The 72,089-nt window shown below is 40.4% G+C and overlaps 1 long non-coding RNA gene across 1 annotated transcript; it reads right to left on the bottom strand.

Moving 5' to 3' along the window:
- Positions 1-48,763: 48,763 nt before the first annotated feature.
- On the bottom strand, positions 48,764-52,125 carry LOC142829439 (uncharacterized). The gene is made up of 2 exons (XR_012903851.1): positions 51,641-52,125; positions 48,764-49,722 (listed from the first exon to the last, which is right to left on the bottom strand). It is a non-coding gene; the product is annotated as an uncharacterized LOC142829439 (long non-coding RNA).
- Between the last annotated feature and the right edge of the window lie 19,964 nt (positions 52,126-72,089).

Genomic DNA, 72,089 nt, shown 5'->3' with positions numbered 1-72,089 from the left:
TGTTCTTACTGTGAAGCTTACCAACAATAAGGAAAAAGTGGAACAGACTGTTTTTGTAAAAACAAGAAAGAGGGAATTCAAAGCAAGTGATAAGGCAAGGTGAAACAGTATGAAGAGACTGAGTTGGCAAGAGGAAAATGATTGGTTCAAGTTACATACGATTCATAAAAAATTCACTTAAGTGCAACAGTGTAATTACTGGTTTTTTAAAATACAAAATGAAGTTATGAAACAATGTGGTGATTACAAGCAATTTGTGAGAAGAAAAGAGAAAAGTGATTAATAGCAGTTGAGAGAGAAGATGATAAAAACTAATAAAGGAGCTAAAATAGAACAGCTAAAAAATGGAAATGCACATCAAGATAATATGAGGACAACCGATTAAAGATAGCTCTCTTGTTTAATCTAGAGGGACATCAGCAAATAAATTCTTCTGCTGTAGAAGTCTCAAAATCCCTTCTGGAGGTTAGTTATCCTAATTGTGGTAAAACATTAACTATTAATTGAAATAGGAAACAACCCCTCTGTTTTACTACAGTCCTGAGATGCGGGCTGTTGTTTTATCCCTACTGTCATTCTTCCCGAATTATAATGCCTCATAACAGGCTACAAGGCATATTCCTAAAACACAGTGTAGAGCAGAACAGTATATTAACCTTTGTTTCTTACAGAGATATGCATGTTTCTGTTTTCTCTTTCCCCATCTTCTCTGGTAGGTACGTGATTCTCACTCTCCTGGTGATGTGATACTAGTAGCAACCAGCTTTTGAAAGTGAACACCTCTATTTTCAGTATCATGAGCTGTCTCGACAATTTGTATTTTTATCTTCCTAGTTTATACAAAATGTTGTTTGATGTAAGATTACTAAGAACATTAAGAAATTGCTGAAAGGAAAGCTAAGCTATCCCCCAAACTGCACAGCCATTTTGGCCAATAGCTGAGCTTGCCTTTGCTCAGTAGAAATTGCTGCATCTCTAGATCTTTAGAACCATGAGGCAGGACTGAAAAGTGAACATTCCCTGAATGTACACTAAAAATCTATGCTTAATAATACCACAACTGAACCCAGACATATGGCTTCTGCTGAAGTGTATTTATATATATCTAAATACAGGAAAATAGTATAATGTCTAAAATGTGTCTAAAGGCATAACTGGTATCGGGCGATTTTGTAATAACAGACTTCAATGTCCAGCTGTGAAAGGGAACAATTATGATACAATTAGTTGACTAGGAACATTCTAGTGTAAAAAAGTACCAACGTGTTTTCCTCCTCATGTTTTTTTAAACTGTTAGCATTCAAGTATTATGAAGAGGAGCTATTGACATGGATAAATACTGTTTTATCTACTATGTGTATCAAAAGGAAAAGCCCCCTTTTTACAAGGGACATGTACACAATATGGAAGGATGGAGCAACATGGCTGTCGATCTTTTGCACTCAGAGGCTAACAAGATGTAGTTTCTTTAGAGAAGAGTAACTTATCTGGATTAGGCTTGTATAATATCATGGGTTACAAGGTCTTTTGAAAAGAATTTTTTTAAAAGTGACTCTGGAAAGAAAACAAATGTTCAGTATAGCTTATGCTCATTATCTTGCTATCTGGTGTGTGAGGTCTGAATTTTCCATGGGCATTAAATTGAAAAGTTTGGTGTCTTTCAATCATATTACCTTAGAGATAACTAAAAAACTATTATTTTTTGGAAGGCGGGGGAAGAGGGGAGAGACGGACTAGATCTGATAATTGTTTCTAAGTTTTTGATGAGTACAAGTTATAAATTGCTTTTAATTAGGAAATTCAAATGTTTTTGTGGTTGGCACAGTGTATGAATCCCTCTCGGATTAAAATTTATGTTGACAGGTTGGAATGAGGTGTCCACATCACCATTTTCAAAAGTGGTTTATATTTTGAAAAGTGCCTCTCTGCACAAACTGCAACATCAGATGTTTTTAATTTTGTAAATAACAAGGCTGGAAAAGAGGGAAGAGAATGAGGGTAGAAATAGAGTACATAGCCTAAAAATTACTCTAACTTCTTCATTATCATTAGTAATAAAAATTCTATAATGAGAACTAGTTTTAGATTCTGTTGCTGGGGAATTCCTCTTCCTTTCCCCATAGATTTGTCAGTTCTTCAGTGACAACCCAAGTGAAAGGTAGTGGAAGCTAAACTGAGCAGGTGTGGGTCTGAATACACTCGGGGAACAAATCTGTTGAGTGACATTTTTAAATACTCATTTTTTGGTGATAAACACATTTTAGACAGCTTCCAGCTTTCACCTAAAGATGTTGATATTGCAGCTGACATTTAGAAATCCTGGCAACTGATCAAACAGGAGTAGCAACAGGAAGAACATGGCCTCTTTTGAAGAGACCACACTTAAAAAGTCAGGGCTAATTCTCTTTCCCTATTACTTCTTTGCCTGGTATATTTAAAGTGACACCAGTGAAGTAATCCCTGTTTTACCCATGTGCAAGTGAAGCTGGTTCTCAGACTGAAGTGAGTATGTTTGTTGAGCTGCTGTCTCTTTACTTCAGTTTAATGAAGTATTTTTCCCTTCAAAACAAGGAAAAATGAGTGAGGCTTGTTTTTTGAGGAATTCTTGTTTTTAAGTAGCTTTCTTATTGTCTGGCATACTAATGCTAAATTGTATTTCCACAATGGCAAGGTCTGACTATCAGCTTTAATGGAACTTAAAGAGAAATTGCGGTAATTACTTCAAACATGAGAAGGTCTGCTCCCATTGAACTGAGTGACGAAAATCCCCATTGACTCTAGTGGCCTGATCCTGTTGTAATCAATCAGCTAAGTATTTACCAAAGAAGACTTAAGCATTTAAAAATGCAATTTCAAAACAGTTTCTATGAGAGCTGTTTTAGTGATATTTCCCAGAAGGAAATGGTTTGATACTACGATTGGATACATATGAAGTGCTAGTCCGCATATTACTGATTCAGGAAGGCAGGAGAGACTCTGAGTTAAGGAACAGTAGTTCATTTAAAAAAAATTGAATCATGAAACTGGGTTTAGTACATAATTCTCAAAGAATCTGGACAAATTACCTGAGTGTCAAAAACTATAAAACTCCTGTTTTTATCACACTTTAATGGAGCAACATTTTGTTGTCTTAAACTGCATTTAGATGGTCAAAATGAAAGCTTTCAGGTTACTTATTTGCTCCTTTAAAATATATAAAACTGGAAGATTTGCCTGGCATTAGCTGGGTCCTTGTGGGGACTCAGGGTAAGGGGTGGGCATGCAGCAGTCAGGACCAGGGCTGAGAAGTTGTGGTGAAGGGAGGCTAAGGGCAAGGGGTGGGTGGTTAAAGGCAGGGGTTTGGATGTGTGGGGAGAATTGTGGCAAGGGATTCGGTGTGTGCAGAAGGCTCAGGGCAGGGGATGGAGGTGCAGGAGTCAAGCTCGGAGGCAGGAGGCTTAGGACAGGGTGTGTACAGGATTCAGGCCAGGGGGCTCAGGGTAGGGGGCTGGGAGGGAAGGGGAGGGGGAGGGAGCTTACCAGGCTACCTGTGGTGGTGAAACAGCACTCCTCTGGTGGAGTTGCCCAGAGTCTGGGGCTGAACTACCCCAGGCCCTCAACTGGTGGCTCCTGGTGGGGAGGGTACGGTTGGGGGTCAGGATGGGGCTACAGTTCCTGGTCCCTCCCAGCATCTCCTTGTGGCAGTGGGGGCCGGGCAGCATCTCTTTGTGGTGAGAGGGTGGAGGCCAAGCATTGTGGGGTGGGGCGGGAGAGCAATATTGGTAGAAAAGAGCTGTGCTTTCCAGCCCTGGGTTGGCCTTGGTGGGGTCATGGCATTTGGGTTGATGGCCAGTGGAGTTTCCATCCCCATACGCTATCTGGTGCTGTGGATATGGGTTGGGTGGGAAGGGTTTGGGGCAGGGGATCTACTTGTGGCTGCTAAAGCGGGCAGTCCTGGCTCCAGCTGGCCACTCTGTTCCTGATGCAGCCACCCCCTGTGATCATGCTGCAGTGTAACTGCCCCCCCTGTGCTTGCCGCTCCCAGTGGTCACTTTACAGTATGACTACACCACCTATCAGGCCCCTCCCTTTCCATTTTATGGAAAACAATTGGATTTCTGGCACATTCCATTTTCCTGACGCAATCAAACCTTGACCTTGCTTTAAGTTAGGATAAGAAGAAGATGAATACTAAATTTGGTAGTCTTAGCTATTATCAATTAAGAGGAATTCTTGAACAAATAGACTCATGGAAGGACAGACAGAGATGTATATGTCTAAAATATATAGATATTCTTCACAAATAGATGTATTTTATTTTACACTGAAGTTTTGATGTTAAGCTGGAAAATTGTAACTTTAATGAATAAGGAAGAGAAGTGATTATAGAGGCATTGACAATAATAATTTTTCTGAGCTGCTTGGACTGCACAAATGCATGTCATTTAATATATTCCTATAGAGCCACCTGTACTATTACTTATTTGTGGCTTTGATTGCTGTCTTGCATCCTTCAGGTCAATTCAGTTTGTAATACTTGTGGCACTAAAATCTCCTTTAATACTCTGGGCTGAGGCTTACTGAGACTGACAGAAGCTGATCAATATGACTCACCTAAGTAAGCTGAAGAGATAGTAAGTCAATAACAACTTGATGAATGATAATGGTGACTATGACCTTTCTGTCTTTTACTCCATATCGAAGCAGGGCTATCTCTGTGCTTTTCCATCATAAAACAGCACATGAGCTCAAATGGAAGACAAGTAAACGATCTAGTTTCTTCAAAGTTGTTAGACCACTTTAATTATTTAATGTAGATTATTAAATTAACTTTCTTCTTTTTTTTAATTTATATTCTGTAGTCTAAAACAAACTACAACATAGCACACTCAAATAACAAGGTGTTTCTATTATCCTGTTTACATCTGATGGGAAGATGTGTTTCAATGCAATTTTAGGATTTGAGAATTTTTGATCACATGCATTGAAGTCAGTGGCCAATCATTTTCATTACTGTACAAAATCAGATATCAGTATGTAAACTCTAACCCTTTCCCACAAAAATAGTCAGATGTTACTTTTCCTGGTTCAAATCAAGTAAAAGGCAAATAAACCAGGAATTCTAATTCCCAAATCAGGAAATCCTTTTTATTTTGCTAGGATTTATGAACACTGGTATTCCAGCATGCTCTTTCAACTGATCCTTGACAAATAGATTACTGACAGTTGACTTTTTGTCATAACATTATGAGTGCAGTGTATTTCAAGAAGTTAGGTGAAGAGTCTACACACACAATCATTAGTTTTTCAGAATCCCAAAAGAATTCAGTGTACAAATAAATGTCCACCCAAACAGACCTTTGTGATAGAGATGGAAAAATATCAAAATTATCAGAAAACTTTGATCTTGGCTGTCTTTAATTGTATATTCATGCCTATAGATTGGATTTAATTTTATTTACATAACCTACAGAAAGCCTCTTCCTAGCATTATGTATCTGTGTCTGTAGACTATGTAGAATACCATTCATTATTCATGAGGAGCAGCTGAAAACATGAATAAATTATGAATTACAGATTCATCCCTAAGAGCCACTGAAGATAACAGTGCTATTTCTCAAAAGAATACAAACACCTCTTTTACTTAGCCACTGGGTTAAAGATTGTAAAACAAGTGCTGCATATTTAATAACATACCCATCTGGCTCCATAAGTAAAATGATTTTGCTGTATTAGACTTTTTTTATTAGGTTTTTTTTGGTCATTTAATTGAATTCCATCAGTTCATCCTGTGCATTTAAGGTGAGTACTCCCAGGTATTATAAGTGAATAAAGTTGTGAAATAATTAAACATCATCTGTCTTTCAGTGTGGATAGAAAATAGTAACTTCCTAAAAGTTAACATGCATGTGTTTGCAATTTTTCCCTTCCATTCTAAAAATGAATTTTAAAATAACTTTTAAGGATCTATAGAAATAGAAACACTCCATTAAAAATATTTTCATCAGATTTGCAGCCTAAAACTTCTGGACAAAAACTTTTAAATATGTGGTGGGCAAGAAAATGATGCCTATTGAGCTTTTCCTTTAATTCCATTGAAACTATTTCTCCTCTTTTTGCCACTTTCATGAGTTTACTTTGATTATGCTTTCTACAATAGAAATTAGATATACAGACCTGCAATTTGATCCTGCTTGTAGCCAATCTGTCAAGATACAGTCTCCTATTGTCTGTTTATAGGCACCACTTTTGGGGAATATGTAGGAAATCTATAAATGTTTTAATGCCACTTGAATACAAATTAAATTAAATCTGCTGCAGATTGTAGTCTACATATGTCATCTTACAGTGTACCTTTTCAGACAGATACACCTTTAGACATCTTATTCTGCTATTGATTGAAGTAATGCAATTAATTTCATGTGCAGCATATGGAAAATTTAACCTGTAGGTCTCTACATCCTGAAACATTCTTACTTTAGATACTCAATTTACTGTCACTTAAAAAACTGTACAGGCAGTCCCCGGGTTACGTACAAGATAGGGACTATAGGTTTGTTCTTAAGTTGAATTTGTATGTAAGTCGGAACTGGCTCCAGATTCAGCTGCTGCTACTGAAACTGACCAGGGGCTGACTACAGGAAGCCGGAGGCAGAGTTGCTCTGCCCCCAGATTCCTGGAATCAGTCTGATCAGTTTCAACAGCTGCTGAATCTGGAGCCTGGGACAGAACAGCTGGGGCGCTGCCCAGTAGGTTCCCACAGGACCAACCTGGCAGCACCCCAGCTGCTCTACCCGAGGCGTCCCGCAACAAAAGCCTGGTCTGCTGGGGGCAGGGGCGCACTAGCTGTGCCCCCTCCCCCCCCAGGAGACCAGGGAGACCCGAGCAAAGCCGCACAGGTGGAGGGACCCCGCTGCCCGTGCAGCTTTGCTCCTGTCTCCCTGGGGTGCTGGGGGGAGTCCCCACCAGCACACCAGGGAGACCCGAGCAAAGCCGCACAGGCAGAGGGACCCCGCCACCCGTGTGGCTTTGCTCCTGTCCTCTGGTCTGCTGGGGGGGTCCAGCAAAGCCGCTGGACACCCCCAGCAGACCAGGGGGACAGGAGCAAAGCCGCCCAGGTGGCGGGAGTCCTGCTGCCTGGGCGGCTTTGCTCCCGGGCAAACGAGCAAAGCCGCCCAGGCAGCAGCTTTGCTTGGGTGTCCCTGGTCTGCTCGGGGGGTCCAGCGGCTTTCCTGGACCCCCTTCCCAGTAGACCAGGGAGACTGGGAGAAGCTTCACACCCCGGAGAACACGGGCGGCGACGCGCCGCCCGTGAGCTCCGGGGCGAGAAAAGCCCCATTCTTAAGTGCGTATCTGACATAAGTCAGATCCGCGTAAGTCGGGGACTGCCTGTACTGGCAAATGTTGCTGTCCAGTAATCCATTTTTAGCATTTTTACTGTCAGTCATCACGGTATTGCAAACAGTGTAGTAATACGCACTGAAGTGAAAAGCTAACTTTAACTGGAGAGGAGTGAGAGCCAATACAATGTTGATCCAGATTTGGATTCTGGATGTCACCGAGACTACATGCTAAATGTCATGACTATTAACAGGGTCTATACAATCATTAATGTTGGGGGAGGGAGTTGTATTTACTCCTTCCACATAGCACAAGAATCAGAGGCAATTAAATGAAATTAATGGACAACAGCTTTTAAACATAAAAAAAATATTTCTTCATACAATTCACTGTCAATCTGGGAACCTCATTGTTAGGGAATGTTGTGGTGGCTAAAACTGTAAAAAGTTCCAAACTACTCAAATAAGTTCCTTGAGGAAAGGGTGATTAATGGCAATTGAGACTGTTGGAGATGCAACTCACATTCTGAGTGTCTCTATACTGCTGACTGCCAGAAAGTGGAAATGGATGACAGGAAACTGATAACTTGATAATGGCCCCGTTCTGTTTATTCCCTTGGCAGCACCTGGCACTGGCCCCTGGGCTGGTTCAGACCAATGGTCCCTGTGGCGATTCTGATGATGTTTTGGGTCATCCCCTCGTAGAGGTAGGAGGTAAATGTAAATCAGATTCTGGATCTGAAATCTGGGCCCCATCTCACTTTTAACATCTCAAAACCATGTCAGGATATGTTGCACACAAATGTAAATGGCCTCAATATTTTCTTAAACTTTATTCAGATATAAATAGTTATCAGATTGAAAAGAAACTGGCATTCTTTGAAAATATGTATTTCGTTCACTTAAAAGTTTCAGTAAAAAAAAAAAAAAAAATTATGGAAACTTGCATTGCCTCCTACCTATTTGTAGTTCATGTTCCAAGAGCTAACATCATGCACTGTGAGTTATCCGAAGAGTAATCAGAGCAACTGCCCCCTTTGCCCTACCCTGTCAGTTGGCCTCACCACCTAGTAGAAACCCCCCCACTAAAAGCAATCTACACCCTTCCAAATAACTAATAGAGGAGTTATTTGTGTCCATGGATACCGAGTCTTTTTGAACAGCATCCATTTCAGTGCTGTGAACAATTTTGGGCCTAAAACATCACTACTTAAATTTCCCATGTCAGATTTTAGTGATAAACCACACATGGATACAATTAAGATATGAAACCCAGCAGTTATTCTTTCCTTAACTCTGGAAAAAAGATATATGAAATTTATTTGACACAGCACTTAGCAGCAGGGACTCTACTTCTGCTCATGCCACTATTAGCTGCTGATGCTGAAGAATTGAATTAATTTTATTTTAAAGCAATATATTTAAAGCAGTTTCCATGATGCAGAAGAGGGCACTTCAGATATTTATTCTACATTTACTCTGAGGCATCAGACCATGTAGCTGCCCTCAGCAATGTTCAGAACAGTAGGGAACATCATTGGCAGCATAGTTGTTTTTCATTCCTTTTCTAAACTATGCTGCAATCAGAATCTGTCTTAATGTGCCTTGGTACTAATGGAACGGGAAAATTACTTACCATTTCTAGAAATTGTGTTTGTCAGAATTTCCTTTTCCATCTCAAATGTTAAGGAAGAAAGCTAGCCAAAAAGATGTAAATTAAGATTGCGATATTTAGCTCTATCTGCCCATTATTTCAATGTTTCTCTCCTCTGTTTTTCCATCTTTTAGAAAAATACATGTTGTTCAAGATTTGAGGATATGGTCTGATTTAAATATTCTCCATTATCACTTTGAGGTTGACAGGTTCTAGTCCTAAGATCAGGCTCAGTCAGATTATTATTACGATTATTTTATGGTTGGGAACCCCCATATGCACAGTTACAACACTTACATTATAGGAACTTGTTTATATTTACAAATAAATAATGTATTAAAACATTTAGAAAAATCACATACACTGACTCAGGGTACATCTAGTCCTCAGAGTTTTTCCTGGGATACCAGAGGTATCCCAGAAAAACTCCGCCTCATCCAAGCGACGCGTCTGCTTTTCTGATTTTTTTTTCAGAAGAGTAGACACGTTTTTTCGGCATCCCTGTAAACCTCGTTTTACGAGGAAGAAGGGATGTTCCAGAAAAGGGGTTTTTTGAAAGACGTTTGGCCCAGTGTAGATAAGCCAAATGTTGGAAAAGCCTTTTCCAAAAAAAGTGGAAAAAGTTACGCAAATTGTGGTTTGCAATTTGCGTATCTTTTTCCAGAAGAACCGTGCAGTCTAGACACAGCCTCTGATAGGCAGATAGCAATGATGCAGAAAGTATATCAGGAACAATAATGGAAAGGGGGGAGTCAAATTCAATATAGCATATGGTCAGAAACTGGTTGGTTTTGGAAAGGGAAAGTGACAGTTCTGTACAAGCCTGTGGAAATGTTGTTAGGCCCAATCTGTTAAAGTTTTCACCCATCTCGACACTAGAACTAAGCCCACTTCTGCACTCAGGTGTACCATCATCATTATGGAGGAGTGTGTGTATGTGTTTAAGCACAAAAGGAACTCCTCTCCTATAAACCCTCAACAGCACTGCAAGAAGTGCATGGAGAATTTTAACCAAAGAATCTTTAAGCATGTGCACACACCATTCCTGCAGAGCACGAGAAGGCAATGAGCAGTGTAGCCCAAGATGCTACTGCAATCTATGGGCATCCTACAGAACCTGAATCATATTTTTCTTCCCACCTGCATAGCCAAAACCCCAGCCAGAATTCACAGCCTATACTAGGAGGGAATCTAGAGTTTTGTTCTCCTGACCATTACTAAAGGGAGATTCATTTCTCCACCTTCCTCAACACACTACCTTCCAGTAAATAGACCCACTAACTTCAAGAACCATAGAGGAAGTATGTCATAACTAACCCCATAGGGTGATTCATTTACCACTGTAAGTGTTGCAAGGAATATCTGTCAGGAAGGGCAAAGTATTCAAAAGAGAAATTATAGTCCTATCAGTCCCAGGAAAGATAACATTCTAATTATTTGCTTGTCCCCAGGTCATTGTAATTGTTTTAATATGTCTAAATGTAAATTCATACATCTAGGAACAAAGAAGGTTGTCTATATTTATACATATATTCAAACTCTATCCCAGTTTGATCCCATAACCCAGAGGGCGAATGTGAACCTCGGCTGCATGAACAGAATCTCAAGTAGAAATACAGAAATAAAACTTATTGACACACACAACCACTTCTAAAATACTGCATGTGGTTTTAACCTCCATAGTTAAAGGTGTAGCCCAAGATGCTACTGGTAGACTGTAGAGTGTTCAGAGAAGAACTATGATAGTAGCTGAAGGATTAGAATACATGCATTGTAGCATCAGAGTTTATTCACTTTGTTAAACTAAAGTGGAAAATCCCAGTTTATAAGAACCTACATAGGCACAAATATTTGGCAAAGGGCTCTTGAACCTAGCAGAGAAAGGTATAAAATGATCCATTGGGTGGATATGTGTTGCTTCAATGTTCAAGGGTGATGGTGGACTATACGTGAATGGAAAATACTGCAACTGAGCTGTCTTGTGTTCAGAAAGTAAGAATGAAATATTCTGTGTGTATATTTATTTAAGCGGCAAGAAGTCCTGTGGCACCTTATAGACTAACCGAAGTGTTGGAGCATAAGCTTTCATGGGCAAAGACCCACTTCGTCAGATGCATCTGACGAAGTGGGTCTTTGCCCATGAAAGCTTATGCTCCAACACTTCGGTTAGTCTATAAGTTGCCACAGGACTCCTTGCCACTTTTGCGGATTCAGACTAACATGGCTACCCCTCTGATGTACTTATATTTTGGTAGTGGCGTACTAGGTACTTCTAATATTACCAATGCTGAGATTTGTGTTTCTTACTGAAAAAATGAAAAATATAGAAGTAGAAACCAGCTGATTTTTGCAGATATTTATATTCTCTCTAAAGCCACTATTTATATTACAGTAGGGAAATAATGTAGTGGAGTAGATTTTTAATTAATATAAAAATGACATTTCTAGTATTCTATGATTGTATATGCTCTAAAGCAGCTACGACTGAGAAGGTTGCATAGATATCTATCAGGACAGTGCTTGGTCCTACTGAGAGGGTAGGGGACTGGACTTGACTTCTTGAGGGCCCTTCCAGTTCTAATATTCTATGACTGTATATGCTTTATGATTCTGTTTATACATTAGTGTCTTAAATGCAACATGGAAGATTTTTCCTATAATGTTGATTTTGTATTGAAACAACCATTTAATTCTTCTCAATATTATCTCTTAATTCAGACCCATTCTTACCACTTATTTTTCCATAGGAAATGTTTATTACCATTGCCCAGAAATTGCAACTATTTCATACCAAATCAAGGCATATGCTAGCTATCAGAAAACTGGCATCTTAAACACTGCTTTGTGATAATTATGATTAAATGTTAACATTTTTATAACTGTTTCCTCCATTTATCTTGTTTGCTCTCTGATTGGACAGATATGTGCATAGGATAAATAAATTGTTTCAGCGGGGTAGCCAAGTTAGTCTGTAACAGGAAAAACTTAAAAACAATAAATAGACTAGCAGCACATTAAAGATTAACAAAATGTAGATGATATCATGAGCTTTCGTGGGTCATGGTCAGAAAAGACACTGGCTATAGCAAATAGTTTCTCACGAGCAGGGGAAGAAAGAGAGTCTCACATGTGCTCCCTCTCCTTTCAATTGTGTCTGTATGGCCCCTGTGATTCATCCACCTCGTCATGAGGGAGCATGCCCAGACTTCTCTTTATCCAGCAAAGCAGCAGTCTCTAATGACTCATCACCATGTGCTCCAACCTTAGCCTTGCAGCTTCAAACACACACACACACACACACACACACACACACATATCACTCAGGCAAGAGTGTAGTTTAGAGCAAGTTACAAACAAAGTGGCTGAGAGTTATAAAGATTACAACGTTTTATAAAGATTACAGCAAGTTGCAAGGTTTCACAAAGGTTACAATGAGCTGCAGTTTAAAACCTTAGACCTTACAGTTGAGTGTATTTCTAGAAAATGCACATGTAAAATTAAGTAAGCTCAGGAGGAAGCACCATCTACATGTTTTGTTAGTCTTTAAGGTGCTACTAGTCTATTTGTTGTTTTTTAAATTTATTGAAATATGTATATTTGGGTAAGTACTTGAGTATCTTGTAACTGGTCATCCATATTACAGACCTATGCAAGAGTTTCAAGGTCAATCCTCATGTGAACACAAGATACTACTAGGCCCAGGATTATTAAACTACCCAGTTTAGACAGAGATGGGTGTAATTAATTTACTTTAAAATGTCCTAAAACTGAATAGTGAATAATGAAGTCACATAGCACTAAATGTGTAAATTGCAATTAATTCCATCAGCTGATGGGACAGAGGTTGTGAGGAGTATTAATAGATTTCATGACACATTCCAGACAAAATATTTTATTAGTCCAACTGCTTTAGGATATTTAAGACTTATATACTTTCCAAAGAAATATTATTGTTCATATTCATCAGCCAAATAAACAATTTAAAAAGTCCATTCAAAGATCATACAGAAATGTATAGGGATACATGCTTTCTTTTATCAAGAAAGCAACTGTCCAATAGATCATGAGCTCAATTCTTCAAAACCTTTCTGTGAAGAACACAGTATTTGACTATCCACTCAGAAATACTACACAATATGGAATAAAACAATATGGATCCTTTGAATTAGTTGGTAAGATGAGTTTGAAAATTGGACAGAAATATAGGGCTCTTATATTAATATACTTTCTAGAACTTTAAAAAAAGCTATATTTTAAGATTATTATGGAAAGTCATACATTTAGAAATTCCTCAATGATGGATTTATGGTTTCCCATGCAACCTCAATTCTCTCTCTTGTATTCATCCTTTGCATAACCAAGTCTCGGGTCTTCTGGGAAACTAGAATATGATCATGTAATAACCAATTGTAGCATAATGCATATTAATGGAGTAGGCATACAACGTATGATATTTACTTCTATTAAAGCAAATGATGAGGTGTTGTACATAAACAAGTAGCAGCATTGTATTCCCTGATTCTCACCATGTTGCAAGATTGAGGCCAACATATGTCAGAGTTTGGCAGCTTACTAAGAAATCCTCATTGCCCTCACCCCAAATCCTAATGAAGTTTCTGTATCAGTGGTACAGTTACAATGAAACAGTTGGTTATGCCTGTGGCAAGAAGGACACTAGAAAAACTATATTGGAAATATATGTGAAAATGAAAAACCTCTCTGGGCCTGCTTAAGAATTATAAATGATAATCTTGTTATATCAGCTTATCTGAGATGACTAGCAATATGGAGCAACAAAATTAAAGAAAATTGAAACTGTGTATATCTATATTCTGAGTTGTGACCATTTAGCTCCTGTCACCAAACAAGTGTTTTAACTTAAGATCAGCAATAGTGTGGTAAAGACTCAAGTACATTGAAAGTATGAATCCTTTATTAAAGTTTAAGTTTACTTTAGAAAGGTTTAAGAAGTGATTATCTTGTACAGTCAAAGATTGGCTTAGTCTAAGTGCAGTGGGGAAACGATATACTGTTAGCCAGCATAACAGAAAACATTTTTCTAAATAAGCTGTGGAGTTTTACTATTGACAGTTTACTGCCATTCATTCATGCAAGGCAATGACGGAAGCACTAACAAATATGCAGAGCATTCAGGATAAAGATTAGATATATATTTTTCAAGTAAAATGTTACATGGCAGCTTAACACATTTATTTTAATTTACTTCTCATAAACACCCCTTTTCACAGTTTATCACTTTTCCAAACTGACCATTCAGGCTCAATTTTCCCACTGCATGGTATCAGCTCAGACTAATTTTTAATGAAAAATGTCAGCCAAAATGGTTCAGCCATTTCTGAAGGCCAGGCGAAGGAAATGCTTTGTTTAGCCCATGTTATCAAATGTTTAAGCATATTTCAAAGTAAAGCTCTGTCCCCTATGACCAGTCCTGTGATGCTGTTACCTGTTTGTAGCACACCAGAAATTTGTCGGGAGCAGAGGGAGCTCTTTATATCAGGGATGTGCTTTATGTTGTCCCCATGAAAATTTACCAAAGCTTAGCTAATGTATAAGCTTTTTGAAATCACAACCCATATATGCTCAGTCCAAACTTTAGTGGTTAAAATAGCTGAGGAGTTCATACTTCTTAGCATATATTAAATCCTCTTTCAGTTCCCTGTGCTGACCAGACTGAATATGTACCATACCCACAGAGCAACTGAACATGCTCTATTCTCTGTGACTGGATTGGATAGGTGTCACCCCTACAGAAAGGCTGAGCATAGCCCATCCAGGGATGCCAGGGCACAGGACTTTTTCTGTGATGGCTATTCCTGACTTCTCTCACTTAGGATGGTTCCAGGCACTGCAACTTAGAAAAAGGAGACTCCTGCTCTTGCTATTCAGACTGAATGCCTTTGGCAGACTCCCTGAACTAAATTGCATCTTGTTTTACACACCAGAGGACTTACATGGAGTTGTATTGAAAGGGTTAACAAACATGCAGAAAAGGGGGAATCCAGTAGATATAGTATATTTAGATTTTTCAGAAAGCCTTTGACAAGGTTCCTCACCAAACGCTCTTGTGTAAATTACATTGCCATGGGATAAGAGGGAAGATCCTTTCATGGATTGAGAACTGGTTAAAAGATAGGAAACAAAGGATAGGAATAAATGGTAAATTTTCAGAATGGAGAAGGTAACTAGTGGTGTCCCCCAAGGGTCAGTCCTGGGATCAATCCTGTTCAACTTATTCATAAAGGATCTGGAGAAAGGAGTAAGCAGTGAGGAGGTAAAGTTTGCAGATAATACCAAACTGTTTAGGATAGTCAAGACAGAAGCAGACTGTGAGGGACTCCATGAAGATCTCACCAAACTGAGTGATTGGGCAACAAAATGGCAAATGAAATTTAATGTGGATAAGTGTAAAGTAATGCACATTGGGAAGAATAACCCCAACTATAGGTGCAGTAGGATGGGGGCTAATTTGGTAATGACAAATCAGGAAAGAGATCTTGGAGTTATCGTGGATAGTTCCCTGAAAACTTCCACACAGTGTGCAGCGGCGGTCAAAAAGGCAAATAGGATGCTAGGAATTATTAAGAAAAGGATAGAAAATAAGACACAAAATATCTTACTGCCCCTGTATAAAACTATGGTACGCCCACATCTTGAATACTGTATACAGATATGGTCTCCTCACCTCAAAAAGATATTTTGGCCTTGGAAAGAGAGTTCAGAAGAGGGCAACTAAAATTATTAGGGGTTTGGAACAGGTCCCATATGAAGAGAGGTTAAAACGACTGGGACTTTTCAGTTTAGAAAAGAGGAGACTGAGGGGGGATATGATAGAGGTATATAAAATCATGAGTGGTGTGGAGAGGGCAAATAAAGAAAAGTTATTTATTAGTTCCCATAATAGAAGAACTAGAGGACACCAAATGAAGTTAATGGGTCGCAGGTTTAAAACTAATAAAAGAAAGTTCTTCTTCACACAGCACGTAGTCAACCTGTGGAACTCCTTGCCAGAGGAGACTGTGAAGGATAGGACTATAACAGTTTAAAGAGAAGCTAGATAATTTCATGGAGGTTAGGTCCATAAAAGGCTATTAACCAGGGGATAGAAATGGTGTCCCTGGCCTCTGTTTCTCAGAGGTTGGAGAAGGATTGCAGGAGACAAATCGCTTGATCATTGTCTTCCGTCCACCCTTTCTGGGGCACCTGGTGTTGGCCACCGTCGGCAGACAGGCTACTGGGCTAGATGGACCTTTGGTCTGACCCAGTATGGCCATTTTTATGTTCTTATGTATTAGAGAAATCTGGGCAAGATTTGGTTGTCTGATTCTATAATGTTTAGTACCTGTGATATCTTTAACAGTCATAGAAAATGATCTCAGTACTGAAGTCCATCATATGACTCTTAGATGTCATCCCTTAAAATCACCATTTAAACCCACTTTCTCCAGACATAAGTTTCACTTAAATGGAAATTTAATTTCCCTTGGGATATTTTATATTTGATCCGAGTCTGTCAACAAATAATACAAAAAATGCTGCATGTTTTCCATCTCTTGTAGTCAAACAAAATCAGTTTTTCTAAAATCTGTAGGATTCTTTTGCTCATGGTTCTGTAGAGTTTAACAAGACATTTCTTATTTAAGCTGGTTTATCTAAAAAAGTTATTAAACCAGTAAAGGGCCAAGACTTGTGAGGTTATGAATTTCTCCTGGATATGCTATGAAAATCCGTAGAAGAAAATGACAGTACCTGACAATTCCTTAGAGGCTCATATTTAGCCAGCCTAAGTCTCAAATTGTTGCAATATTGCCATCTCTTGAAATTTCACTGTGATATTCGTGGTATTTGTCATATTGCTGAAAGCTCCAGCTCCTAGATGCATGTGAATTACATCATCCCTTTTTTCAAAAAGGATGAAATTAAGTTTTAGCCCTCATGTTTATTGAGAAAAGTTGGAGTGATGAGTGCACCTTAAAGTTTAAAAGAACAGAAGGTTAGTAAAAGGAACCCAAAATATTTCTTTTACATGATTATGTTTTAAAGCCAATCTCCTGATCTTGGGCAGCCTGGCAAATGACTTTGGAATGGTACTGACAACCCCAGTCAATGTAATGGAATTAAATAATCATACATTGGTGGCTCAATGTTCAGTACTACATATTTTCATGAGTGTAAATTTTATCCCTGTGAATGTGTGGGATAAAGTTATGTAGTATGTATAAATTTTTACAGTATTAATCCAAAGGTCAACCCCAACACAGTGTAGTTAGTGAAAGCAATGACAGGTGTATTTTACATCACCACATTGGGCATCAATCTACCTTTGAACTGTGCTTGACATTTGCAGAGACCAATAGTGACTATTTAAAACATCTTTTAAAATTACTCAGCAGGGACTACTTATTTGACCCTAATCTTCCATGAAAATCTTAACTAAATGATTCATTTTAAAAGTTAATTTCTTTCATTATGCTCTCTATTCAGCAAATAAGCATTATTTAAACTGAAATCAATATAATTTCATAAAATGGTCTCCAAAGCTTAAAACATTAGCATTTTCAATTTCAGTTTGGAAGAATGAGTTATTCATGCAGTTTATAAAAGCTCACTTACAAATGATGGCTTTCATTAAATAGTTATACTACAGTATTATGGATAATATTTGCCTGAAATATGAATGTATATTTTAAAAAAACATTTCTGAATCATTAGTTTTTCTCCTTCAGCCTCTTTAAAAATTATAAAATGTTACTTACAGTAAGGCACTAAGGTGTATACAAGAGTCTAATAATGGCTTGTCCTTGACATTAACATAAGGAACTAAATGCTGGCATTCTGAACATCTTTATTTTTGGAACAAAAAATTGATCCACCTTGATAAATGATCAGCTTTTTAAATCTTTAGCTGGCTAGAATGCTTTCCAGGGTCAGAGCCTGATAGCTCATTACATACATAGTTAAAAAAAATAGTTTTTTGCTGATGTTCTGCTCCTACTTTTGATGTCAGATCCTAAAGTTAAAGAAGGCTACTCCTTGTAGAGTACTCTCTCATTATTTAATACAAATCAAGCACTCAAATAATATTTTGGATCCACTAAAATTTGGATAGGCATACTGTGGTATACAAGTATTCTACAATCTTGTCCCAGTACTCCTATTTTCAAAGCATTTGAGAGGTTAAATATTGTGGGCCTTAAAAGTCTCCATGGAATCAAGCTAGATACCTCTGACCATTTTACTCTACTCCTTTGTCATTATCTTCTGTTATTTTTTTAGGGATTCTAAAAGCAATTTTCACATCATTCAATTTTTATCCAACTTAGATTCATTTTGAAAATAAGATTGTGTCTACTGTAGAGGCTATTGAAGTATTGTCCAAATCTGCATTTTATGAAACTGTTCAATATATTAAATTACTATATATGTAGACCTACTATCATTTCCCATTCTTTAAAGGCAGTGATTTCGCATTTGAAAGCCTACTACTAACATTTATTCTGTTTTAAAGGTATCACCACTGGGGGCGGGGGGGGGGGGGGAAGAGGGGAGATCAGGGAAACCATGGAGATGTTTCCTGATGCAACTCTACTCTTTTGAAGGAACGCTATAGAAAATCCTAGACCAATTTAACATCAGTATGAAGTTAAGACTTTCAATCTATAGTGATTGTTCAAAGAAATCTGAAATAACTCTTATCAGATAAAATATGCAGTGCCTATTTTTCTTCCTGAGATTTAAAAAGGGAAGCAAAAAAAGTTTTCAAGATGAGAGCTGAAATATCCCTTTCATTGTATCTCTCAGCTTCGGTCTCACTGAAATATTTCTAAAAATAGTTTCCTATTAACATTTCATTCACTTGTCTCTCCTATTTACAGGAAGATTTTTATATTAGCCTTAATTTTCCATTACATTTATTATAACACTATTACTAAACCCATGTCTGTGCTGTTCTGTTTTTGAAATTACCTTCCTCAGTGTACTCTCTCTACCTATAAGCACAATTTAATTTTTCAAGGAGAATTTGACATCTTCTTTCACCCAATCACTTTTCTGCTTTTCTTACAGCAGCAGCTGTTTCCTCTAAAGGATATACATTTTCTGGGGTTGTCCACTTACAAAAGCCAGTGTGTCATTTCTATCACAGAAGTTATTAGTTAGTAGCATTGCTCTATGCAGAAGTCTTGTACACCTTTTCCCACTATAGCATATATCAAATATGAAACTATGAAGGATCCTGGGTTGGGGGGGGAAAAAGGAGGCATGCTTCAGATCACATTGTACTTTGACCCACATTAGCTTGAGGGTTTCCAACAACAGGTGCGAGACTGGATCATCTCTAGTTTCCATTGAGGGGCCTTTCCTCACTGGAACCTTCAAGATTTTGTTTTTAATTCCAAAATGAATTTAGTCAGCTGCAAATGTGTTTTGTCATAATCAGTTCTAAATTTTAGACTCAGATTTAAGATCAGACAACTGTGATCATGCACTCTGACCTCCTGCACATTGCACTCCATAAAACCTCACCCATTCGCTCTCACCACAAACCCAGACCCTCTGGCTGAGTCACTGAAGCCCTCACATCATGATTTAAAAAGGACTTCAGTTAAAGAAACCATGATTTATTCTAGCTTCAAACTAGCAAGTGATTCATACTGTAGCAAAAAGTAACACCCCCCCCCCCCCATTAAGGTCTCTGATAGCATGTAGTTAGGAGGAAAATTCCTTCCTAACCACAAATATGGCAGTCAGTCCCCCCTCCCCCAGACACTTGGAAAAGAATTATCTTCAGTAACTCAGAGTCCTCACTCCTCTGGCCATTGGGGACATTTGCTACTAGCATCTGTACATGGACCACATGCTATTGTAGGCACATTTATCCAGTTTAGCTTTGAGGTCAGTCAAGTGTTCTACCCCACTGCTCCCCTTGGAAGGCTATTCCAGAACTTTACTCCACTGATGGTTAAAAACAACTAATATTGAGCCTAATTTTGCTGACAGAAATTTGTTCAAATATATATTAAAATCTGGTATTAACCATGTTGATTCAAAACCTTAATATTCCAAATATCCCAGGAAAGTCATTATTAAAATATTTAACCAAAAGTTCTCATTTTCTCTAAACTGAATTCCTAACATGAAGATTCTCTGCCACAAAAACATACCAGTTGTGCTGGTCATCAGGCAAAAAGGGGAAAAAAGTTTCTTCTTCACTGGACAGCTGTTTTTATGGTCTTCTGATCTTTCCAGCTTGTCATCAATTTCCGTTCATTTTCCCATCTAAACCACCACTGTGTTTCTGGCATGGACCAGAAAAGAGAGCAAGAGACACTCAAAGGGGGGAGAAAAAAAATATTCAAATGCTTATACAAATTCAATTTTGTGAAGTGGACATCTAGAAACAACTTTTATGGGAAGCCAGAGAGAAAAGTTGGATTCTGTGTGTAGCAAGGCTCTGTCTAATACTAGCACCAACTAACTAGATTCAGTGGTGAATAGGAGAAAATGCAATCTTTAAACAGGCATTTTTTCCATTTTGTTTTCACTGTGGAGACTTTTGAACATTACATGATTGTTTGAGAAGAAGATTGCCTTCGAGAAGGATATAGCCCACAGCGACTCATATTTACAGCACTAGCAACATGATTGTGGAACACTGAATCCCTCTGAACCAAGGCAGTGGGGATTTTTTCTATGCATCATTCAGTACTGTCATATTATTGGATTTTAAGGGGAAAGCCAAATCACTGCTGCACCCATCGGGGGTGGGGTGTTTGCCCCAAAGTCTGTACAAAGGGGGCCATGTGAGGTATCAAATGAAAGCTTATGTTTTACTGATTCTATGTATTGTACTCATGTACTTGTAGGATGTCTGTATGTGGAGTTATGAATATGGACTCTGAGCTTATACTGTGGATGTTCTCTGCCTGCTGTAAGGAAGTGATGGCCAATGAATGACTATGCTAACTAGCAGGGCACTAAGGACAATTGTTCTCAAGGTGCCCAATAAACACCTGAGGAATGCAGCTGGGAACATGAAAACCAGTCAGGGAATAATGGCTGTCACTATGTGAAACACAAACAGGTCACTTGACCATGTGACCTGCTCTGGCTAGAGAGATGTCAGGAGAGAGATAAGTACCATGAAGCGGGCTCTCTTGTCTCCAATTCTGCTACTGATCCCAGATGCAGCCTTGAGAGGGACAGAGAGCCGTGAAGGATTGCTGACCCGTCCTGACATACGATGTACACCAGAGACTTTTAAGCTAGCAGTTTATAACATCTCTGCTGAGAGCCTGCATCAAGAACTTGGTGATCGGTGCATATCATTTATTGTCCTTAACAACCTTACTCTCAAACTATTATTTCTTTTATTAATAAACCTTCAGTTTATAGATGCTAAAGGATTGGCCCAGCGTGATATTGTGGGTAAGATCCTAAGTGTAAATTGACCAGGAATCTGTGGCTGGTTCTTTGGGACTGGAAAGACCCATTGGGTGTAGGTGAGATTGGGTTCTATAACCCCTCACCTGTGTGCAGACAGGGGCTGATTGTGGCTGAGGGGTTTTGCTCATGAGGCTTCCTGCCGGCCAGACTGGCAGCTGAAGTACTTCTTGGTGTGACTGGTTTGTGGCCTATTTGGAAAAGGAATCCAGTCTGGGGCTGTAAGGAGCACTGGTTTTGAGCAATTCTCCCTGAGCGGACACCCTCAGCAGTGCCCAGACCTGGCCTGGTCCATTACAAGTACTTTCATTAATGATTCTACAGAGAAAGAACATATTGTACCACCTTCCTTCCCCTCCCCCCCCCAAAAAGCACTAATTTTGTCTTCACTTCCAGAGGTAGAAAATAGAATACAAATTTTACTCTCATTAATTTAAAGCATCACAAGTTATATCAGTGGCTAGAAAATGTGTGCATCCATAAGCAAACTAGGAAAGAAAGGTGTGCTTCAGGAGGAAGAAACTTTGTCTAGTAAACTATCCGTTTACACTCAGAGGCATAGGTTCACCCCAAAAATTAGTTGCATCCCTGACCATCTCAGCTGATCATCATTGATGGGCCTATTCTCCATGAACTTACCTGGTTATTTTTTTTTTAAACCTTGTTATAGTTTTGGACTTTCCAACAACATCCCCTTACATTGAGTACTGCAGGTTAATTGTGCACAATGCAAAGTACTTCCTCCTTATGTTTGTTTTAAGCCTGTATTAATTTGTGTGACCACTAGTTCATTTGTTGTTTTCTTCATGTAACATTTGCACATATTTTCTCCATATCATTCACATGTCTTCTAGCCCTCTATCATATCCCCCAGTCATCTGATTTCCAAGATAAGTCCCAGCCTTTTAAATCTTTTTTCATATAGAAGAGATACCCAGAGTCATTTTTCCCATTTCTGTACTTTTCCTCAATCATACCAGAACTGCATGCAGTAATGAAGGTGTGATCATATCATGGAATTACACAGTGGCATTAGGAAAAAAGCAGGACAAAATATCATGATAGTCCTTAATGTCATTAATCTGCCACTCTGAAAACATCCACAGAATATGAAGAACTATCCAGAATGATTCCAATATCTTTCTTGAATGGTAACAGCTAATTTGGACCCCCACATTTTATATGTATGGTTAGGACCATTTTCCAAAATCTACACATAAAATTTCATCAGCTATTACTTACCTAAAAATCACTCAGTTTTGTGAGATTCCTTTTCAGTCTGCTTTGGGCTTAACTATCTTTGGTAGTTTTGCCTCATTTGCAATTTTTGCCATCTCACTTCACCCCTTTTTCAGATCACTTATGAATGTTGAACAACACTGTCTCAGTATAAATTTTGTGGGGAACCTTCTATTTACCTCTCTCCATTCTGAGAGTTAACCATTTTTTCCTATTCTTTCTTTTTTATTTTTCCATCAGGTATTGATCCATGACCTTCCTTTTTATCCCATGAGAGCTTAGTTCACTTAAAAGATTTTAGTTTGGGACCTTAAAGGCTTTCTGAAAGTCCCAATACACTATATCCGCTGGTTCTCCCTTGTCCACGTTTATTGATGCTCTCAAAGAATTGTAATAGGGTGACGAGGCATGATTTCCATTGACAAATATCATGTTAACTCTTCCCCAACAAATTGTGTTCATCTGTGTGTATGTTAATTGTTCCTTATTATAGTTTTAACTAATTTTCATGGTACTGGCAATTAGATTGCTAAGCCTAACTTAGCTTAGACTCACCTCTGGAGTCTTTTAAAGAGATTGGTGTTACATCAGCCATCATTTAATCATCAGGCACAGAGGCCAATTTAAATGATTGATTATAAACTACAGTGAATGATATTTGATCATAGATTCATTATCAGAGTCATTTGAAACTTACTAGTTTAATTCTTAAGTCATCAAGCATCCTCAACTCAAGAAGTGTTGCACCCATCACAAGAGAATTCTATAGCAGATTTAAACTTTGCTTTAGCCTAATCCTGAGGTGTCATGTACTATATGCTACACCTTAGAACAACTTCAGTCTGAGGCTCACTTGCTGTGGCATCTTGCTGGGAATACATGGCACCCGTTTCCTTCACTCGCTGCCCATTGGTCTATGGGTAGAGTTTAAGGGTGGTCATGCCAGGGACAGCCCTAGACTAGCTGTCAGCAACTGGCACCTTAGGCGAACCATGCAATCGGCTCCCCCACCTCCAAACCCCTCTCTGATATCACGCCACCGTTTGGCGCCCCATTTAACTTAACACCCAAGGCGACTGACTAGTTCACCTATATGGACAGGCCACCCCTGGTCATGACTTACAAAGCTCTAAATGACAGATTCACCCTGAGGGATATTTTCCTTCCATGCCATATTGCTACTGTGATCAGCTAGTATCAAAGCTAGGTGCCCCCTCAGTATACAGAAGACAGGGTAGATAGTAGGATGTTTTCTATGAGGGCTCCAACTCTAGAAAGTGCTTCACCCTTCTTCTAAAATTAAGGCCCACCTCAATATTTGAACTGACATTTTTAATATCTAATTTAATATTTGTACAATACCTAAATAGATCCTACAAGCATCATAGTACAAATAGGAAGATATAATCCCAATTTAAATAACCTTAGCCAATGTTAAACATGATGCAACAAAAGAAGTCAGAAACAGTAGAGACACCCAGATGAAAGATAGAAGTAACATTAATAGTATCAGTTACTCAGGCTTGTGGATAACATTATCTATAATAAAAATACAATTAGCACAAATGAATACATGTCTATTGATTCATTTCTTGTGGGCATTACAGTAGAAACAGTTCTTATGGAGAGATATAAATGAAGATATCTTCTAGTCTTTAAAGATTAGAAGTACAGTATTCCTAGTTTTAACCATCATGAGCTAATATTCTGTTGTGAGAGCTGTGACATTTGAGAATCTGTTTTCATTCTTAATTTGCATAAATTTGTGATGTTCCTCATGAAATGGATATTGCAAAAATCTGTTTTCCAATAATTGTAAACAGTTTGATTGTTTCCATTAAGTCTATCTTTACATTATTTCAGGATATATCAGTAGTACTAGTGCATAGAGACAGGTCATATTATGACTTGACATGCCAAATTATGTACTACTGCAACTGACCTGTCCTGAAATAATGTAAGAAGAATTCTAAGTTGAACATTAGGTTTGAAAATGGATTTTTGTTCTAAAATAAAATTTTGGAAATGAAAAAAATGTTTCAGATACTACCTCACTATATCCCCCCTCAGAATTTTTCAAAATAAAAAAAAAATTAAGAGTTTTGTTGAAATGGAATTTTCCAACAGTAAGCTGTTTCAGCTAAGTTATTTTAACCAGCTCTAAGACTAATACATTGTACTGTATGTCCAAGCAAACTATAAGTCATTTTCAACTTCATACCACCACCCATACTAGGTCAGACCACAGGTCCATATAGCCTTCTTTTCTGACAGTGGACAGTGTCAGTTGACCTAGAGGGAGTGAACAGAATAGGTAATCATCAAGTGATTTATCTCCTGTCACTCATTCCCAGCCTCTGACAAACAGAGGCTAGGGATACCATCCCTGCCCATCCTGGCTAATAGCCATTGAACTGTGTTATAGTCTTGGCCTTCACAATATCCTTTGGCAAGGAGTTCCACAGACTGACTGTGCATTGTGTGTAGAAATATTACTTTTTAAATATTAAACCTGTTACTTATTTAATTTCATTTGGAGATCCCTAGTTCTTGCATTATGAGAGGGAGTAAACAGTACTTCCTCATTTATTTTCTCCTCGCCAGTCATGATTGTATAGAACTCTATCATATCCTCCTTTAGTCATCTCTTTACCAAACTAAGGAGTCCCAATTTTATTAATCTTTCATGCAGATGCTGTTGCATACCTCTAATCATGTTTGTCACCCTTTTCTGAAAACTTTCCAATAGATTCTTTTGAGATTGGGGGCCTAGCATTGTTTAAGATATACCTGAGATTTTATGGTATAATGCACACCTGCCTTTTAAAGGTCAAAATTCTTGAATAAACTAAACTCTTATCTATAATGCACACCCCCATTATACTCGAGATTTTAAGGTATGCATAGGAAGAAAGGGGCTTGTGCCTGCCACCGGTCCCCCTACCCGGCTGAGCTCATGCCTGCCTTGGGGACCCCCTGCCCAGCTGAGCTTGTGCGTGCTGAGCTCGTGCCTGCCGGGGGGAGGGAGAGAAGAGTCTCCCCGATCCAGTTGCCTGAGTGCTAAGCTTGTGCCTGCCAGGGGAGCCTCCCCCACTCAGCTGCCGGCATGCTGAGCTTGCCCCTGCCAGGGGAGCCTCCCCCACTCAGCTGCCGGTGCACCAAGCTCGCGCCTGCTACCCCCCGCCCAGCTCGTGCCTGCCGAGGGTGAGTTTAAAACTTTTTTTAAAAAGCCTCCTATGGATAATGCACACTCCGACTTTGATGTTAAAAAAATGGGGGGAAGTGTGCACTATACTCACAACTTTATGGTCGGTATATCTTGATTGAGAGAGAGAGAGAGACAGAGACAGACACACACACACACACACACACACACTACATTCTGTCTTATTAGCCATCCCTTTCTTAATGATTACCAGCATTTTATGAATGTCACTGCACATTAAGTGAATGTCTTCAGATAACTATCCATCGTGACTCCAAGATCACTGAGTGGTAAAAGCTAAATTTAGACCACATAATTTTACTGTGCATTACTTTGCATTTATCAATGTTGAATTTCATCTGTCATTTTGTTGCCCAGTCATCCAGCTTTATGAGATCCCTTTGTACTAGCTGCAAATTGTTACCTCACTGTTCAACATTTTTCATAAATGATTTGGGAAAATGAGTAAATAGTCCCAGTCCAGACCTCCATAAGACACCACTATTTACCTCTCACTATTCTGTGATCTGAGCATTTATGCCTACCCTTTGTTTCCTATCTTAAGCTGTGTCTAGACTGCAGGGTTTTTTCGGAAAAAAAAGTAGCCTTTTTTCGAAAAAACTTCATCTATGTCTAGACTACAGCTGTGTTCTTTCGGAATTAAATCGAAAGAACGCGGCTTCTCTTTCAACAGCAGTACTCCTCATTTCACAAGGAAGAATGCCTTTTTCGAAAGTGCTCTTTCGAAAAAAGGCATTCTTGAATGCAAACAGGGCTTTTTCGAAAGAGAGCATCCAAACTGCCTGTGTGCTCTTTGAAAAGAGCGGCTTGCTTTTTCGAAAGTACTGCTTGCCATCTGGACGCTCTTTTTTGAAAGAGGCTTTTTCAAAAGTATCTTTCAAAAAAGCCTCTTTCAAAAGAGGCTTGCAGTCTAGATGTAGCCTTAGCTAGATAAGAGGGAAGATCTTCTCATGGACTGTTATCCCATGACAGCTTGCTTTGTTTAAAAGCCTTTGGAGAGGAACCTAGACAAAGGCTTTCTGAAAATCTAAACACACTACATCCATGGGATTCCCATGCCAAAAGGGAAGGGAACAACACTCAAAAGAATTCTAATAGATTAGTGAGGCACAATTTCCCTTTACAAAAAAATCAAGTTGACTCTTCCCTTATCACATTCATCTGTGTTTCTGAAAATTCTATTCTTACTTTAAATTTCAACCAGTTTGCCCAGTACAAAAGATCAGACTTACTAGCCAGCAATTGGTATAATCACTTCTGGAGCTCATTTTAAAAATTGGTATCACATTAGATATCTTCCAGTCATTTGGTACAAAAGCGGATTTAAAGGATAGATTACCAACGAGTTTTTGAAATTTGCAAAATCACATTTGAGTTTTCAGAAATGTGGGGTCAATACCTGGTATGCTTCTAAAAAGCACATGCAGACAAGGTAATATGCTATGTTTATTTAAAGTATAGCATAGATATCAGTATGTGTATGCACTCACACCACACACAGATCCTGCCAACTGGTATTGTAATTACCAGACCTTTATCATTGTTTGAGTTAGTTTAGTGGCCACCCAGACTGAACATGAACCAGACTGTCAATCACAATCCAATGCTCTGTTTCTGGATGGACTCTACGCCCCTCAGTTCTCACTCATCTCTTAAACTAAGAAATCTTCAAGTAAGCCTATGGATTTTGCTGTGTCCAGCTTGGGTTATCACACTGGTTGTTTTCACATTTCTCTTTCATCAGCAGCATGTTGTTTCAACAACTATCCCCCTCTCCTTATCTTATTGATTTAGAGCAGATGACTTTTGCACTACAAGATCATCAATCTGCACTCTGTCCATCACGGTCTCAGGGTGATGACACTTGTCTGGTTTCCTCACTCCCTCTTCTGTAATTTACTGGCACTTTTCCTTATTTATTCACATTTCACACATACCTCGTTCATGCACAGAGCAGTATCATGATTTTAAAAACAAAAGCTTTTCACAGAGCTAAACAAATCTAATCTTACTAAACTGACAATGAAAAAATTAGCTTAAAAACCACACATCATACAAATTATGCTACCAAAATGAATGTAAAACATTGGAAATGAAAATAATTTCATCAATGTGTCTTACATACTATTTGGTTCCAGTTACTTATTACTGTTCAATTTATTGATTTGTTCCAAAACCTTCCCTAACATTTCAGTCTGAGACACTTCCTCAGATTTGTCACCTAAAAAGAATGGCTTAGGTTTGGTAACCTCCCTCACATCCTCATCCAGGAAGACCAATGCAAGGAATTTTTAGTTTCTCCTCAGTGGTTTTATCCTTGAGTGCTCTTTAGCATCTCAGTCACCCAGTGAGGCCACTCCACCCCAAACAGAATAGGCAACAGAGGGTGTTCAAGAAGTGAATGCCTCCCAGTGATTCCACGTATGCACCTGGGGCTATGTCTAGACTGCAGGCTTCTTTCAGAAGAAGCTTTTCCAAAAGAGAGCTTCCAGAAATTTTTCTTCTGAAAGAGCATCCACACTACAAAAGTGCATCAAAAAAAGATCTGCTTTTTTGAAACATAGCATCCACACTGAATGGATGCTCTCACATTTCAGCTGTGATTACTACGGAGAGAGTGGCCACCAGCATACTTGTACTTTTTCCTCTTTCTTCTTCTTTCAAAAGAACTCCCTCTTCCCTGTCCTTACACGCCTTTTTCTGAAAGAGCTTTCAGAAAAAGGCTTCTTCCTCGTAGAATGAGAATTACCAACATTGGAAATCCCATTTATTCTTTAGATTTTCTTTTAGAAGAATGCAGTTGCAGTGAGGACGTAATTGAAGTTCTCTCAGAAAAACATCAATTTTTCTGAAAAAAAAAAACAAAACAAACCCACTGTAGTGTAGACATACCTGGGACATCATTTTGTGAATTTGAGCTTATACCACGTAGACAGAGTCCACCATCAACAATTTAAGGATTCCCAACATTCTTTTTCTCTCCACTCCTTCCATGCCCACTTGCTAGCCACAGGATTAAAAATGCCAGGCTATCTAGTTTGAATCTTTATATTCAGTCCATGTTCTAAGGCAGTTGGTTCTAATATGCTGCAATTTTCTTTCCACTCAAATCATGGTAGAAGTCTCTCTTTGGCCCATTAGCTTTTATCTTACAGATGAACCAAACTTGCTGCTTGTTATGTGAATGAATGAAACTTATTGGTGCCTCCAAGATCTCAAGAGGACAGATTTTTTTTCCAGTAGTGACTTAGCTCAATTACTTTGTTAGGGAAACTTTAGTCTCAGAACTGGAACTTGTCATGTGCTTATACAAGCAGATGTTCATGAAAATGAGAGAAGAGGAAAAATACTTTAAAATAGCATCTTGTGGAATCATTGCACAGAATGGCTGTCAGAAAGCTGAAAGATCCCCATGCCTTTTTGTGTATTGCTGATTTTCTCTGTAAAAGTTTACATTTTAATCTTCAGGGAAGCTCATATCTTTCTACAAACTAATTGCATTCATTCAAAAAATGTTCAGCCCAGCTACCTTGAGTACTTTCTTTTAATTAAATATTACAGGATATTTTAGTTTGACACTCCAAGGATTCTTGAAAATATTTTTATATTTACTTATACCGAGGTAATGGTCAAGCTCTGGGCAAGCATCCCTTCTTGGACACAAACAGCTGTGAGGAAAGGCACCTATCAAAATTCACTTTGAAGCCTTGAAAGTCTAAACTGGGGCTATTCACTGCTGTGGGTTTAGCATCCTTTTAAGATCCTTCATCTATTGCTGCAAAGTCTTCACTTGAAAGATGAAGTACAGCTCCCTACCCGGTTACCAGCATTGTCCCCTCCAACACCTTCTTAGCTTAAACAGACTCTCTCCAAGAGGATCTCCAGTCAGGTGTGTCACAGATCTACAGGTGTGAAAAGCGCCCCTCTTACCCAGACCACTGCTGGGGTCAGCCTCTGCCTCTTTCCCCAGGAGCCAGTGCTTGCAGCTGGTTTCTGGGGGTAGGGAGTTCAGCTACTCCTTTTGGGACTCCTTTCCCTGCTGTTTCTGTTTTAAAGTTGTATGGTTTCCTGACATTCTCTGCTTCTCCTCCATTCTCTCACTCTCCCCTTCACTTTCCAACTGGGGAAGCTTTTAAAGGCCTCCAGCAAGCCAGAAGTGGGGTCAGCTGTCCCCAATCTGCCTGGTCAGTTCTCTACCAGCTGCCTCTAATTGTCCTGCCAGCCACCACATCTATTTAGCAGGCCTTTTACCCTTTTTGGAATGCTTTTCTCCCACTCTGTAGCAGCCCTCTGGACTGATTGTGCCACATAGGTTAACATATCAGGGCATGTGATAGGTGTCATGAGAAATTTTCCCCAAGATACTAAATGACTATTACTCTAACACCATGAAAAATACCAAAAAAAAAATCTATACAAAACGAGAGCAATACTCCAACATTGTGAGGCAAATGAGACAAGGAAATGCATTTTGATCTGGGTCCTCTGGGCAGATCTATGGTTTTTCTGTTGCAGAATTATAGCTTGACTTCTGAACTATTTCTTTCAAGTACCTAAAAAAAGGGGTTAATATAATTAGTCTCCTCAACTTCTGACAAGAAGCTCTGGGGCTTCAATTACAGCAAGGAAGATTTAGGTTGGACATTAGGAAAAACTTCATAACTGTCAGGGTAATTAAAATCACTAGAATAGATTGTGAATCTTTGTCATTCAAGATTTTTAAGCCTAGGTTAGACAGTCACCTGTCAGGTATGATCTAGATAGTGCTTGGTTCTGCCAGGACTGTAGGAGACTAGCAGTGATGACCTCTTTAGGTGCCCTCCAGTTCTATGATTCTATGGAAGCTCCCCTCCTCTCTAGTTCAATTTTTTTCTCCCCACTGACCTCAACTTTATTTTTTTTTTTACACAAATAAATACCACTCCACTGCAATATAAGTCTCTTCCCTTCATGTTTGAAAGTCCTTAAAATGAAAGAAATATGACCCACCATCTCCCGATTTCTTTTCTCCCCATGACAATATGGGTGCCATATCTGCATTTCCAAACAACCAGTGTCCTACCATTGATCATGGTACATTTATTTAAGGACAGTCTCCACATATTACACTAAAGTAATTTCTGTAGCAAAGCCATTGACTTTTTTTGTTGAATTGCCACTTTTTTTGTTGAATTGCAAAGCGCCACTACGGGCTAGATTGCATTATACTAAAAATCTCAGTTTACGGGGTGGTGCATTTGTGCCCCATTGCATCACCTTAATAGCAGCAAAGGGAAACAGGACTCTGAGGCATGACATAGGTGAACCAGATTATGCAATCAACAAAATAATACTCAGCCACACTGACTGTCACATACTTCTCTCTAATTGAAGGGTCCATGAATGTCACAGAAGGGTCTGGAATGTCATGCCCCTGTGTGAGTATGTAGCCTAGGTTTCAGTCAGGTCCTTCGGGACTGACACATACTTAGCTGTCTGAATTCCCAGGGCCAGGGATGCATGGCAGTTGCTCATCAGATGTCTGGGGCCACCATCCAGGACAGCTGGGAAGTTACTACACAGCCATGGCCCCAACTTCAACCGTGAGGAAGGGCTGGAGCTGGATTAGGGCCACGTGGTAGCTGCTGCTGGCGCAGGCCATGGGGCAGTTTCTGGGGCTGCCTTGTGACAGTGTTGTGCCAGGGAGCTACTGTGCCAGGGCAGCCAGGTTGCCGTTCTTCTGCCATCGTCACTGGCAGAGCAACACTGGAGGTAGAGGCTTGTGTTTTGCTTAAAGTATCAAATTATGAGTCTGAGATCAGAGAACTCAGCAAGGGAAGGCAAAGCGTCTTTATTTAATTATTAATGAAGCTGCTAAAATGTAAGTAGGACTATTACTGACCCATAATTGGAAGTGAAGTTAAATCTCAGCATGCCACTTCAGAAAGGTTGACCTGAATACACTTCAAAAATGTCATTCTGCTGGTAGGGCAATTCTTGAATTTCTGAAATGGTATAAATGAAGGGTGGTGTTAATGTGCTAAAAATAAAGTGCTCAAATATAAGTAATGATTTATTACTAAATATGACTTCACATTAAATGGTGTTCAAATGCTTGGCCTAATTAGCCCTTTCAAGACTTGTGGCTCTGCCACTCATCTTGCCATGATGAAGATAGCAGGAGAAATGCTTGCATTAAAACTTTCTTGTAGAGCACCCAAATACTATGATTTAAAGACAGACACGTGTATCTTAAGAACAATTTTGTCAAAAAATGTAGAATTTGAAATTTCAGATAAGGCTTATACATAAATACTTGAGCTAGTTCTAAGTGATGAACCAGGACAGCCTTGAAGTACATGCTTACATCCCTCAGAAGTAAATGGAAAGTGAGTACATACTTGAAGTCAGGCATGTGCTTAAGAGCTCTCTCAAATAATGACTGCTTTCCTATAGTGTACCTCAAGCATTACGTATTTTGGAAATCATTCATTAGACCTGGTCAAGAATTTGACAAATATTTTCTTTAAAAAAAAAAAATCAAATTATTCACAGAATAGGCTTGGTTGACAATTTTTGACCACCACAACAGTTGGTCAGGCTACTGCAAAATTAAAATATCTAAAGGAGCTTGAAAATGTTGCCAAAGGTCTATTAAATACTGTAAAATATATCAATACTTGTTCATATACAAATACTGAATAAAAATATTTTATTTGCCTTTGGATTTGCTATTACCAGAATTCCCTACTGGCCTGTGAATAAATTCTGTGTTACCAACCCCTCCCCCATCATATCCAGGCCTCATCTACTTCAGAATCTCTTCCAATTCTATAAGCTCTGCAGATCTTAAGGCCCTTAGCAGAAACAGTCTGGTTAAAGACACTAAGGAGTCTGCATGTCATAGATATACTACAATGGAGGCAGCTAAAAGTTCCTTTTCCTGTCATAACAGGGACTCTGTAGAACCTGTAGTTAATTTTTCACTGGGTCCAAAACCTGTATTTTTATGGAGTCATGATTATTTGTTTGTCAGTAGAAAAATATATTTGACATTTATCCTACCCGTGATGGAGTGGAAATTTCAACTGGAAGACTAGTAGCCCCAAGAACTAGAAAATCATCCATCATCTGTTTCCATTTCTTACCTGTCTAAAAGGATCCATTGAAATAAATTCAACTGGAATTGCCATAAGGGTTATTTTCTGGGATTTTCTAGGAAATTATTTCTTACAGAATGCAGGAAAGAAAAGGATATCTACAATAGAGCTTGTTAAATACTACATATGGACTACGTTACACATTCATTTTTGTAATTTTTTCATTAAATAATTTATTTCAACAAGTACTTTTTCCACCGTTTACAGAACTGGTTGAATCTGTTCAAATACCATTTGTCAGAAAATTTGATTGAATCAGTGTTATTTAAAATAATGTATTTGACTCTTTTTGGTGATATTCAGCTAGCTCTAGTCTATGCTGCAGAATCAAGTTACCTGAATATAAATAAGTATATAAGTGATGATGTTAGACTTTCACACAAAATAATGATATGTTTTTCCAGCAGAAATCATAATAGCTGTTTTAACACCACTTCATGTGCTATGAAATCAGAAACAGGATAGTAATGAATTGGAGCAAATGGGTACCTTGAATTTTAAATCACTGTACTTGAACAAAAATGCTTCTTTGATGGTGGTCTGTTTTTATTTTTTTATATTAACTTGGACTATCCTAGCCTCTTCATGTTATTTTTTAAAAGCTTCATTCTTTTAACTTGCAGGAAGGAGGCTTATATATCCAGATATGCTTACAGTTTAACAGCTTGCATCTCATGTAATTTTTTTTCATTTAATTGTCTTCAGAACCTTACATCCAAGAGTTGAACCAATAATTCAGTTGACAAATGTTTGTTACATAATCTTTAGTTATGTAATCACATCATAGGCATGCACAGCACATTTTGTTAGGGTGTGCACCTAAAATTTTTTTTTTAAATGTACTCTTTCACCCCCATTAGCCACACCCCTGACCCCCATTAGCCACACCTCTGGAGGTAACACTCTTGGGGTAAGATGAACACATGACCAGAAGTAAAAGGTGTCATGTGACCCTCCCCTCTAAGGACTTTTCCCACCATCCTCCTTGCATGAGGGGGGTTTGGTGGGGACCAAACTAATCCCTATTGAATAGGGATTAGTTTGGCCCCCAACAACCCACCCCCCCCCCCCCAAGCAACTATCCTGCAATTGCATTAACCCAATGTTTATAACATTAACTCAGGTGCGGAGAGGCTGGGGGAAGTGTTCCTTCTAAGAGTTTCCTCCAATGAACAGAATGAATTGTGTTGTGCACCAGTACTGAGTACATATGGCTTGTTTGGATGTGCCACTGTGGCATCTAAGTTTTTAATAAATATCTTATAAACCTCTACCTTTTCCCTCTGCTGCCGTGTCTCCTCCCCTTGCTCCATCAGCTCCCCTGGTACCTGCTGCCCCCAACCTCTCACCCACCTCTGCTATCCTGATTCCTGCCCTTCTCACTGCCCTCAGCCTTCCTGAGACCTGCCCCACTCCACCAGCCCTTCTCTCCCCCTGTGCCCACTCCTCCAGTACCCCAACTCTGATTATGTGAGCTAACTCTCCTCCTCTCCTCACACCTCTCTCTACACCTCTTCCCTGCCTCTCTCCTCCGGTGCTGGTACCTCCCCTGCAGTTGTCTGCCCTTCTGCTTCATCCCCAGAAACTCCTGGCACCTGCACCTTCTCTTACCCCTGGATCTTCCTGGTGCCTCCCCCTTCCCTCATTGCCCCTGTCCCATTTTCCTTCCTTCTCCCTGATGACCCCTGCCCCTCTCTGGAGTCCTGCCCCCCCCCCCACACACACACACACTTAGGGGTGATCCCAGAGGGCTACTGGTGGGTTCTGTGGCTTCCATGAGTAATCCCCTCTACTGGGGCCACTGAGACCCACCATAAGAGAGGCCCAGGGTGTTCTCCAGCTGGCTCAGGTAGGCTGCCTTAGAGAGTCCAGGTTGAGAGGCCTTGCCAATTCATCTCATACACCAGACAGTATCCAGTGTTTCTAGCCATATGGTTTCAGAGCAAGACCTTCTCACTGGGACACATTAAGCAGGCCTGGATGGCTGCCTGGGAGCGTATGTATCTGTGCACTGGAGAGATGGACACTGTCCATCAGGGCAGGGAAAAGAGCAACAATTTTTCTTGGGTGGGGGCAACTGCAAGGCAGTAGCCTTTTCCCCCCCTCTTGCAAAAGCCTACTTTCTGATCTGCCCAGGGTATTTTAACCCTCCCCCTGACTCTCCTGCACTCCTGCCCCAGGGAATCTCCCCTCCCAGGGCACAGGTAAAACATTTCCCAGCCCAGTGCCATCTCATGGGAGCAGATTTGAGCCCAATGTGGCTGAATCCACAGGCAGGCTGGGGAGCCGAAGGTCTTCTCCCACGGGGACTAGGAGAGGACCCGGTTGTGGGTCTCTTCTCTTCCCTTATCCTGGCTCAGCATCTCTAAGGGGATTGCCCCGCCACACTCCTGCTCCACATCTCCCTCCTCCAGCAGCCCAATCTGTGGAGTGCTTTCTCAGGAGGCTGGGCCCTAAACTGCACTCTCCTTGAACCTGAAGTGGTTTAGTGTCTGTACTGCTTCTCGGTGGGGACAGGGGCCTCAGCTCGGGGACTTGGCTAAGGGAGACCAGCGGAGCTGGCCCAGCAGGACCGGGCAGTGAGGAGCCCCAGAAAGCAGGAAGGTGAGTGGCAGTGGTCATGTCAGCACCCCAGGAGGCACCCCCTAGGGGTCATTTGTGACCTCACCCCAACACAACTTCTATCTGCACAACGAAGATAAGGCCGCTCAAGGTCGCTGGGGTGTTGTGAAGATAAAATTCACTAATGTCTGTTAAAAGCTCAGATACTATGATGAGAGCACCGTAAGACAACAAGGAGAAAGTGAATAATTCTCTGTTCTGTATAGGATTTGGATGCTTTCCATTAAATAGGGTTGGGGCAACAGATCTAATGATGACAAAAGGAAATATTGAACAACCCATTTACTCACTTAGGCAGGGGCCTAGGAAAATACACTGTTATGCAATGAAAGACTGTCATAATGCATAAGCACAAAAGTGCTGAATTAAGTAGTACAAGTAACTAATTCTGGAATCTCAACTCTTGAGTGCTTGACTTTGCAACCTTAACATTCTTTTAATGTAGTTGCATGACATGAGAAGTTCAGTGACAATTATCATAAACCATTGCAACAGATTTCTCACACAGCAGCTCAGTTCCAAAGAAGTGTCATTAACCATTTGACACCCAAAGTATTAAAAGGGGATCTAAGAAATCGTTAATTTAAGCTTTTAGCAATAAAGTTGTAATTAAACAAAATACTCCTTAAACTTTGGTTTTCTATTCTCCACAAAAGTTATGTCATTGCTTCTCTAAAATCCAGCCCTTTCCCCAGCAGACTTCAAATCAAACTCATATTTAGCGTGGGTGCATCTACTTTAGTGTAGCTAATTGTTCAGTTAAAACTGAACAAAAATACAGATAATTAAGTTACTTGAAATGTGTCAAGGTAGTTGCAGTTAGAAATAGTCTATAAATTGCTATGAAGTTCATGTTTCCACAATCATAGACCAGTCTATCAAGATGAATTGTTTTATCAGAGAAATACCAAGTGTTTTGATTTATATTTTATACTATTCATCCTCAAAGTTACTAATACCCATAAGGACACAAATCAGGCTTTTAGCAAAAGTAAACAACTACTTGATTGAAATTATTTTCAAATAGTTTTGGAGGGTGTGAGAGAAAGATCTGGAAAATAAATAAGTGTTTTGTTGCTGTCAGACTGCTATATGCTGTGTCAATTTAGTAAAACTTGGCCTAGTTTCCAAAGTGTGGAAGTTCCAACAATGATATACAGGAATATAAAGACTGCAAGAAGTGGGCATAGGGTGATTTGATTAATCAGGGTCCTACTGTATTTACATCAGAGAACACCAATATATTTGGTAGCACTTTTCCCCCATTGGTGACTGGCATTTACATCCCTACTATTTCCCTAGGTAACAATATATTTCTCTAATTCATTCATAGCTGATAAAGTGCTACTCATTGTTTCAGCTGAATGTTAAATAAGTGATTTAGAGAAACATTCATTCAACAGATATCCCTCAATCTTTGATCTTAATTAGTCAGATTAGATGGTAACCATTTTATGTACTCAAAAAAAGTCTGACCAGATGACTGGTCAAAACCTATTGATTAATGTCTGTGCCCACTGGAGTATAAACATAATTAATTCAAATTAGTATCTGCTATAACTAGCACTTCATATCTCAATGTCAAATGTTTTCATGCAATATTTAGCTGCTGTTGGATAAACCCTTGAGAAGTTTGAGATTATTCATCCCAGTCAAATTGGCTAGATTCTTCACCTTACTCTGCTGCCAGAAACTAGTGTACAATATTGTAAACTGAAAAAAAAAAATAAGATAAAGACAGTATTTCTAGAAAGTGAATTTTCACTCACATTTAGGTCAAGACTCTATTCATCTCTGACAAATGCAACTAAGTAATCATCAATCTCACATCAGAAGTCCATATACCTGTTAGAGCATGGGGAACAGCATAGTTCAGTGTTCTTTAAATAAATGGAAATGAACAAATGTTGTTCTCTTGGATGACCAGACATTACAAGTATAAACAATTTACTAATTGTTATTAGTAAATAACCAGACAGGAAAATGTGTAAAATTTCATTCTATAATTAGTGTACTACAAGTTTTAAGAACTGTGGTGCCTGTTCTGCATCTTTAAGCCATCAGAAACACCTGCTACATTCATTGTGGCTTTTGGCAGGTGGCACAGACTACTGCAATCTCTGGGAGTTTGGCAGTTCTCTGCCAAGCAGACTCAGCAATGTAGGAGCACAGATTTTACAGATTCTAAACAGAAGAGATCATTTTGTGATCTAGTCTAACCATTGGAGATAATTTACCAAGGAGTCAATCTCACTGTTAAAATGTTTGCCCTTATTTCTAGTCCAACTTCTACCCATTGGTTCATATATACCCTTCTCCACATATTGAGGAGTCCATTGAATGTGTGTCCCCTATGTAGGAGGTTACAGACTAATCAAATCAACCCTTAACTTTCTCTTTATTAAGGAGACCAGTCTATTTAGTTTGTGTCCATCATTATGAGGTTTTTTTTCAAAGTCTCATAATTCTTGTGGCTCTTCTCTGAACCCTCTCCGATTTAACATCCTCCTTGAATTGTTGACACCAGAACTAGACACTGGTGTCTAGCAGTGGTCACACTAGCCAAATATAGTCAGAAAATAAACCTGTCCACTTCTATTTAAGATTTCCCTCATTTATACTTCCAAGTATCACATTAGCCCTTTTGGCCACATTACACTAGGAACTCATTTTCAACTATTATTCACCAACTCCCAACTTTTTTGGAATCACAGATTATCAGGATAGAAGCCCGCTCCATGTAATTATGGCCTGCACTTTATTCCTAGACATATACATTTATATTTAATCATTGGAAGTGTTTGCTTGAACTCAGCTTATCAAGAGATTCAGATCAATCTCTTTCAGTGATCTGTCCTCTTCATTACTTACTACTTCCCAATTTTAGGCTCTTTTACTATCAGTGATGGTTTTATATTTTTTCCTGGGTTATTAATAAAAAGAATTGTTCAATGTCTTAGGGGAAAATAACTAATCCCTGTGGAACCCCACTAAAACACACTTGTTTGATTATTTCCATTTACAACTTCATTGAGACCCATTAGTATATTTTTTAATATCTAGTACCATCTCAAATGCCTGACAGGAGTCTATGTATACAATATCAGCACTATTATCTTATGAACCAAACTTGATCTTTTTGGGGAAAGGTGAGATTACTAGTTAGTTTGACAAGATGCATTTTTCATAAAACTAGGTTAATCTGGTAACAAGCCTAGACCATTGCCTATAGCTTGTTATAAGTATACCAGTTGTTATAGTTATTGCGGAAAACAATTAGAAATTACTTTCTGAAATCCTAGCAAAACTAATAAGCCCGAGGGGAGGGGGGCAGTAAATGATCCTGAGAAAGAAACATGACCCTGTGCCCTCCAGGACTTCAAGTTTTTGCAAGATGGAAAGTTTGGCAACAGTTAACCAGACATCTTTCATACATCAATAGTTAACTGATAGAAAAACTCCACTTTGTTGAGCAGAAGTTTGGGTTTTATTTTTCGATATAACACTAATAAATTGTGCGTGCGTGTGTGTGTGTGTGTAAATAAAACAAAGAAATCAGAGTTCACTATATATATAAGTACTTTTCAGGTTCCCCTACAGACAGAAGGCTGGCCACTGAACATCTTCAGTTACTCACTTGAGACCCCCTCAGGAACCTGGGTAAATAGGAAGCTGGCAATAATTTGGTGTGCTTTATTAACTTGTTGCAAATGCATGTAACTTCTAGAGAGTAAAGTAGAAACTGAGTGAAAACACTTGCTTTTGCCTCAGCCATCTGCTGGCTGTATTCATTTCCTGCCATCACCTTGCAGAGAATAGAGTTGCCAAGATCTTTCAGCAGTAGCAACCATGGACTCGACCTCCTTCGTGTCTGATGCCTCCCTCACTATTTCCTTTCATCTTTCCCTGTTCACTGTGGAATGGTTTAGTTTCTGTAGACTAGCTCTGCACCAGTCTACTGTATCATCTACCCATTCTCTGTGGGGTCTGCCGCTCCTATTCAGACCATCCATTATGCCAAATACCAGTGTCTTAACTTTTAGCTCGTCATTCATTCTGCAGATACGCCCGAATAGCTGTGACTTCCATTGTGTAACCTTCTGCAGTAGGTTCTCTTTCTGCTGTATCTTCCTATTTAATTCCTCGTTGGTGACCTTCTGCATCCATCCCATTCGCAGGATCTTTCTATAACGCCTTCAAATGCCAATATCCTTCTCTTCAAATCTTTTGTTATCACCTATGTCTCATGTCCGTACAACATGCTGCTACATATACACATTTTCAAAATGCTCAGCGTTCAACATTCATTCCTAAGCTAATCACTTTACGTTTCCAGATCTTATCACCTTCACTATTCCCTTCTTACAGTCTAGATTATACATCATGTTGCTCCCCAAATACGTGAACTTCACTACATTCTCTAGTTCGATCCCATCCACACTGATCTTCCTTTCTATTTCCTTATCTCGAAATACCATTGTCAAAACCCCAGTTAATACCATCATTCTCCCTCTAAACCAGATTTTTTTTAAACTAACATAGCCATCTTCCTTAATTGTAGGATTAGGGCTTTTGGAGTTTTCTGCCACTAAAATCTTCCTCCCCCGTGACTTGGCCCAATTGTTTTCAGCTTTGTGAAACTAGTCCTTTTAAAGCACAGAGAGATTATACACATGTATTTATCTCACTGATCTAGATTTTATGTTGCCTGCACATTTAAAATGTAATCAAGTCATGGTCACTTGTACCTAAGCTACCAATAATTTTTATTTGTGTAGTTTTTATATGTCAAGATGAGTTATAATATAGAATTACCTTATATTGTACACAATACTTTCTGAATCAGGGAATTGTCATCTAACATATTTAGAAATCCTAAGGATGTTTCAGTGCTGGCAGCACGAGACCTCCAGTATGCCACTCAAATCAAAGTCCCCCATGATCACGCAGCACTTTTGTATGTGTGTACATTATGACCGGCTCTTTATGAACCTGTTTCCTAGTGTGATTTTGTGGTTTGTAGCCAATACGAACTAATACCCCATCTTGTACTTTATTGGTTAGGACACAATGCTGCCTTATGTATCAAAGATCACTTTGTGCCCCACTTCACAGAGCACTACACCTAGCGCTGAAGAACTGGCCCATAATATTTAATTAAAAAAAAAGTTCTACCTAGAGTCCCAATGAACTTTATCAAGAAATGCAATTCTTATAATGGAAAAAGTAACAATACAAATACATTGCCTTTGGGTGCAAAATAAACTCCATGCATTTTTAATTAACGGAGCCAATGAAATGGAAGACTTCCTTTTAATTTAAGTTGCTTTTATCTTTAACTTTGAAACCAAAGCAAGCATTCTATAATATTACTGCAATTTAACAAGCTGCATTTAATAACATCTTTTAATTATATATGTATGTACACAATGTCCCTAAGGATTGGCTAGCCATAAGAGGGTCTGGAATGGTGAGCAAGTGGTGATTCCTTCTCCTCTTTCTGGCCCGACATGGACTGCATTAGCATCACACAAAGCTGCATCCCCTGTCCTAACTTACTCCCTGGTGATGTCCCAAAGTGAACAGAGAAGGACAGAGAATATTTGGAGCTATGATTCAGCTTATTAGCTGTGCAGAGAGAATACACTTTACTTTTTGGGCACGGCTGTCAGGGCCAGCTTTAGGAAGTGTGGGGCCCAATTGGAACCTTTTTGATGGGGCCCCGGCAGCCAGGATTGTGGTGGGGGGGGAGGGGAAGAGAGAAGCAAGCACACACAAAAAAGTCACAGCCCCTTTAAATCCCCACCTTCCCACCAAACTCAAGGGCCAACTCCCCCTCCCGCAGCGCAGGGAAATCCCTGCTCTCAACTCACCCCTCCTGCAGCACACAAGTCACCATGCTCCTTTGGGGCCAACACCCCCTTCTGCAGTGCTCCCAGCACACCAGATCACTTCTGGATTAGGGCGCAGTGTCCTCATGCTTTAGTGCGCGGGGCCCTTTTAGACGCGGGGCCCAATTCAGGGGAATCAGGTGAGTTGGCCTAAACCCAGCCCTGACGGCGGTCTTCATTAGAGAGCTTTGAGAGTCATTCCTTCCCAACAGCACTCTCTCACTCTGAGTGAGCTATGCAGGAGTATATTTCCATGATTTCTGATTTAGGCTCAGAATTCACAAGCCCTTTTTATCTGAAGAGGCACGGTATGGCAAGAGCAGGAAAAAAATAAAAGATGGATTCAGCCAACATCCTGAGAAACAGACTGTATACATTTGTGCTCATTTCCCTTATAGAGATTAACTATCATTTCTAAAATGCTGAAAATTAAGGACCTAATCCTTCAAAGTACCGAGCACTCCCCATTTTAGTTAAAGTTGGTCAAATTCTGATCTGTTGTACCAATGAAAATAAGGGGCAACTCCACTACAGTAATAAATTAATGGAATATTTCTAGATTTACAACAGAACTTAAAGGGGAGAGCTGAGGGAGCACAGCATTTTGTAGGAATGGAGCCAACATTTGGTGGTATCTGTATCTGAAGAAAGGAGACAAAAACATATGCTGCTACTTATGTACTAAATGTCGCTTTCCTTTTAAAATTGTTCTTACTGTAAGGTTGCTATTGCCTGTTTCCCCATGGTAACCATAAAAAATTAATTTATATTCTAAATATTTAAATCCCAATCAGACCTGCTAGCATTTTGAAAAACAAACACAAAGAATTCATGTGATTACTTTGCATTAAGCCAAGCATCACTGGAAGTTTGTATCTACTGCAAATGTTTGAATTTAGGGATAGAGATTTCTTAGCAGCTTTAAATGTAATGTATTCTGGGATAATCTTTTTGTTCCCAGAAAAGCTCGTTGCAACACATTTTAGTAAACTGTCAGGTACTGGAGTGCAAGCTCCTGCATATTTTTACACTGTAAATTAAAACATTAATGAATTGCCATATTAGGGAGTAAGCAAGTTTTTTTAAAATGTTTGCAGTGTTTAGGCTGACATGAATTTAGAGTTATCAGCACTGAAATTCCACTAAATCCATTTAAAAAAAAACAAAAAAAGCAGCCTTACCTAATCATTAGAAGTCAGCATTTTGAGAGCTAGCACAAAGCAATGCCTTAGCAGTTATTATTTAGCTTATATTGTATGATCTGTGAATCTGAGACTGTCTATTTGTTCTCTATACACCATGTAGTACAAATGTGTCCTGTTCTAGTACTCCTAAATGCCATCATAGATAAATGCAAATATCTGTTTCAGTTTTGCTCAGAGGTTCCAGTAAGTATAAAGTCATGATCCCTACTGCAGAAGATTTATAATTTAACTGGCACAAGGTACATATTATTCCAACCAGGAAAAAAAAACCAAGGAAGACACAGAGGATAATATTAATAAGATCAGACATGAATAGAGGTTGCTATTGCATAAATTGATGGTTCCAGATTATTCGAAAGTTCTCTCTTATTGCCTGTTAATATTTAAGGTACCTGTTGACTTTGTAGTGACAGGTGAAAAATAAAGAGGTCCATTGCTAATTACTGAACTGCAATATTTCCCAATTAGCCATAGAAAATTTGAATAGTTCGGTATTTATGGATTCCTAATTTCCATGTTTTTATTTTTACATATTTGTTAAGAGACTTAAAGTGTTCAATAGTAGTAGTTCAATGTTAATCTCGGAACAGTTTTAGTTCAGAAAAACTCCAATGACTGTAAATCACTCATGACTGATGGTAACTGTACTTTTGAAGTTAAAGTTAGAAAATTTAGCCAAATTGATTTGAGAAAGTGAAGCAAAATAGAAAAGTCATCAGTTATCATGCAAACTCCTACAGATAATACATTTTTCAGTTTTTGCATCCTTATATCAGAAGTTAGATGTGTTTGAGAAAAAAAAAATTAAGAAAAAATAACACCCATACCCCACACACTTAAGGCTGGGATTTACAATAAAAAAATTTCCACAGGCTTAATTCCCTCCCTTCAAAACTGAAAGAGAGTTACAGGAAATAAAAATATTCTTCCACCTATCTCAAAGTTGTAGCCAGAGGCACATACTGGACTATTGGAATGCAATATTTTCTGCTAGAACAAATGAAAGCTGCTTCTTGTTATGTGTGTAAAGCTGCTGAAGAAGCAGGATGTATTTTTTTTTTTGTAACAGCTACATCAACAAAACAATGTGTTCCTTTTGTTAAACACAAGAACTGGAAATAAAGCAATTTGATAACAGAAAACGCAAGTCTTCTGGATGTGAAATTAGATTACAGTGTGAATGTTAACCATATCTAGGATTCTCCCCACAATAGTCCAGTAAGTTCTTCTATTATGTTTAAAATAGCTCTGGGGCAGGTGGTGTCTAAATTATGGCATCCTTCCTGGGCTCCCATACAGGATATACAGGCAGTCCCCGAGTTACGCGGATCCGACTTAGGTCGGATCCGCAGTTACGAACGGGGCTTTTCTCGCCCCAGAGAACGGGAGCTGCGGGACGCCCAGATGCGCTGCGGTCCGCCGCCCCCGTCCTCCAGGGCGAGAAGAGCTGCTCTCCGTCTGCTGGTCAGACCAGGGAGACGGGGAGCAAAGCCGCGGAGCACGCCAGCAGTGGGACAGCCGCGGCGCGCCTGGACTGTCCCGCTGCCTGCATGCTCTGCGGCTTTGCTCCACGTCTCCCAGGTCAGCAGACCAGGGAGACTGAGCAAAGCCGTGGAGGACTTGGGTGGTCCCGCACACCCCCATCTCCCTGGTCTGCTGGGGGGGGTGCAGCTAGTGCCCCCCCCCCAGCAGACCAACCCGGCAGCACCCCAGCTGCTCTGCCCCAGGCGTCCTGATTCAGCCGCTGCTGGTCAGTTTCAGCAGCGGCTGAATCAGGACGCCTGGAACAGAGCAGCTGGGGTTCTGCTGGGTTGCTCCAGTAGCACCGAGGAGCCGCGCTACTGGAGCAACTGAGCAGCACCCCAGCTGCTCTGCCCCAGGTGTCCCCAAGTCAGCCGCTGCTGAAACTGACCAGCGGCTGACTACAGGAAGCCCGAGGCAGAGTTGCTCTGCCCTAGGCTTCCTGGAATCAGCCGCTGATCAGTTTCAGCAGCAGCTGACTTGGGGACGCCTGGGTTTCTTAAGTTGAATCTGTATGCAAGTCAGAACTGGCATCCAGATTCAGCCGTGGTTGAAACTGATCAGTTTCAGCAGCAGCTGACGCCAGTTCCGACTTACATACAGATTCAACTTAAGAACAAACCTACAGTCCCTATCTTGTACGTAACCCGGGGACTGCCTGTACCACTGCCTGGAAACACTGCAGCTCTGCCTCTGATACACGTGGTCTTATGTTCTACCTCTTGCAGTGCCTCTTTAGCTCTTGAGCCTCTTTAGCTCTTGTATAGAATATAAAGGGGCCAGAGCACTGCCAGCTACCAACTATACATCTCCTGCTCTAATAGCTGCATCTTCCATTTCCATATTTTTTCCCCGGAGGGGGGAAGGAGGGGGAGAGGCAACAGGCTCATTTTTAAACAAAGGAACTGTGCTTACATTGTTGAATTAGCAGCACGGTGCTTATCCCAAGCATTCTTTCTATAAAGAATTTTTTGCCTAGTTTCTGCCTAAAATTGCTCGCACACTAAACCTTCCTCTAAGTCTATGACCTCATGTTTTTAAATGAAGTAACTACCAGCTTATTAATCCTTTCCTTTATGGATCACATACATAATGTAACTTACATCTTTGAAATCCCATTTGGTCTCCTCTTTACTAAACCACAATCGGCACCTAATCTGGATAATCTTACATACGCATTTTCCTTCGAGATCTGGAAAATTTTGGATTCAAATGGCATTGCAGGATGTATCTGAATATTGTCTTCCTTGAAAATAAAAAATAAACCTACTTTTTCAGAAATAGAATAAAACACCCAAAAAGTGTTAATCCATCATATGGCAGAAAAAAGTTTGAATCAGCCTATTTACCTATTCATTTCCATATTAAATACAGAAGAGCAAAAGAATGAAACTGCTTTCTATCACTAGCTATTTCAAACTGTCTGAAGCTCATAGGAACCATATGTGTACGTGCTTTGCTGAACTAGAGTCATGGAAAAGGAAGGGGGGGGAGGAAATCCTGCTAACTTGGAGAAGGGAAGTCATTAAACTATGCGCTGGATCATTTGGATTTTATAAGTTTTGTTAGCTGCTCAGTGAAGCAGCTAACAACTGCGGAGATGAAGAGTCATGTCAAATCTGTAAGGACTGACTGAATTTCAATCAATCATTGCTGAGATGTCACAGACAGATGTTCTTTTACTTTTCTAGAAGTTTTAATGGGAACAAATGTGCTCCTATTTACTCCTTTTTCACCTGTATTCATTACAGTGAATGTATATAGCCTAAATTTAGATGCAGTTACGGGCATTGTACCTCATTTTTGCAAGATTTTAATTGTACTCATTAAAAACAAAGGTTTTAAGAACTGGGCATGAAGGGAAAAGTCAATTTAGCTTGTTTTGTAGGAAGACTAATAAGAAATAAGAAGTAAATCAGAGTTAAGTAAAACATATGGGGATGGAGGGAGGGAAAGAGTTAAAAAAGGGGTGGGATTATTTTAAAGCAAGAAGGCAAAGTATGAGACAGCATTCAGGGGTTTTCCATCTTTTAAATATTAAATTAGAGAAAGAGGAAAAGACATCTTGACTAAAGCCATGATCAAGCTTGTTCATGATCAAGAAACCGATACTAGGTTTCTGCAACAGGATTTGCTGATAGCTCAAAGATATTTTATGACGATCACCTAGTTGAAAATAATTCTGTAGTTGACAGGCCTATTTCTTGTTCAAAAGGTCAATCTCTCAAATTTTAAGAACTTGTTTTGGTTTTATGACCTAAACTTCTATTTTGGGTGGGGGGGGGGGGGCTGAGTGTTCAGATCAATCTTTCACATTCCCCTGACAAATGTGAGACATGAATAAACAGTATAGACATGGATTGCTTTGGAAAACTAGCCTTCCATATCATTTTTTTGTATGGAAACGGTTAATTGCCAAAATGCTTTAGAGGGAAAGCTATGGCCTTGGAATTCAATGCTGCAACAAGTAAATGGTCATCATGCATCCATGAAAGCCTTAATTGAAGCTCTGAATTCCTGAGCATCCTATGACATGAAAGTATTGCCAGGAGTTTTTAATAACATGATAATAATGTGGGTGTTATATGCTCCGTGGAAAGACTGGGCTACAGAAGTTTGAAATATGGTACAGAGAAAAGTCCTAGTTATTTTCCCGATTAATGACAGACCAATGGAATAGATCTTAACTACAGCATCAGAAGTTATATTGGTGAAAGCATTAAGGTTCATGGAGAATGGAAGCCACGAGCCTCCTAAAGCATTTGAGAAAGGGTAGGTAGAAGATCAAGAAAGCTGGGGATTCAGACCCTTTCTTTACTCCCTAGCGGGCCCTGAACAAAAGGGATTTCAAAGTGCAGAGCAGGCACTTAGGGCAGTAAGATCTGGGGATGCACTACTGTGACCCTGCCTTCTCCACCCAATTATCCTCTGGTAGTTGATAAAGAGTTTTCATTGCAATGAAAGGAGGTTCATAGGGATGAAAATAAGGAAGGAATCACTAATACATCTCTATCTTTTCCTCCTGCAGCCTTCTGTGGCTCCTGAACACAGCACATACATAAAGGTTACTTTCCACCTGGCTCCCTCAATTCCTGGCACTAAATGTCCAATCATATTAATAGGTAGAGAAAGGGCAGAGTATATCAAGAGAAAGGATGGAGAACGTAAGGAGGAGAACATAAGGCTTTCTTAATTTGCTCTAGCACTCCATTGGCCATTAGGTAGTCTAAGATCAAATTCCCAGATGATCTAAGTCAGGCACACCAAGGTCAGGCCAGAAGATTCAGTCCAATGATCTCTCCCATTATCCCTTAATGGGAGTCCATGACAGAATGGAAATATTCACCTGTCAAAGTATTGTAGAAGGTAACTTCACAAGTTCCCCAAAATCGTTACCATTTATAAAACTTAATGTTATGTGATCTACGTAATGCCAAGTGCCTTAAACATCACTTTCCAAAGAAGATGCTACTATGAATTTGGAAAATTGAACTTACATCTCTTCATAGATGCAATAAAAGTATTAAATAAATTCTGGAATTCCCCAGGAGCTCGTCACCTCTAGCTGAGGCACTCAAGTGTTCATTTGCCTCCTCTCATGAAAAGAATTTCTAAAGCCATTTGATGAGTGAAGAGGTGCACTGGGAAACAAGTGGAAATTCAAGGATATATAGAACGTATTCAGATATCATGGAGGTTGGTAGAGTTGTGGGATAAAATAAAGCTTAGGTTTTGTAATGGAAATGTTACTTATGCCTGTTAATGGCAATTTGAACAGGATTTATATCTGTTCCCAGTGCTTATTAGAGAATGTAAGGATTTTCATATTTAACACGTCTGTAAGCCATAATTACATCATCTGAGAATGCAGCGTGCAGTAAAGTTTTCTGATAAAACTGTTTTCAAAAATCAAGTTACCTTTCAGCTGCAATGTCCTAAGTAAATTACAGCATGCAAGTAATATTTACCTTTTATTATTCGGAAGTGAGTTATATATTCTGCAGTTACAAATGAATTTGTGTTCCCTGCCCTTAAGTTCTTATAAGTAAAGGGCTAGAATTAGACCTTTCTTAATCTTTACCAAGGGGCTCATCAGCTTCACAACTCCAGGAGTGAAACAGGGAGGGAATTATGTCTGAGTCACCATGTCCTCCCTGCCTTTCAGTTCTCTCCAAGAAAAATTAATCCTCTACTGGAAAATAATGCAGAGGAGTAGCAGCTACTTCTCATGCTGTAACCCTGCCCACACACTTTCCACCCACCTGCTCAACAGAAAGAGTAGCAACCCCATGGAATTTGTTCTGTAATCCTTGGCCTTTGTAGGGACCTAGAGAAGGCATCTTACACCCTTCTCTCCCTGTGTACATGTGCAGAATCAATTATTCTGCTCAAAACCCAGAATTGACACCACCAGTTAGGTTAAAAGAGAAATAAAACTACAGAAAAAGAATGCTTGCAGTGACAGAACAGTTACTCTGTAAACACATGTGCATCATGATATGTTTTATTATATATTAGTGCTTTTCCTCCTGCAGCGGCTCCTGAACACAACACATACATAAAGTTTATTTTCCACCTGGATCCCTCAATTCCTGGCACTAAATGTCCAATCTTATTAAAAGGCAGAGCAAGGGTAGAGTACATCAAGAGAAGGGATGGAGGATAGAGGAGGACACTATAAGACTTTCTTAATTTGCTCTATCACTCCACTGGCCACTAGGTAGTCTCAGTATCAAATTTCCCATGCTTCACTCTCCAGATTAATCAGAGGCAGGCATTTGCTCCACCCAAGAGCAAGTCACCTGGGGGGTATTGAAGGATGGCTGCCTTCACTTTACACTCCTTTCTATCTTTGGGCATAGAAGTCTTATCGCTACTGCTCTCCAACAGAAGTGAGAGCTCTTCGTCCTCGAATACTTTAGGTGTTCTGCTTTGAAGGGGATATTGTTTCTTTTACTTAAAAACAACAAAGTCTAGTCTTGAAGACTGAACAAGTTGTAAGATTGCATTATTACATAAATCCATTAGAAATCCACTGAAATATATGGTATTTGCAAACATACAAGCTGTAAGACATTTACCTTTGTACCTTTTCACTATCTAGTTCTTTATTAAAAAAAGAATGCACACACAACCACACATCCAATCCCCAACAAAATGGTACGTGTGTGTTAGGTTTGGGGCTTTATTTGCTTGTCAACTCCTGGGTACTGGGATACTTCTCACAATTGGCATGCACTGTTCTTTCCTTCTGTTTGCTCCCAGTTTTGAGGAAGGGGAGGGAGGCGCATTACCTACAGTCCATTGGAATATGAGACTCACTTATAGGCAGATATCCCTCTCTCACCTGAGAGTAGCATATTTTCATTGGCTTCTATGGTGGACCAAATTGTCTTCAGGACACACCAGGTTCATGCAGAATCAGCATCCTCTGGCACTGTTTTGTCCTGTGCAAGCAAATAGTCGTATGAAGCTTGGGCAGCAGTGAAATCTGAAGATATTTTCTGTTGTATTGATCCCATGGTTCGTTAATAAATGATTTTTTCCCCCCATGTGGCTTCTAAAACAAAAATCAGCTCTGGGAAGAGACCTTATTATTATTCTCCATGTAAATTGCCAGGCATACTTACAGCAAATGTTAAATACTATGCATTAATAGTATGCTAAAACTATGTGCAAATGTTATTCAATAAGCTTACTAAATATTTCCATGCAAGAAAGAAAATTAAAAATAGCACATTGAGCTAGGCACTGACATATTCCTGACAACTGATTGCACAGGTCAATGCACTATGTCCAGGAAATAAGACCACTTTGATTATTTGTAATTGAAAAATTAACCACAGCCACATCATAATCATATTTCAGATAATACAGAAACTTAGGTCATTTTTACTACAACAACCTCATTTTCACTACAACAACATCAGAAACTGCCAGTTGATAGCAATCAGGGGAGGTTGGAAATAACACAACTGGAAGAAATTGATTTGACCAAATGGACTAAAGGGGGGATACATTTAGTTTTCAGGCAACTGTCATATAGAAGGGGCAAGTTATGACACTGCCAGGAATAAAGTATCCACGTTGAGATAGCAATGAAAGCATTATTAGTACACTTGTTTGCAACAAAGCAGCATCATATAATCTTCCTCTGCCCCACCCTGGTGCAAGTCTAATGCACAATGATGGTGAGAATTTCTCATTCTTAACAAAAAAAAAAAAAAAAAGAATTTTTTTACTCAAAACTGTAAGTCACATAGAAAAATATTCAGAATGTATTTGAGTCTCACCACCATATAAAGCATGAGGTCCCCCAGGGGGGAGGATGGAGAGGGGAACCAACACACAGCTACATGGCCACTTTAACACTCATCTCCCCATAACAAAACACATTTGAGTACAGTGGTGAAAATGCCTGCAGAATTATCAGTTCATTGAGCTCGCTTTTTTGCTAGTTGTTAGACAATTACGGTTTCACCTCAGTATCCAAGCAAATTCTCCAATTACTCCTCTTGTTACTTTCCTTAATACACCAACCACCAGTTTTTTCGTTTGTGGGTTTCCCTTTTAAGAATGACTGGTTGGCAAGACAAATCTGTCTTGTATTATATTCATAGCTATGATACTGCTCTGCTTACCCAGTAAAAAGTATTTTGTTACATGTGCTTTTGCTTAAATCCTGAGAGCATCCTATATTAACTTTGTAAATGCAATGAACCAGTAATAATGAAAACAAGAAACAAGTTGTCCACATACATGATCAAGCTGAACCAAACGATCTGTCACAAGATCAAACTCACAGCATGCTAGAAAGCCTTTTTGCCAAACAAAGGGGTTATATTAACAAGCAATTGACCAACAAATGATTCCTAGTCCAATAAATTGAATGAATACACTCCCACTGATTTCAGTGAGCACTGGCACAGGCCTATAATGAGCAAGCATAAACACGTGTAAATAGTGTAAGAAAGGGGAAGTTTTAATCTGTTTGGAGCACCCTAGCTCTTATCTGCTTCCATAATCAATTGTGAGCTGAAACAATGTTTTTAATATGAGCCACGAAGCCCTGAGAAATTTCAGATTTGAAGGTAGATTCACACTCAGCTTCCTATCAGCTCTTAACTGAATCTCTGAATCAGACGTTTATATAAAATTAGCTAAAGGTGGGACTACCAACACTAATATTACCTCAGGCTTCTTATTAAGCTCTGGTAAAGCAGCTTTTTAAGTCTTTAGGCTATACTTTTCACACAAAGTGTCTGCTCAGGGTAATTCATTTTAGCTAAAGTGATTCAGTTATTTCCAAAAATGAGACTAGGGAAAAAGATTGTTTTTTCCATTGTGATGGGGTTTTCTACTTACCACTAGGCAACATCTTCTGCTGGCAGTTCTGAGGATTAGTTGTATAAGACACACACCCTTTCCTGTAGGTGAACTCCAACTCTCTCTTGCTCATTCCCTCAGTCTTCTGTCCCTTTTTCATTTCAGGAGCTGGTGCAGCCTCTTCATGCACTCAGCCCAGTAGTCTTCAAAGTTCCTATCCACAAGCAGTATCAGGCAACCTTCAAGCCTGCTGCCCTTACACAATCACTCTAGCAGCAACTCTGGCAGTCTTCTTGTTCCCTGCCTGTAACAAAACCACACTGCAGAGATTGGTTGTGGAACCCAGGTCTATCCTTCTCTGTAGGTTTCAATCCAGGACCCAGTAAGAAACAGCGAATATCTACCTCTTCACTAATATTCCTATTCTCACCCCTGTATGCCTTCTGCTAGGTTTGTTCTCCCTTAGCTCAGGAAAGGGGACTGTTGGCTTATTCCCTGCTGCTTTTTCCACACTAGTTCCAACCTCCTGGTTTTACAGAAGGCCTGTTTTCTCACAGGTGAGCTTCCTTCTAATTAGCTTCTACCAAACAGCCTAAATCTCCCCTTCCTGCTTTTGCAATCTAATTGGCTTGTTGGTCCCTCTAAATCTAATTCAGCTCTTGCCTGGTCAGTATGGGAAATAACACTCCCTGAAACTAGGCTTAAAAACAAAAATTCTGGCCATCTTTTATTTAGCTGTACTAACCCTATATTTTGGAAGTGGGGCTTGAAATTCTGAGGGATGTCTTCTCTGTGATAATCTCCACAAATTCTGGTTAAGTTGTGAGACTTTGACTTTAGTTTTCACGTGATCAGTAGAAACTTCTTAAATATGAGCAGCTAAATTTCTCAAAGTTTACATTATCACAGAGCAGGACTTTTCCTGCAAATGGACCTCTGAGTGAAGCACTACTACTTGATTCAGTGAAGGGTTATGACTGTGGGTCTTCCACTTCCCAGGATTAAGTGTCCTAAACACAAAGCTATAAAATACAAGTGTCTCTCTCTCTCTCAATCCCTGTTGTAGGAAAGTTCCACTTTGTACAAAATATTAAAAAATTAAAAATTAAATCCTAATACAACCAGAGAAACTGTTTCTGTATCCTGCTGGCTGGGATACTTAGCTGGTGTAAAGGGGTGTACTTCCAACACTACCCTGCAAGAACTCACTTCCTAGTGCCTACTCAAAATCAAGACTGAGCAGAGACCTCAATCTGAATCTCACACATTTCAGGTTCCAAACACCGGGTTATGTCATAGTGTCAGCTTCTGTGCTAATCATAATTTCTATCCTGGACCTGAGAAACCTTTCTGGATTGTGTTGCTAAAATAGGATATATTTTGGTTGGATAAGGGAAGAGGGAAAAGTGTTTTGCTGAGAATTCCCAAGCAGCTTGAACTAGCAACACTTGGATCTACTGGAGAAGTCACCAGACACATTAGAATGGGGAGGGGGAAGAGAGAACTAGAGTGTAGCAAGTGAAGCCCCTTCAGACAGCTGCCTAACACTTTGCTCCAATGGTTCATAAGCTCACCCCCACCAGATGCACCACATAAAGCAACAGTTCCCCTCCCTACCATACCAACTTCTGAGCCCAACACAGGATACCAGCAACCCCTCTCCCCTTTTTGACTAATAGATTTTTCCAGTTATTGTGGTTTAGTCCTATAGCTCAAGTAGTAGAAATCTCTAGTATAACATTGAAGATTCAGAGCTCTACCCTGCTAATGATACATGATAGAGGGTTATTACACTTGTCTAAAATAGATTATAAGCTCTTTTCTTGGGGGAAAAAACACCAAGAAATTACTTACAAAACCCCTGTGATAAATGAAGGTTATTTAAGTTGCAAAGTGAAAACCATAAAAGTTAGGAAATGACAGATTCATGGTTGCTTATGCCACCTTAGTTCTGGGCTGTTGTGCTTCTGCATTCTGATACAGTCTTTAACTATGTGATCACATAGTATTTTTCCTCACTGACCTCTGCATCATTTAGTGCACAGGGAATTAAGTTATATAGGACACCTCAAGTTTAACAGCTCCAAACTTTCAAAAGTGTAATGTGTTTTTATTTGGTTTCTAATTTATTCTAGTCAATGTGTTTATATTTTCATTGTCAATGACAGAATTCCTGCACTATCACATTTTTAGAAATTACATTCAGGATAAAGTTTTATTTAGCTTTGCACTAAGTAAGCAACCATGAGTCGAGGAGTCTCTGAAACAAATTATCTTAATGTATTTTTTCCTAATGCCTTTTGAGCAGTTCCTGAGATTATATATTACATGTAATGCAGAATAATCAGAGCTAAACCACAAGCAGTTTGTAATGTATTTATGCCCCCTAAAACGTCTTTTCTTTCTGAAAACCATGGCTTTATTGTCTTTTACAATTCATCAAGGGGGAATCATAAGAATTTCTGCCTCTGTAAAGATGCTCAGTCAAACTTCTTTATGCATTCAGGCACAGCTAAAGAACTGACTCTCCGCATTTTTTCCAAATACTCTACAATAATCAGAATATTTAAAAAAATGTCAAATGCTCAGCTGGTTGGAAATCAAAACTATAACAATAAAGCAGTTTTAATATATCCATGTTTGCCATGCTCTTCCAAGAGCAACATTTGGATATTCAACAGAAAATTGTGTAAATCTTAAGGTATTATGGATACGGTCATTAAAAGATGCAGAGGATTTGTGTTTGAGCAACACCATGAAAACTTCGTTGACATTTTTCATCTTTAGAGGAAAATGATATGTATGCTACCTGACAGCTTGCCCACAGGGGCATCATTAAAAGCATTTACTATGAGAAATCAAGATAACATTTATTTTCTAGCAAAATGTAGCTGAAAGCTGTCAAATTTTGGTTGTTCCTGTGCATAATGAGCTGCTGGTCTTGCTATATTGTTGTGACGGATGCAGCAATTGTAAGTTATTCTTTGGGCATGTGCTCTTACATTTGTCATTTGCATGTTCTTTGGAAATGTTGTTTTGAACGTTTATTATGTCTATAACCTAAGCTCCCTAAGCTGTTCATCCCCTGCTCATCACCTGATGAGAATAGTCTGCTTGAAAGCTGCAGAAGGAGCTTCTCAGCAAATACACAGACTCTCAGCTGTAGCATCAAATTGAGTTAGCTGTTTGCTTTATCTTTTCTATTTTTTCAATAGCTTATATGATTTAGTCACTTTTAATCTTCTTTGGGTTTGCCAGTTGTAATTTTTCACCCACAGGCATTATATCATTTGTATGTTTGAAAAATGCCAGAATGACATTCCTCCCGCCTCCCCTTCCCACCCCCACCCCCCCAAATGTTTACCCAAAATATAACCTTGGGATTCAGACCACATTTTTTTTTAAAGTAGCCAATGACTTTGGATGCTATTTTAAGATATCTTTGGCCTGATTTTTTGAGATGCTGAGCACTCTCAAGTCCATTTAAAATCAATGGACGCTGGAAATGCTCAGTACTTCTGAAAATCCTCAGTACTTCTGAAAATCAGGCATACATTTTTGTATACCCACTTTTGAAAAGTTGGCTGGTAGTGACCTGGACCTGTTCCAAAGCCTATGGAATAAATGGAAGTCTTACTTCACTGGGTTTTGGGGCATGCCATCAGTAAGAAAAGCATTCACTCTCAATCTAAGCTAAAATTAGGATCTCTCATTTACACACAAGCTACCAGTCTCAGCTTTCATGTTTTGCATACACTAACCAGGACATCAAATGGCAACCTACAGCATCACACTGCCCATGCTTACCTGGGAGCAGCGCTCTCTCTCACAACCATTGGTAATTGTTCTGATACAGCAATCTGCTTTCACTGTCTTCTGTGGACACTCTGTAGACACATTTTAATCTTATAAATGATTTTTATTATTTCCATACCTGTGACTTTATAATGAAAAATAAACCCAGATATTCAGACCTTAGTTCCCAAGCCACTAAAAATGGCATCAAGGTAAAAATAAAAGCCAAGGTCAGGCTGCCTCTTCTCTATATATACAAGCTTGTATTGATCATTCAAGATATACAAAAACTAACTCCTGAATCCCTTAAAACTCACAGTGAAGGTCAATGTATTCTACTTTGCATGGCCCCTAACCTCATCACACCATATCTTGCACAAGATTAATCTGCCAGGGGCCACTGCCAGGTCTGTATTAATGCTGCATTTGCTTCTGGTCAAGAAGAGCTAGCTCCTTTTGTAGCAATAGTACATGCCTTTCCTCTTCTCCCCTCCCTCCACTTTACTCCCCAGAATTGATAATAGCCTGAGTTTGGCTGCAAGGGCTATATTTTTAAGCATCTATGCTTGATCATTTTTAACACCTTTTTGTTGTCTGCTTTATCCGTTCACATCTGGCTGACACTGCAGACTATTTGCAGAAGCAGAATGTATCCTGCAGCCACATTCAAATGCCATCGTAAATACAACAGTGAAATGCTAGATACATGCTAGCACTAGAGCTGATTTTGCTCAACAACACTTATGGTAGGCATCTGTGAACCAGCCAAAAAATTCTTGACACTCTCAGTTGCTAATAATTTTTAAAGTATGATTTTAAAGAGCAGTCACTAGAGAAAAACTAGGTCCTCACCTTATGGAAGCTATGTGCTCTCAATTAAAAATTAAATTTAGAGAGCTACAGAATGTACAAAAGTGTTTTGTAGAAATACCCTCTGCAACCTTCCTTTTCTCCTTCAGAATCTGCATTAGTCAGACCTATTCTACTGGCCAGAGTGCCATCTTTTTAATTCCATCATTTTGCTTTATGGTCATCTGAGGGAGGTCAATTTGGCCAGTACTCAGAGATATCCATGCCAGGCCAAAATAGTATTATTGAATGCAAAATGAAAGGGGGAAAAATTGTTTCCACAGAAAAGCACAAAAAATGCAACACATACTTATAAAATACAGGGAAACTACATGGATATGTGTCAGACTCAACTGATCACTTCACTAGAGCAGCATAAAACAATGGTCTAAATTCAGGTACTATAAACACTACCTTCAGTAGTTTAACATTACTGTACTTGCTGTGTAAGGGTGCGTCTACACAGCAGGGCCTAACTTGAAATAAGCTGTGCAAATTGAGCTGTGTCAATTTTGTAGCTTATTTCAGTATTGGGAGCATCTACGCAGCACTTATTTCGAAATAGAGCACTCTTCCTCCAACATCCCTTACTCCTCATGCAATGAGAGTATCAGGAGCCAGAGCAAGAAGTCCTCCAGCTTGACAGTATTTTAACATTATTTTGAAATACTTGCCTGCTGTGTAGATGCAGATGAAGTTATTTGGAAATAACGCTACTTATTTCTAAATAATGTTGCTGTGTAGACATACCCTAAGTGAAACACCTCCTAATAATGAAGAACTCTTCATGGCTGCATTAGAAATACATCAAAAACAACACTATACAGGCAGTCCCCGATAGGCAGTTACGAACGGGGCTCCCCCGGAGGACACGAACTGCGGGACCTCGCGGTCCTGCTGCCTGTGTACTCCGGGGCTTTCTCCGCGTCTCCCTGGTCTGCAGACCAGGAAGACGTGGAGCAAAGCCACGGGGGGGCTCGGGCAGCGAGGCAGCCCAGGCGTGCCTGGGCTGCTCCGCTGCTGGCTTCCCCGCAGCTTTGCAAAGCCTCGGGGAAGCCGGCAGCGGGACAGCCCAGACGCCCCGCGGCTGTCCCGCTGCTGGCGTCCTCAGAGGCTTTGCTCCCCGTCTCCCTGTCAGACCAGGGAGACTGGGAGCAAAGCCGCGGAGGACCCAGGTGGCGGGACCGCGGTGCATCTTGGTCCGTCGCCCGCGTCTTCCTGGTCTGCTGGGGTGGGGAGGGACGCAGCTAGTACACCCTCCCCCCCCCAGCAGACTAGGCTTTTCTCCAGACGCCTGTGGCAGAGCAGCTGGGGCGCTGCCAGTTGGTCCCGCAGTGCCGCTCTGGGCGCTACTGGACCAACCCGGCAGCACCCCAGCTGCTCTGCCACAGGCGTCCTGATTCAGCCGCTGCTGGTCAGTTTCAGCAGCGGCTGAATCAGGACGCTTGGGGCAGAGCAGATGGGGTGCTGCTGGGTTGGTCCAGTAGCGCCGAGGAGCAGCGCTACTGGAGCAACCCAGCAGCACCCCAGCTGCTCTGCCCCAGGCGTCCCCAAGTCAGCTTCTGCTGAAACTGACCAGCGCTGACTACAGGAAGCCCGAGGCAGAGTTGCTCTGCCCCGGGCTTCCTGGAATCAGCTGCTGATCAGTTTCAGCAGCAGCTGAATTGAGGACGCCTGGGGTTCTTAAGTTGATTCTGTATGTAAGTCAGAACTGGCGGTCAGTTTCAGCAGCGGCTGAATCTGGACGCCAGTTCCGACTTACATACAGATTCAACTTAAAAACAAACCTACAGTCCCTATCTTGTACGTAACCCGGGGACTGCCTGTAGCTGATTAAAAAATGTTCAAACAATTTTTTCTATGAAAAAGTAGCCTTTTGACAAAACTGGCAAGTTTTAGCAAAAACTATTTGGTTACATAAGAACATAAGAACGGCCGAACTGGGTCAGACCAAAGGTCCATCTAGCTCAGTATCCTGTCTACCGACAGTGGCCAGTACCAGGTACCCCAGAGAGGGTTGACCGAAGACAATGATCAAGCGATATGTCTCCTGCCATCCCTCTCCAGCCTCTGACAAACAGAGGCCAAGGACACCATTTTATCCCCTGGCTAATAGCCTTTTATGGACCTAACCTCCATGAATTTATCCAGCTTCTCTTTAAACTCTGTTATAGTCCTAGCCTTCACCGCCTCCTCTGGCAAGGAGTTCCACAGTTTGACAACACGCTGTGTGAAGAAGAACTTCCTTTTATTAGTTTTAAACCTGCTACCCATTAATTTCATTTGGTGTCCTCTAGTTCCTTTATTATGGGAACTAATAAATAACTTTTCTTTATCAGCCCTCTCCACACCACTCATGATTTTATAGACCTCTATCATATCCGCCCTCAGTCTCCTCTTTTCTAAACTGAAAAGTCCCAGTCTCTTTAGCCTCTCCTCATATGGGACCCGTTCCAAACCCCTAATCATTTTAGTTGCCCTTTTCTGAACCCTTTCCAAGGCCAAAATATCTTTTTTGAGGTGAGGAGACCACATCTGTACACAGTATTCAAGATGTGGGTGTACCATAGTTTTATACTGGGGCAGTAAGATGTTCTGGGTCTTATTTTCTATCCCTTTCCTAATAATTCCTAGCATCCTATTTGCCTTTTTGACCGCCGCTGCACACTGTGTGGAAGTTTTCAGAGAACTGTCCACGATAACTCCAAGATCTCTTTCCTGATTTGTCGTAGCCAAATTAGCCCCCATCATACTGTACGTATAGTTGGGGTTATTTTTCCCGATGTGCATTACTTTACACTTATCCACATTAAATTTCATTTGCCATTTTGTTGCCCAATCACTGTTTGGTGAGATCTTCTTGGAGTCCCTCACAGTCTGCTTCTGCCTTGACTATCCTAAACAATTTGGTATCATCTGCAAACTTTACTACCTCACTGCTTACCCCTTTCTCCAGATCATTTATGAATAAGTTGAAAAGGATTGGTCCCAGGACTGACCCTTGGGGTACACCACTAGTTACCCCTCTCCATTCTGAAAATTTACCATTTATTCCTACCCTTTGTTTCCTGTCTTTTAGCCAGTTCTCAATCCAAGAATGGACCTTCCCTCTTATCCCATGGCCATGTAATTTACACAAGAGCCTTTGGTGAGGGACCTTGTCAAAGGCTTTCTGAAAATCCAAGTATACTATATCAACTGGATCCCCCTTGTCCGCATGTTTGTTAACCCCTTCAAAGAACTCTAATAGATTAGTAAGACAGGATTTCCCTTTACAGAAACCATGTTGACTTTTGTCCAACAAATTATGTTCTTCTACATGATTCACAATTTTATTCTTTACTATTGTTTCGACTAATTTGCCCGGTACTGAAGTTAGACTTACCGGTCTGTAATTGCCAGGATCGCCTCTAAAGCCCTTTTTAAATATAGGTGTCACGTTGGCTATCTTCCAGTCATTAGGTACGGTAGCCGATTTAAAGGATAGGTTACAAACCACAGATAATAGCTCAGCAATTTCCCATTTAAGTTCTTTTAGAACCCTTGGATGAATGCCATCCGGTCCCGGAGATTTGTTAACATTAAGTTTTTCTATTTGTTCCAAAACCTCCTCTAATGACACTTCAATCCGGGATAGTTCCTCAGATTGTTTTTTTTTTAAACTGTATATTATATTGATAAATCAGAAAATAGTGCTTTTCATTTTTTCTTTTCCCTCCACTTCCCCTTTATTTAAAGAGGAATAGGAAAGGAATCCCAAAATATCTAAAAAGTTTTTGAAAATGAAAAAAAATCAATAAAGGTTTCACACAAAAATTTATAATGAAAAATCATTAATAATTGAAACATAAGGAATAAAAATTTTGAAAAGATATCACACTTTCACTTCCCCATTTTGATTATCTCCAGACAACACTTTGTAGACAGATGTGTCCTGTTGTTGTTAAGAAGGGCTGTCTTTTGAAAAATCCAAAAGTTTGTAAGTGGTTGTGAACTAGCCAAGCTAAGAGGATTATAAATACTAGAGTTAAGTGGGTGTTATAGAAATATCTGTGAATTTTACTGGATGATTAGTGTATTTCCCATGGGCCATTCTAAACTCCTTCCTCCCATGTTGAGTTTAATTTATCTGAACATTTATGTGATTGAGTTTTACTAGCACAACTGTTCATAGCAAATTGATTGCAAAGCTGCATGTGTATGTACTTGTGGAAGTTAAATTTAAAATTGTCTCATGCTGGAAGGGCTTTGGGGAAGAGGAGCTGGGGACCAATACTCTACTACAAGTACCCTAACTAATGGCAGATTTCATCCTCCTGTGTGCAAATACATCTCTTCTGACTTACACTTCAGTAATAGGGGATAAGAGTAGAGTAAAAGCTTTACTCTCTCCAAAGCCGTGACTCTCCACTTCCAACTCACTTACACTATATAGGTACATCTAAACTACGTCCCTCTTTCAACAGAGGGATGTAAATGAGACACTTTAAAATTGCAAATGGAGCGGGATTTAAATATCCCACACTTCATTTGTATAATAGCATCATGACGCTCTTTCGAAAAAGTGCCATTTCAAAAGTAAAACCGCGGTCTAGACATGGTTTTTCAAAAATGGCAGGCTTTTTCGAACGATCTTGCACTCCTAATTTTTTGAAAAAGACTGCCATTTTTGAAAAACCGCATCTAGACCGTGGTTTTACTTTTGAAATGGCGCTCTTTCGAAAAGACATAATTATGCAAATGAAGCATGGGATATTTAAATCCCCACTTATTTTGCAATTTCAAAGTGTCTAATTTACATCCCTCTGTCGAAAGAGGGATGTAGTCTAGACACAGTCCATGTGAACAGCAATGCTATAGGGCTGCTAAACCAGGCATGATGTGCATTATAAGATACACAGCTCGTTTACAGGAATATGAGGTACTTTTTGACCACTTCATTTCCCTTCACTTCTGAATAAGGCAAGCAGTGATGTTGCTGTTAAATAGCAAACCATTAATTTCCAGAGAGACTTGTTCAGAGTCAGTCCATGGAATTAGATATTTCATCCCAAAATTGTAAAATAATGTCAAATAGTGAATACATGTGAGAAAAGCAGAAGTTATTTTGGATATAGCAGAAAAGAAGTTATATTTCTTGGGTAAATTATTCAGTGTGAATTATTCTTTTCGCTCTAAAAGATAAACTTCTTATAGAAAATGTGTTTATCAATTTTGTTAAAAGATCCTCATTTTCTTTTCAGTCATTAAAATATGCACTCAGAATAATGCAAGTAACATCCATTTTCACATATGAATAAAGTATCTCCTCAAATCCAGGTGCTGTAGCTTAAGGAATCAAACTCATCAGCCATGGAATTGAGGTTAAAATCTGGTCTCTAATGAGCCTATAAATTCTATTACACCTACTGTACTGTATTCTAGAACCAGAAACCCCTTTGCAGAGTATAGATTCTCCAAGGCTGGGATTGTCATGGAAGACTAGGTCCCTTAGGAGCTCAACTCCTGTTGAATTTTAGTGGTCCTTTTGAAAGGCTCAGCCCCAATCTTTAAGAAATTAAAAATGTCCTTTCCATTGTTCCAATTTATTTCTGTAGGTTAATTTCTATTATGGAGTCTGGAGCCTCTAAATTGATGAAGGAATCTGTTCTTTTGTGTGCTTGGGTTAATTCCCCAACAATGAGAGAAACACATCAGCTGCCTTTTCTTTCTGTAGCACAGAACTGAAACACTGAAGGCTAAAGTAAAGGCAAAGGTGTATGGTGACCCTTTCCATACACAAATTCATGACCTAGTTACTCTTCTTCTCTTGAGAAAGCACCATATGCTCAGTACAAAAATAATCTAGAGAAGACTCTCCTGTCTTTCTGCTCCTACAACAGTATCTGGCTCTCAGCAGGAAAGCATCCTGCAAAGGAGCATTTTCCCTTTCTCCAAGACATCAAATATAAACACTTGTTTTCAAGGACTTTCATGTCTCCCCACTGAAACTGATAAACATGTCCTCAGTCTCACACCATGGCTCCAATAATCCACCAGCAATACTCATGCCGATTCCATTCTTCATCCTCAAAACATAATGGAAAGGCCCAGGATCCAGGAACCAACACAAAAGGACACTTCTGGATAACCAAATGTTTCACCAGACTCTTTAAGTGCTTCATCTATTCTCAAGGGCACTCATCCTTTCCTTTGGGACTGTCCTGTAAAAAGAACCTTTTTCTGTCAAGCTGTGCTAAATCAAAGTCTTAGAAAACAGCCAACTGGCTGAGCAGGAAGTCAATAAAACAATCAGAGTGAAGATACAATTATCTCTGCAGACACGTTGGCTATGTCTACACTATAGAGTTTGTTTGAAAAACAGAAAAACTTGAATTATGTTCACACTGCAGTTGCGTTCTTTCAAAAAAGATCTAAAGAACAGAGGGATTTTTCTGAAAGCGGCAATCCTCTTTCTATGAGGAAGAAGCTTTTTTCCAAAGAGCTCTTTCGGAAAAAGGTGTGTGTGGATGGGGAAGAGGGATTTATTTTGAAAGAAGAGGCTTTCAGGAAATAACACAGGTGTTATGCTTATAAGAAGCACACAGGACCTTTTTCAGGGGGATAAGGCAACATGCCGCATTTATTGACAATATAACAAATTAGCATACGCATTTACACATACACATGCACAAACACACATCCTACTGATGGAATAGTTACCAGTCTGTTGCTCGGCCCAACCTATTGGCCAGATAGGTCGGGTGTGAGGAAGGGGCTAGGTTCATGTCAGTCCAGACTGATGCTCCTCATGGTCTTGCTTTGCAAGACAGAACCCGAAGAACCATACAAGACACCCCATCTTTTATAGGATTTTCCTTCCATGCAAGTCGATGCATTTTGCCTTGTCAGGTCGTAATTAGTCATTCAGCATCTCAATCAGTCTTTCTACCACATGTGCTTATTGGGAAGAAGTTGTTCTCACTGTCATCTGATATCAGTATGCTGACGACCCCTCAGGGGTGTTGTCTTTCCAGCAAAAGTTGTGATTGGTTCCCTATCAAAGGGTGCTTGCCTCTAGCTTTAGTGTTTGTCAGTCTGCCCATGTAGTCTGCATCTTCAGTGTGCTTTGATTATTATTTGGTGCTTCTGAGTCTCTGGCCCCTCCTCTGACCATTTGGGCATGCAATGGCCTTCACACTTATCTCTCCTAAAACATTCTCTCCCTCATTCATACAAACAATACATTTCAGAACTGCAGCATGAAACAAAGGGTACTTCTAGTCACTTTAACGAAGTTACAAAGTCCTTCAACATTTAACTTCTATCTTCTACAACTTCTACTATCTTCTATCTAACACTAATATCACTATGTATTGCAGTATTTCATCCCTTCACTTCAACGTGCTAACATCAAACAAAGCTAGAATTAAGTTAACAAAGTTGCCTGGCTGAGGTCTACATCTTGTATTTAAGTTTAATCCAAACTTTTGTTATAACATACATTATAACTGACTTATTAGTTACAAAATTCCAATTCCAGTGCTACACAAAGGAGCCCTGGTGGTCATTCCATCCAAAGTAATCACAACTCTACAGTTCCTGTCTCCTGGCACCTCTTAAAGCTGCAGGCACCCTCGACAAGACTTGTGGCAGGAAGCTGGCTTTGGAGCAGCACCCTGACCATGCGGCTCTCCCTGCCACCGGCCTGCTCACCCAAGGTGGACCACAAGCTCCCTGAGACCCCCTGGTCATCTCAGGGAGCATGAGCAGGACTCACAAGACCCACCCAGGGGGACCAAGAAGAGAGCGCCCTCCTGCTCTGGAGCAGAGATCCTGTCCCTCCTCGAGATGTGGGGCAAGAAGGAGACACTACAATCTCAGCTCCAATTGCCACAATGAGGACATTTATGGCCAGATTGCTGAGTCCCTGGTGGAGCACGGACACCCACCCCAGACCTTACAACAGGTCTGGAGAAAAGTGAAAGAGCTCTACCAGAGATACATGAGGGACAGAGAGTGCAGCTCGTGCTCTGTGGCAGGACCCCACACCTTCCCCTACTATCAGGAGCTGCACCAGATCCTGGGGGGGTGGGGAAACCCTACCTTTTGTGGTGGACTGCAACCTTGACACACCCATCATCGCCCATCTGGAGGAGGAGGACAACCAGGGACAGCAGCAGGAGGAAGAGAAGGTGGATGACATGGCCACCATCACGCTCTCCTTGGAGCCAGTTCCGGTGAGCCTGGATGTCTCCCAGACATGGTCTGATGCCGGGGAGGGATCTTCAGGTGAGTGCTCTCAGTTTGTCACACACACAGGGCGGGGGAGGCGAGTGCAGAAGGGGAGTGGTGCGAGCGTTGCTTGGCCTCCTTGGGCTGGGCATTGTGCTGCAGCCCATGCACGTGGAACCATGTGCAGTGTTAGTGCTCACCACGTGGACTCAGCAGATAGTCCCTGAGCACACTGGAATCCTGCTCCCAGGCTCAGGGGAGGCCTCATACATGTCTGGCCTCAGGAGAAGATTCCTTCCCACCACCTGTCACAGCTGGAAGTAGGCTAGCCACCAGGGCATAGGTACAGCTTCAGACACACTGAGGAGTGCTGCCCACAGCACACAGGCATGCCTGCATGTGTGAGACACCACCTGTTCCGGCAGGCAGCGCTGCAAACTGCAGGTGTGCATGCGGCCCCAGGGAGGGCCAGGCTTCTCCCAGCTCCTCTGCCATCCATAGGGGGATCCCGCGGTGGCCGGACACTTCCCTTGCCTGCTTGTCCGTGGGCTGGGGGTGGGGAAGCGGGCAGCATGTTCCCTGGGTACTTTGGAACCCCTGCGATGCAGGGCTTGCTGTGAAGGCCACATGTGGCCTTGCTCCCGGGACATCCCCCTCCTCTGGCCCAAGCACTAGTGGTCACATGCACAGAGGAGGGCACAACCTCGGGGACAGTGTCTGCATGGATTATTGACCGCCTCTCCCTCTTTCTGTTTGGGTCTCCACAGCCGGACTAGTTGGAATTGAGGGGCTATCCACACCAACCAAGACAGCCACCAGAGGCTGGGGGACCCAAAAGCATGCCAGGGTCTATGAAGATCTGATGCAGCAGCATGTCAGCATCCTGAGCGACAGGCAGCAGACCCTGGCGCAGAAGATCCGGGAGAACACAGAGTGGCCCATGCCTCCTCTCCTTGCCCCCCTGCCATCCCTAACCCCATTCCAGCCCTCTTTCCTGACCACCCCCCTGTGGTCCCAGGACTCACCCAACCCCAAGTCTGATGAGACTCAAAATGGCACATCCAGCCATGCCCCCGAGACATTCCAAGCCCCCCTTCCCCTCCAGGTTTTCAGCCCTCCTCCCCATCCAGGTTATGAGCCCCACCTTCCCAGCTTTTTTGATTGAAAGATCAATACATAGTTCATTTTGTTCAAAACTAAACAGGTTTCTTTATTGAGAAGTCAGGGAAGGGGCGAAGGGAGGGGTTGTGGTGGGATAGTGGTAGTGCAGCAAGCCAGAGGCCCCTAGGTAGGAGGCTCTGTGGAGAGTTATTGGGGTCCTTGAGAGAAACTCTCCCTCAGGGCCCTCCCAGATGCACACCCCAGCCTGATGGGCCTGGCGGATGGCAGCTGTCTGCAGCTGCTCAAGGGGTCTCCCCTCGTGGTCAGCTCTGTGCCCCACCCTAGAAGGAAGGCCTCTCCCTTCCTCTCCACAATGTTGTGACGGACACAATATGCCAATACCACCTCAGCGATGTTATGCTTCCCCACATCCAGGCAGGTTAGGAGGCACCTGAACCATGCCTTGAGGCAGCCAAAGGTGCACTCGTCCTGAATCCTGGACCCGTTGAGGTGGACATTAAATTGGTCCCTGCTAGGGTCCAGGTGGCCAGTATAAAGCTTCATAAGCCTTAGCATCAGAGATAGGCTGCGTCCCCCACCATGCACAGTGGAATCTGCATGTCGCCAACCACAAAATCACAGCAGGGGAAGAATGTGCCCACCCCCAGCTTCCCATATAGGCTGGAGTTTCTGAAGATGAAGACATCGTGTGCTCTGCCCGACCACCTGACAAAAATGACTGTGTACTGTCCATGGTGGTTGACCAGAGCCTGCAGCACCATCGAGAAGTAGTCCCCTCGGTTGATATACTGAGCCGCTTGATGTTCAGGTGCACAGATCAGGATCTGGTCCCATTGCAGTTTGGGAACCCCAGGGCAGCAAGTCTGGCCACTATGGGGTCCAGGTCTCCCAGATGAATGACCCTCCTCTGTAGGATGGAGCTGATGGCTCTCACAACCTGCAGAAGGAGACCAACAAAACACAAAACAAGTTTGTTTATTGCCACCAGTCCGGGCTCACAGTGTTCTGTACTGTTATTTAGCTCTACTTTATCCCTAAACATTTCCGAGGAGCCCAGTAAACAGTGGAAGTGTTTCTAATGCTGCTAGACAATATTGACCTCCTGTGGTTCTGAAAATTCTCTGGTTCTGCACTGGTCAGGTCCCAAGAGTGCTGGACTAGAGAGGTTCAACCTGTATTTTTCTGTAAAGTTGGGTGTGTATAAAATTCCTTCTAGCACAAATGCTTACACGCACAAAAAAATCAATTAATATTTCTGTACATGCTTTGAAATTTGCCATGAACATTAATACCAATGAAATTCCATTGTTCAGATGTTCATGGAAGATAACACAACTGGAGCTTGAACAGGTAGTTATAAATTCATTTAAAGGCCTATGATGCCATGGTATAAGAAACTAAATAGCTATTTAACTATTAAAGTGCAAACAAGTATCTGTAGGATTATTTTATATTCTATACCCAGATGGGCAATAAAATGGCAGTGATTCACCAGAGTGGGCCACTGCCATTATATATACCTGTGTTTCTGCGGGTATAGGTGATTGCAGCTCCCATTGACCATGCATAGCCTTTCCTGGCTAACGAGAACTGCAGGAAGCAGCACAGTCCAGAACACAACATCCCACAGCTCCCATTGGCTGGGAATGGCAATCCTCAGCCAACAGAAGCGGTAATTATGGAGGCACAGGTAAATATAGCAGTGGCAACCCGTCAGGTACCAGATCCAGCCTGTGGGTTAGTATTTGCCACCCTGTCCTATACACTATTCCATGGTTTTTGTTTAGCTGAGAATTTCTTGTTTTGCAGGTACTAAAAGTGATTTCTCTAAGTCCTCTGATCCTATATAGTTTTATTTTCTATTTATTAGCATTAAAGCTATCATTTCATTAAAACTGTGGGACAAAATTGGTCCGTATTGTGGAAATGTCTCACAGAAGGTAAATCCCTACATCTACATATCATCCTCTGGAAAGACAATAGGGTTCCACATGGCTACAGAGACAGCCAAAATGTAGGGGTGTGTCTAGACTACACCTCTCTGTTGAAAGAGAGATGTAGATTAGGCACATCGAAATTGCTAATGAAGCTGGGATTTAAATATCCCATGCCTCATTAGCATAAACATGGCCGCCGCTTTATTTGAAATAGAGGGGTTTTTTTTAAAAAAAGGCAGTCTAGACACGAATCTGTTAAAAATAAACCCTTTTTCTACAGATCCTATATACCTCAAAAAATGAGGTTTACAGGAACTGTTGGAAAAGAGTTTATTTTGACAGATCCACGTATACACTGCCGGGTTTTTTTCAAAAAATCTCTGTTTTGGAAAAAAGCGGTGGCAATGTTTATACTAATGAGGCATGGGATATTTTAATCCCAGCTTCATTAGCAATTTTGATGTGCTTGATTTGCATCCCTCTGTCGACAGAGGAATGCAGTCTAGACATAGCCTAGGGTTTTAGAAAATAGCATTTGTACATAGCAACACTTTTTTTTCCTTTGAGAAAGTCTGTTCAAAGCTGCTTATTTTGTTTTAGACAAATTAAAAGGGACAAGGTTGCAGACAAATGCATGTGGAGAATATTGGGATATTTTTACAAGACATAACTCCTTCTACAAAACACACACATGAAAAATAAAAAATATAATTTTAAAAAAGGTTGAACGCATTCTAATCTCAGGACAGGCTATGCCCTTTTAAGCTTTGAAGGTCTATATTGTAGGTTCTTCCAATATTGGCAGGTTTCATATGATCTTCCTCATTTTTTGTGTTAGAGCTATAAAATTTCTTCAGATTTCTTTTAAAGTTCATGGCTGATTTGATCTTGTCCATTTTATTATTGGTAATAATTGAATTTTATCTGTTCTTGGTGGCAGAGATCTTAGTTTTAAGTGCCAGCTTTTCCTCAACCTTTAAGTCAAGAGTTTGCTGCCTGCTAGATTCAAAGTGGTTCTTCATCTAAAAAGCGATTACATCCTTCTTGGTTAGCAAGCTGCCAAGGTTAAATGTATCTTGAATTAATTTATGTTCAATTTGCTGTAGAGTTGTCCCAATAGATAATGTCTTTAGTCTTACTTCCCAGGTAAGATTGGGAAATTTGTTGATTTTTACAGAATGCGAAAAAGCAAATGATTGTTCCACTCAGTCACTCTTAGATTTCTCCCAGCATATTACCTAAGTGTAGTCTGAGGGATTGAAATAAACAAGAGACTGCTTCTAATCTGAAATTGAAATTAAAAACCTCTGATTTCAGGCTCTCACCACATCTCTTCGTATATGGCTAACTAATTGAGGAATTTAGGTGGCTAAATAGCATTTTAAACACCTAAAATCAAGATTTAGATCCTCAAAACCATGGGCAGTGGGTGAAGGGCCAGCTGGGGAAAGCAAGCCACAGCCCTGCCCCTTCTCCCCGAGGCCCTGTCCTATTTGCTACCTCCCTTTCCCCCATGAGAGCTGCAATCATCTGATATCTGCAGGTAAACATAGAGGTGGGAGCCTGCCAGGCATTAACCCTGTGGACCGATACGCCCCATGGATGAGAATTTGCCCGCTCCGGTCTGGTTCTATGGGGCTCCAGTCATAACTGGTATCTTTGGACACTATAACATAAGTCAGAAATTATAATAAAATGTGCTTGTTTTACAAAGCTAGACTAATAGACATTAGAGATTGAAAAGACTTCCCCCATGTCAGTGAAAATTTTTTCCTCATGGTGTATAGTTTATAGTTCAAAGTAAATGAATCATACTATTACATAGCGTAATGCTGTAGATCCCACCATTTGCAAAGCATTCCTGAGACACACTCTGTTACCATTAGAAAAATCAAAATTGTTCTTTATTTATTTTCATAGCATTTCTTTTCTTTGGTATACTCTTAGACTGCTCCAAATCATGTGTCTCCCTCCTTGATATTTATGCCTTTCAAATTCTTGTACAGGTGGGATCTCCCTCACCCTCACAACCCGACCAGTGCCAAACAAGGGATTTTGCCAGACCATGGGCGATCAACTCTTGACCTTCTGCTGTTGAACTCCAGTCTCTTCTGGATGGTCCGAGAGTCCATAAGCAGACCCCACTGGGCTCCCCTCTTGGCTTCACTTTCTGGCCAGTCTGGCTCCCCTCCTGCCCCAGGGATACCAGACCCAGCTGCCCCAGTGCTGCTAGGGCTGCCAAAACTCCTCTGACCTGGGGCTGTTAGGGCTCAGCAGCTCCAGAGTCTACAGGGCTCTGCAGTCCTGGGGCTATTGGAGCTCCCCTGCCCTGGTGCTGCCAGGACTGCCAGGATTCTTTTGCACTGGAGCTGCCAGGGTTGCCGGAGCTCCTGGGTTGCCAGAGCTCTGCTGCCCCTGGGTTGCTGGAGTTCCACAGCTCTGGGACTGCTGGGGCTCTGCTGCCCCAAAGTTGCCATTCTGAAGCCATTCCCAGGATACTGGACTCCTGGCTCCCAGCCTGCTGCTTCACTCCCAAGTCTCCCTGGTCCAGGGGCTCTCTGGTCCAGCAACATCCATGGTCCTGCTAGATCACAGATGTTGCTGGGCAAGAGATTCCAGGATCACAGAGGTTCAACCTGTTGATTAAATTTCCATGTAGAAGATCCTAACATTTCATCATCAAAGGCAGGAATTCTTAGTGATCAATGGACTACTTGCTTGTAGTCCAGTTACAACACAGTCTGATGACATTGTTCAGCTGCATTCTCCTTATATCCAGCTGATAAGTTTAATTAAAGTACAGCTAAAAACATAGTTATATATAATATATACTTTCCCACATAGGCAACTGTGTAACTGCCATATGTATATTATGTGACAGTAAACAGGAGGGGTTTTATTATCCACAACTGGTTTCCTATCACTTGGACCCCTTACAAAATAAAATTAGTCTCATCCCATTCACGTGCTCATCCTCCCAATCAGGACACTTCTCACATGTATGGTTTAGTTCCCTGTGTCACTGGTGACAGTGAGTAGATAATATTAATTGGTCCAGGATTCACATAATAAGGGGCCAGCACTCACAACACAATATCCCTCTGTAACATGAGACAGATATATAAAAGAATGAATTAGCATGTAGTATTAGATGTGCTTTATTGCAGGTATAAGACCAGGAATATATCTAATAAGAGAGAAACAAAAGACCTAGGAGAAAGAACAAATGACAAATTCTTTTCTTAAACTTAAAGTCCAGTTCTAAAGTGCCCAAATTATTTCTTAGCTAAACTTAGAAATTGGCAGTGATGTCACTTGTTTTGTTACCAGTTATAAAAGAGGGAATTTTTGACGGGTTTATTATTGATACCTGTCCAGTTGGAGCCAGCTAACATGAGCTTAAACATCTCTGGTCTAGCCCTTTTTGAGCATTTTGATCAACACTTATGTGTTACCTAGAGAGCGGAGGTAAACAATTGCTGTGGGCAATTAATTAAAGCCTAAGGTACTCTCTCCACAGAAGTCAGATTCTCCCTGGTAGCCTGTATCTAATCACCAGGTAACAAATTTAGTAATCAATAAGCCAGACAATAATTTAGGGCCAAACCATATATTTTTGAGAATAAAGAACAAACATCAGCATATACAGCAACTATAACTGTCCCACCCTAACCCACGAAAGAGAGAAGATAGTGCAGTCCCACACACACAGGGGTATACATTACATTAAATGGCGATTGATGTCCGTGACCTACAACCTCTCAGCTAATTGTAAGCTTCAAGGGAGGACTAACGGAAAGATCCTTTGATGTTCGTAGTTGGTCCGGATCCTGGAACCGCATGGGTCCTCGCCTGACCCGATCTACTGCTCAGGATAAGCACCAGATCTTGTCCGAATGTTAATGTTCAAAAGAGCTAGACGTCTGATTGTAAGTCCCAAGTCTCAAGATATGGTAGAAGAAGGCTTCCCTTACTCCTTAAGATAGTATTCCCAAGATATGGGCAGTCTCAGTTCGATCATAGGCTGCAACCTTGGCCTCCTCAGGGAACACTGACGACACACATATACGGACATAGAAGAGCCAAAGAACATGAATGCTCTTCAAAGGGATCTTATAAAGAATTTAGGCTGGGAAAATAAACTAGCGGGCAGTGTGCAAAAATAATGGGCCAGGTGCAAAAGAAAGAGGGCCGTGTGCATAAGCAGAGGGCCGTGTGCATAAGCAGGGGGTGAGCACGCAGGTCATAGTAAGGAGTGCAAAGGCTTCTTTCTCCAGGTTTTGGCGGGAAAGATAAATGAAACTCCTTAGACTCCATTTTGAATATGTATACCCAGGGCAACATATGAATGTTTGTTACTGTATTATTTAGGCTTTTGGGACATGTTTACAACACTGGTATAAATATAATTTAGCCTTTTGGATTTAGTAGATGAATTTATGGTTGAAGTAGTGTATGGAGGAACCTTGCATTAATATTATTAATTCCATGCTGTGAAAGCAGATGCGTGAATGCTAAACATTAATATGTGAATTATAAATTGTAGATATGGGAGATGTTAACTTTGATTA

Source organism: Pelodiscus sinensis, chromosome 5, assembly GCF_049634645.1.
Source record: "Pelodiscus sinensis isolate JC-2024 chromosome 5, ASM4963464v1, whole genome shotgun sequence".
Lineage (NCBI taxonomy): Eukaryota > Metazoa > Chordata > Testudines > Trionychidae > Pelodiscus > Pelodiscus sinensis.
Note: the sequence above shows the minus strand (reverse complement) of the source record. Positions and strands in the feature narration are given on the sequence as shown.